Source organism: Oreochromis aureus, linkage group 20 (genome assembly GCF_013358895.1).
Source record: "Oreochromis aureus strain Israel breed Guangdong linkage group 20, ZZ_aureus, whole genome shotgun sequence".
Taxonomy (NCBI): Eukaryota; Metazoa; Chordata; class Actinopteri; order Cichliformes; family Cichlidae; genus Oreochromis; species Oreochromis aureus.
The window spans coordinates 33169952-33242040 of NC_052961.1; the positions used below are offsets into that span (position 1 = coordinate 33169952).

The 72089-nt window shown below is 41.1% G+C and overlaps 1 protein-coding gene across 1 annotated transcript; it reads right to left on the reverse strand.

The window, feature by feature from the left end:
* Nucleotides 1-24684: 24684 nt before the first annotated feature.
* On the reverse strand, nt 24685-28146 carry LOC120435370. The gene is made up of 2 exons (XM_039604860.1): nt 25283-28146; nt 24685-24813 (listed from the first exon to the last, which is right to left on the reverse strand). Exon 1 carries the CDS (start codon nt 27954-27956, stop codon nt 27054-27056), a length of 903 nt encoding a protein of 300 aa, XP_039460794.1. The 5' UTR covers nt 27957-28146; the 3' UTR covers nt 24685-24813; nt 25283-27053.
* Nucleotides 28147-72089: the final 43943 nt, after the last annotated feature.

Sequence of the window (72089 nt, forward strand, 5' to 3'; positions counted from 1 at the left end):
GAGGAGCAGAATTTTGAATTTAATTCTGGATTTAACAGGGAGACAATGAAGTAAAGCCAATATAAGAGAAATATGCTCTCGCTTTCCAGTCCCTGTCAGCAGTTTGGCTGCAGCATTTTGGATTAACCGAAGGCTAAATCAGATAAAAAGTTTGAGAAATTAGACAGAAATTCTGTGTAAGGCCCAGGCTTTCAAATGAATTAAAAGTCTGTCTTGGTCTTTGGTTGATTAACCCTAGAACACTATCGCCGGGTGATTTACACCCGGGAAAATACATTTACATGATTTCTCTCTCCTGCAGCTGTTTGCGTGTCGAGGAGCCTGTGCCTTCACCAGGGAAGTCTCAAATTTCCCAGGAATGGGTGGACCAAAGACCAGCTTTCCAGAGTCATTATTTTGTTTTAGGAGGGTTTTTTTTTCATTTTGTTAGACATGGCACAGTTGAAAGTAAAAGAAGACCACTCTAATTTGTCATGTGTTGTCATATTTTGATATATTTGATTACTTTTTATTGGTTATATTATATCAGGTAAAAATCACCCGGCATTAGTGATTGTGTTACTATTTATAGCGATAGTGTTCTAGGGTTAATAAGCTGGTGTGGAAAATTGCTTCCACACGGCCTCCTCAGCCTGTGCTTTGAGGATTCTGATAGTTAGTATGGCTTGGGGGTGTTGATTCATTTAAACTAGCAAACATAAACATTTGTTGAACAATTATTAATTCGTGTACTAACAGAGACTTGGAAGAGAGAGACCTAATGTTTAATAATGCACATTTCACTGTTTTACTCTTTGGGGCCTACGCTACCTTCGGCTGTGCTGGCTATAGGGGCCTGGCTAGCTACGGGTTTCTCAAGGGTGCGAAGCCAAGTCTCCAAATTACTGATCCTGGCCTCCAGAGCTGAAAATAGGCTACATTTATTACAAGTATCATTACTGCAAAAAGAGGCAGAGGAGTAACTAAACATCTGACACAATGAGCAGGTAAGTACCGGAGGGACAGGTGAAGAGGCCTTGCTGCTAGCGAGCTGGCTACGAGCTAAGCTAAGGTAGCAAAACCCTAAAGTCACAGTGAGTGAATACTGTCAACAGAGTGTGCTTTGGATCAAGCACGTCAAGATTACGCCATGAAATAAGAAGTTATCTAAAACTTAACAGGGCTCTAGAGTGCGACCAATTTGGTCGCAAATGCGACCAAATTTTTCAGTGGTGCGACTAAAAAAAAATATTTGGGCGCACCGGTGCTACCAAATATTTTCGGGTAACAAAAAAAAAAAAATCTCTGCAACTCTCCGTGTGGTCAACAACAGACACACATTATGCCCCTATCGTGGACTAAACCAATCTCTGATTGGTTTAGTCCACGGGACCTCTCTGATTGGCCGTGGTCCAGTTGAAAGTGCAGGTGGAAGAGGGAGGTGAGTAGCTTGAATAAAGCGATATCAATTCATTAACAGATTCCACACAAAGACGTAAACACAGAGCGGACCCGACGCATCAGAATCAGCTTTGTCTTTCTCGGCTTTCTCACCCGACGGCCCGAACACGGACACGCTGTCGGAGCTTAGCGATTCTGATGCGTCGGGTCCGTGCTGTGTTTACGTCTTTTTGCGCTGATTCTGAGCTGCAGGTTTTGTCTCTCCAACCAAAATTCACCGAGCCAGCAGCAAAAGAAGCAGCAAACTACGCTTCACATTTGATCAATGTCGTCATGAATTCCCTCTGACTTTTGCTGTTTTGCTTCCACCACGATAAAAATCACACTTCATGCACAGCTCTCTCTCTCTCTCTCTCTGTACTTCAAGAACAGTTTCCCGTCTCAAATCTCTGTTTTCTGCATTATTCATTCGCTTATTACCCACCAGTCTACCGTTGTTTACAGCGCTGTCGGCCGCTGTCTTTTTCTTTTCTTTTTCTTTTTTTCACGTAAATGACCTCGGACAAGAAAGCCTAATTTCTGCTGTTCAATACTGAAGAAATTTAAACTTTTTAAAATTATGCAAAATTGCAGAATATTGCAGAATATTTTTAAGGTTATCTGCTATAAAACGCCAGACCAGGAAAATCTCCTTCATGTTTTTCTGTGTTTTATTCTCAGTTACTTTGACACAAAGGCATCTGCTGTGATGTTCACAATTCTGATGAAGTCTCATGTGTATCAGTACTGATAAATGATCAGAATTATAATATTTCTGACTGTCTGAGGCTAAACTGAATCGAATCAGGACTTTGAGAACCGGAATCGAATGGATTATAGAAATCAGTGATGATACCCAGCCCTAGTGAGCAGCCTAGGCCTGACAGAAGTGGATGTAACTGTGGGTAAGAAGAAAAGATGAAAAGAACTATTGATAACTTTTGTGTTAAGTTAAGGACTGATCCGTCTGAAATTCATAGCCAGCTCTGACACGGTGCCATCAATCTTTGAATGCTGAAAAAAACAGCAGTGTATCCAGAAAACACATTATATGCTGCAATAAATGCACTGCCCAAGTGTCCCCTCTCCCCACTGCCTTTCAGCAGCAGGCAGCAGCAAACAGGTCGTCAGAGGAGCCAAGATGATGATTAAGTTTAACATTTTCTACAATATTGACAAAGCAATTTAAGCACAAGTTTGTTAGTTAATAATTTAGAAATGAATATTGTCTGTATGGACTTCCCCCCAAAGAAAGTGCACATGTAAAACTGCGGTGTTAAGCGATGCGGTTGAAAAATTTGAGTGCGCCTAACTTTTGTGCCGGTGCGCCTAAATTTTTAAAGTCAGGCGTACCGGTGCGCCCATGTCAAAAAGTTAGTCTAGAGCCCTGCTTAATACTTAAATTGCTATGCAGATAAGCTACACAAAAAACCACATGAACAGGAAGTGAGCACCATCCAAACCACCATCCTTCGGGGGTAGTTGAGATTTTTGAGTGCTCTTGTTGAGTTTATGCTTCATTATGACTTGATTGGAAGATACAGGTCATCTAAGAAGTTTTTGTTTGGTAGTATTTAATTATTTCAATACACTGTTACTTATGAATAATTGGGTGGTAACTTGGTGTTGTAATTGCCATAAATAGACTTATAGTCAATGGATGCATCTTACTAAAGCCAAAGCTTGTCACCATTAACTAATAATTTCCATCCATCCATTCATCCATCTTCTTCTGCTTATCCGGGGCCAGCAGCTTAGACTGCTGCCAGCGGGGGCAGCAGCCTAAGCAGAGAAGCCCAAACCTACCTATCCCCAACCACCTCCTCCAGCTTGTCCAGGGGAACACCAAGTTGTTCCCAGGCCAGCCAAAATATATAATTTCTCCAGCGTGTCCTCGGTCTGCCCCAGGGCCTCCTCCCAGTCGGACATGCCCGGAACACCTCGCCCAGAAGGCATCTGATGCCTGGACCACCATAACTGGCTCCTTTGGAGGAGCAGCAGTTCTACTCTGAGCCCCTCCCGGATGGCTGAACTCCTCACCCTATGTCTAAGGGAGAGGCCAGCTACCCTTGGGAGGAAGCTCATTTCCGCTGCTTGTATTGGTTGTACAACACCACATGGCAGCCAAACTGTTAACGAAGACGTAGACAATGGATGTAGCCAGTGTAACTTCATTTGGATGTTAGTCCATGTATTAAGTACACTCTGTTGTTGGAAGATAAGATAATTCTAGGACTGCTGTTCAATTTGTAGATGCTATTATTGTACCAAGACTGTTATTTCTACATTCATATTCAGTTTTGGATTTAATCGTATACCCACTGAAAGATATTTATTTATTTATTTTTTTTCAAAAAATGAATTAATCCCATATAGTCTAATTGTATATATTCATTTACACTAGAACACGTGACGGCAAGCAAAGTGAAGTTGACCTGCCACTATAAAAAAAAAGTGAATGCTGCGGTGGATATAAGACTTCCAAGGAAGCATAACTGCTGAGCTTTTTAAAGGAAGGCTATGGAACATTTGAGACAGTAAAGTTAGAATCAGCAGCATTTGGACGCTTGAAGGATCTGGATATATGGGAGTAATAAAGGGCTGCACGAATTATAGAGTGCACCTTCTCTTGACAAAATTCCCTAGAGAAGCAGGCTGGGCTTTAAGGGCGCAAGCTTGGGAGAGGGCTCTGAGGAAGCTTTAAAGTTCGGAGGTCAGACGCTGCAGAGATGCCACTGCAGAAAGGTTGAAAAACCTACTTTTAATCTTGCTGTCTACCCTGCATTTAAGCTACAGTGAATGCATAACATAAGTCATAAAAATAAAATTCAGATTCCTTATTTTTAAATTTAGCACTGTTGTTTTGGTTTTTTAAGGACAAAAGTTGAATACAAAAAGCCATCAGTGAGAAGTTTAATATTAAACTGGAAGTGCATATTGTATTTTTATCAAATGTAAATTTAAAGAATCACATAAAATCATAAAGTCCTTGTGGAAAGGATTTTAGGTTCAATCTCACTGAGTGTTATTGTTTACAGAAGTGCATGACAGATGAGAATATTCCATATTCTCATCTGGAATACAGTGGCTTGCAAAAGTATTCGCCCCCCTTGAACTTTTCCACATTTTGTCACATTACAGCCACAAACATGAATCAATTTTATTGGAATTCCACGTGAAAGACCAATACAAAGTGGTGTAACCGTGAGAAGTGGAACGAAAATCATACATGATTCCAAACATTTTTTACAAATAAATAACTGAAAAGTGGGGTGTGCGTAATTATTCAGCCCCCTGAGTCGAACCACCTTTTGCTGCAATTACAGCTGCCAGTCTTTTAGGGTATGTCTCTACCAGCTTTGCACATCTACAGACTGAAATCCTTGCCCATTCTTCTTTGCAAAACAGCTCCAGCTCAGTCAGATTAGATGGACAGCGTTTGTGAACAGCAGTTTTCAGATCTTGCCACAGATTCTCAATTGGATTTAGACACCAGACAGGTCAGGGATAAAGTTATTGAGAAATTTAAAGTAGGCTTAGGCTACAAAAAGATTTCCCAAGCCTTGAACATCTCACGGAGCACTGTTCAAGCGATCATTCAGAAATGGAAGGAGTATGGCACAAATGTAAACCAACCAAGACAAGGCCGTCCACCTAAACTCACAGGCCGAACAAAGAGAGCGCTGATCAGAAATGCAGCCAAGAGGCCCATGGTGACTCTGGACGAGCTGCACAGATCTACAGCTCAGGTGGGGGAATCTGTCCACAGGACAACTATTAGTCGTGCACTGCACAAAGTTGGCCTTTATGGAAGAGTGGCAAGAAGAAAGCCATTGTTAAAAGAAAACCATAAGAAGTCCCGTTTGCAGTTTGCCACAAGCCATGTGGGGGACATAGCAAACATGTGGAAGAAGGTGCTCTGGTCAGATGAGACCAAAATGGAACTTTTGGCCAAAATGCAAAACGCTATGTGGCGGAAAACTAACACTGCACATCACTCTGAACACACCATCCCCACTGTCAAATATGGTGGTGGCAGCATCATGCTCTGGGGGTGCTTCTCTTCAGCAGGGACAGGGAAGCTGGTCAGAGTTGATGGAAAGATGGATGGAGCCAAATACAGGGCAATCTTGGAAGAAAACCTCTTGGAGTCTGCAAAAGACTTGAGACTGGGGCAGTGGTTCACCTTCCAGCAGGACAACGACCCTAAACATAAAGCCAGGGCAACAATGGAACGGTTTAAAACAAAACATATCCATGTGTTAGAATGGCCCAGTCAAAGTCCAGATCTAAATCCAATCGAGAATCTGTGGCAAGATCTGAAAACTGCTGTTCACAAACACTGTCCATCTAATCTGACTGAGCTGGAGCTGTTTTGCAAAGAAGAATGGGCAAGGATTTCAGTCTGTAGATGTGCAAAGCTGGTAGAGACATACCCTAAAAGACTGGCAGCTGTAATTGCAGCAAAAGGTGGTTCGACAAAGTATTGACTCAGGGGGCTGAATAATTACGCACACCCCACTTTTCAGTTATTTATTTGTAAAAAATATTTGGAATCATGTATGATTTTCATTCCACTTCTCACGGTTACACCACTTTGTATTGGTCTTTCACGTGGAATTCCAATAAAATTGATTCATGTTTGTGGCTGTAATGTGACAAAATGTGGAAAAGTTCAAGGGGGGCGAATACTTTTGCAAGCCACTGTATGTCTTGTTTTCAGCAGAAGAAAATCTGCAATTTTATTTGCGTAACATTGCTCTTTCAATATAAAGATATTGAGTGATCCAGGTCTGAGCCCTGGCTCTGTTAATACAATGGCAAACCATAACAATGAAGTCAGTTAATTTGAATAGAATTGCATTGGTCAGAGGGTCGATTTATGCAGAGGACAATCTGTCACATCAAGTTTTGGTTTGGTGGATGTCAAAAGAAAATAATGAATGAAAATAAAAATCACCTTTCCACATGCAGGAGAAATTTTATTAACATAAAATGAAAATGATAAATCAATAATGTATAATATTAAAAACATTCATTGACCTTGAGGCATCCTCTCATCAGTTTTACAGTTTTACTTTTACATAGAAAATGACACTTTTTTTTCTGCCATACCACTAGTGACCACTTGCGCAAGCTAGGAGCACCCTACAAGGCTGAAAAATGTGAAAGTGAAGAAAACAATTCCTTTAATGGCAGAATCCACCAGTGAGCCAATGACCTTAGGCTCCAACATCTGGATTCCTTTTATAACTCACCTGTTAGGATACTGGTAAAGCTTAAAGGGCTGCGGAAAGGCAATAAAAAAATTCACTCACTGTACATTTAATATAAAGGTGGAAACTATGCACAGAGGCCAACTGTTTATTTTGGGTACTAAACATATTTTTATTTCTTTAAAGTTGGGCAAGTTTCAAATCTAAGATAACTGACTGTGAGTTGGAAAAAAAATTTGCTATTTGTTGTGACTGTTCCACCTTTATGAGATGATGCTGCATGACAGTATAAGATTAGAATTATAAGTGTCAACACCTTCTTGACATGTGGTTTCAGTTGAGTTTATAAACTGTTAAATGCAACAGCATAACCCATGCGACTACAAAAACAACAACAACATTGCCCAGCCACCCTCTTCCCACTGTCTTCTATCTCCCTGGCTTTTTCTCCTTTTTTTCTTTTTCCTCCACTTCCCTCACTCTCTTCCACCCCCTTTGGCCGGTGCAGAAACGTGATTCTGTCAGCCGCTGTAAGCAGAGCTCTGCCACTGAGGCCTGTAACAGCCGTGTGGCAGCGATTTTAGAATAGACTCTGACGGTTGTGACTGTCACATTTGATGAAAAGGGTGGCGCTGATTTGAGCTGGCAGGCAGATGAAAAGGAGGAAGAGCCCCCTGCCTTTTTTTTCTTTTTTCTTTTACAGCATCTTTCACTACTGTACATTACGTACATACTGGCACTTGCTGCTTGCTGCATGACCTCTGGTTTGTTTAACCATATACACAAAAATCCATATGTCCCCATTACTCCTGCAATACACAATTACACACACAGAGAGCGTACACACTTTTAACTTCATTCATAAAGAGACAAAAGTGCACATTCTCAGACACACACAGCGCAGCACCGCATTAAGGTTGCAGTGCTGCCATTACTTACAACACTGAACACTCAATTCTCTGCCTCTCCCTCTCTGTGTCTCCCCCCACCCTTCCTGAATCTCCCACTTCCTTTTCTTTTTGTCTGACTGACTTCTCTACACATTCTGTTCTGCCCATCTTCTCATTTTTCATTCATTCCCTTGTTCATTTAGCTTAGTGATTTATTCTTTATGACTTCTGCTGCTTTCTCTCTCTCCTCCTGCTTGTCCTTCTTCTTCCCTTTTGCTCACTGACTTTCCTTTCCTTTCCTTTCTCAGTTGCTCACATTCACGCCGGAGTGGCTCTCATGTGCTGAGAGGATCACATAACCCTTACACAGTATTTGAAGTGTTATGGCCCACCCCTGCTTGACTCCCACTGGGTCGAGTCCAGATTTTCTCACCCGCAGAGGCTGACTGGGTCTCAGAGCTACACCGGCGAGCCCTCTACTCATATCTCTAACCCCGAGGCTTTGCCAGATCAGAGGAGAGATACACCGGCAGCCTTCCTCACTTTCAGCCAACTGCTTCAGCTGTTCACCTGAATACTGAAATGTTAACAACACCAAGTCATACACGACAACTGCGAACACACACATGAACTGAACTCATCAACTCATATTACCTTTGGCATTACATAGTTGAAACACTTTGCATTTAACAGAAATAACTGTGTGATATCTTCATTAACAGCTTCTCAGTTCTATCCTGAAAAATCTGTTATCTCCCATTTGATGACAGATTAGTCTGGAGAATTACTCCAAACTCTCCAAAGATTGTAAAGGCAGACATGACAATAGTGACATAAGTGCATGCAAAGCAAAGTTCTCAGTAACGGTATTTATGCAACCGTAGTAAAATCATTTACATAAAGTACACTTGCAGAGATGATGTTTTCTTGTTGAGAAAACATCTGGATATGTACCTCATATCTTTGCATTTCAAAGGAACAGAACTTATAAAAGAAAGGGCTGCCCAAAGAACAAAAGAAATGCTGCCAGATACATTTATCAAATGATTTTCTCATTAGCTTTTACCAGAGGTGGGACCAAGTCATTGTTTTGCAAGTCTCAAGTAAGTCCCAAGTCTTTATCCTCAAGTCACAAGTCAAGTCTCAAGTAAAGTCAAGCAAGTCAGAGTCAAGTCGCAAGTCAAGACAGACAACTTTCAAGTCAAGTCCCAAGTCCGAAACTTTGAATTTCAAGTCCTTTCAAGTCTTTTTTTTAACCCTCTGGGGTCCCGGGTATAATTGGCTGTTCTTGACTACTTTTGATTTTACTTCTATATTTCACCTTTAAAATATGTTTTTCTTGCCTTGTTTGGTATCATTATTTACAGCACAACCTCAAATATCTGAAATTTGAGTTATTTTTTTCATTTTGGTATACTATATTAGCACAGTTGATCTAAATTCAGACAAAAATTCAGAACCCGAGTAGAAAAAAGTTATATTTTTTTTTACATGTTTAACGAATCATTTTCATAACTTGAAATGCAAATAGAAATTGTACATTTCTAAAAATTATGCACAAGTTTTGCAAACAACAAAGTTATATGGTACTATTTACCTAAAAATGCAGCCAAGGCCTCAGGCGTTTTTTATATAACCATTTAAATCTATTTACAGAACAATCAGGTGTGCTGCATCAAATAAGAAGGCACACAAATTATTTGTGCCAGTCCAAAAATGTAGTTTGTGTTCAGTATAAGACAGAGGAGAACACCACAGGCCTAAACCCTGCAGGTCTGACAACTGGAGGTGCAACAGTCCAGTTTTCTATGTGGAGACAGCGTTTACACTGGAATCTGCCTTTGACAGCTTTTTAGATCAAATATGAAATTCAGCAGTCTAACCGACACACAATACAAAACAATAACTACACAACAAACTAACTATAGCCTCCAAACATGCTAAACGTCACTAATGTCTCACATATGAAAACTCTCTCTCTCTCTCTCTTTCTTTCGCTCGCCCGCTTTCCGTCGCGGGTGTCACTCCTAAAACTTCCCCTTCTCCCTAAACAACCAAATGTCACATGTTGCCTTATCATTTTTTGATTGGCTGACATGGTAAACTCTAACACCAATAGGGAAGGGGTGTTTTCTTTTTCACTCGCAAGTGGAGAGCGTATGCTAGGCTGTCTGTAGAAAGCGCCGTTTTGTCTAGCATCCCTGTTGAGAATAACCTTTGCAAATAAACAACAGCTAATAATATAAGATCAAAGTATTTTATTTGATGTATTGACATAAATGACAGAAGAAAAAGGCCATGTATAGCAGGACTACTCAATTACACACTAAGGTGGGACAGATTTTCTAACCAAAAAAAAAAAATTTTCCTGGCTCAGACATGCAAAAGTTAAACACGACCATACACTAATTGCAAATTAAACACAGTGATTTTGAATTGTGATGTGATGGTAAAATAAATATTTGTCAGTCTAAACTGGGTTAAATCTACGGGGTTAATGATGGGAGGAGACGGAGAGAGACTGAGTACAGCTACAGAACCCACTCTCTGAAACGGACCCTGCTCACCATTCACCGACAATTCTGAGCTAACAAGTTGCATGTTATTCTTGGATGCGCTTGCAGGACCGGATTTAAAATAGCATGACAAACATATCATACCTGTTAAAGCCAAACAGTATCATCAACGTAGCCCAAAGAACATTTGCTAATAAGATGAAGTTAGCTAAGTCAGCTGTCTCATCGTAGCAAAAAAAAAAAAGAAAAAAAAAAGCACCACCTACCGTTCTTTATGCAACTTCAAATGTCGGACAAAGTTGGAAGTTGTTCCATCTCCGTCTGTGATTCTCTTCTTGCATGTTTTGCATATTGCATTTCGTTTTTTGTTGACTACTTCGTAGTTTATGTACCCGAAAGAAATTACTCTTGGGAGCATTTTTGGCTCGAGCGTTTTTGTAATTGTTTTTTTCAAATCTGGTTAATTTGATTGGCTGTGCTACAGCCCACGCTCACATACATACGGAGTGTGGTAAGAATGAATGAATGAATGAATAAAGTGAATTAATGGTCCGCACTTTTTATATAATATGTATGTTAAATTTTAGATTTGGGTAAAATATCAAGTCTTTTCAAGTAAACAGGTTCAAGTCCAATTCAAGTCCCAAGTCACTGGTGTAAAAGTCCAAGTCAAGTCACAAGTCTTACAACCTTTTTTCAAGTCAAGTCTAAAGTCATAAAATTAATGACTCGAGTCTGACTCGAGTCCAAGTCATGTGACTCGAGTCCACACCTCTGGCTTTTACATAAATTATAAATGACAGAAAACTGAATGCATTTTCATTCTGAATTATTGCTCCCAAAACATTAAAAAGTAAAAAACAAAAAAACATAAATACATCAAGCTAAAAAAATACAAAATAAATAATTTGATCTCTACTAGGGTTAATATAATATAATCATTCATATTATTAAATCCAATTTCTTACACCTGTGCTAAACATAGTTAAATTGCTTTTCTTTATATTACAGATGCTGCATATTATTTTAGTCAAATGGTATTAATTTGTAGCTTTGCAAATTTTTTGGCTTTAGGAGAAGGGTGTCTTTGTTCCATATTAGTATTATGTGCATAATCTTTCCATTGTGCACATGGAATTTACACGCAATGAATGACAGCAAGAGGTGGGACTGAACAAAGTGCAGGAGGTGAGACATTAGCATTATTTCATGAGTGACACTTCAGAGATGTCTGGCAGTCCCTCAAACAGAGACTTGTTGTGTATTAATAGCAGAGCAAGGAAGCCAGCCTGGATACACAGACTGAGCACAACAGCAACAATTCTTCTACAGCAACTGCAACAAAACCAGAACGGCACCTAGCTGGATGCTATGGACAAAAAAAAAATCTTTTGTGAGCAGGCACATGTTATTCTGTCAGGCTGTATATAACACATTAAAATTTCCATGTGGAAATAGGATACTAAACCTGTTTGCTTAAAAAAAACAAATAGCAATTGTCCTTTTCATGAACAGAAAAAAAGCTGTCGTATTTAAGTATTTAAGTAAGTTAAGTAAGTTATGTCGGCAGATCTATGCCCAAAACAACACTTTTGTAAAACTTCCCAAAATTAAATAAGTGATTAACAAAACTGGTTAAACAACCACTGTGATCTTTATCTAAAAAATATCTATGCATTGGGCTGAACCATAATTTCATGCAGTAGCATTTTTTTACCACTTAGATACTATAGCTAGCAAGACTAATATAGCTAACTAAAACTAAACTAAATATGAAAACTAGATGTGAAAAAACTCATTTTAGTTAACTAGAATAAAAATTAAAAAAAAAAAAGATTTTGAAAAAAAAAATGAAGGTTAAAAATAAAGTAGAAAAACATGAGGGAAAGACCCTTATTTTTGGTAATGGACTGCTTCTTAGCACTTTCTAACTCCCATTCACACTCCGATGGATGCATCGGAGAGCAACTTGGGGCTAATATCTTGCCCAAGGATATTTGACATGCAGACTAGGGGGAGTCAGGGATCAAACTACCAACTGTCCGATCAATAGATGACCCGCTCTACAGCCACTCAAGTGCAAAAAGCTGTGTAAAAACTTTACTACGTCTTGCCTGATGGGGCACTGATGGACGTGTTTACTGAGACTGGATGTGCCTCTGACCTTTGACACAAGACTAAAACTAACACTGAAACTAATAAACTAAACTGAAACCCCACTATGGTAACTAAACTGAATTTGAAAAAAGAAAAAGAAACAAAAATTGAAAATACAAAACAATGATGAATCTGGCAGAAAACCCAACATGAGAATGAGAATATGGTTTTCACCACTCTGTGTCCGTGAATTCTCCAGGCAAACCAGAACACAATGACAGGCAGGTGAATCTCTCTCTCTCACAGGTAAGTGGAAACATATACTGAAGGCTAGGAGCCAGGTTGCACTAAATGTTGATTTAACAATCCAGCGAAGACTAAAGGTTAAAAAGTGCCTGTTGAAGTCACCAAATGCAGGTGTGTGATGACCAACAGGTCCCACCAATGCTCCAAAACCAGCACATCAATACACACACACACACAGGGATATGGGAGAGGACAGGAAGAACTAGATCAAAGTTGCTAATGCTACAATTTGCCATGTAGCAATAGCTTAAAAGGAAACCTAATGTTCTAATAAAGCTACTAGTGTTGTCCAAACAGAAAAAAATGTATAGATATTCATAACAATTCTGTGCAAACATGTTGGGTGAAGAAAAAGAAGTAACATAATCACCTACCATAATGGTTAGTGGACATGAGTGGACATATTTTAGCTTAACAGGTTAAGCAGTTTATGTAATTTTTTTTTCTTTAATCTTGATTGACTTTTTACATTTTTTTTTAAGTTTGTTGACCTGTTTAAACTATGCATTGTTAACATTAAGAGTAGGCTTATAGGAAATGCTATGTTAGCTTAACAGTAGCTGGACTTTGTAGGCTTTATCTTTTGTTTGTTTATAAAAAAATTATGCTTAGGCAAAAAACCTCCTAGTTAATTTTTCTTCCATGTTTAAGTGGAAAAGTCCATCTGTGAACAACTTTTTCTGAATGTTTTCAGTAGACTTTTAATGAACTGAAAAAAAATAAAATAAATCAAATTTCAATAGATATCGAGAAGTTAAATCAGAAGAACACTTCTGTCAAAGACACTTCTGTCTTTGACTTTAAGGTGTTTTTGGATTTGGTTTATGCCCACTGAAGCTAAAGGAGACTGTTCCTGGGACACAAAGATTAGCCAAAAAATTGTGACCACCCCTGCCAATTATGCTATTGGTCCTTTATGTGCCCAAACAGCCAGGCCCACTAAGGCATTGACTTTCAAGTCCTTTCGAAGATGTTGGCAACAGATCTTTTAAGCCATATACAAAAGATATGTTTTCTCATATGTTTTTGAATTATCATGTATCACAAGTATCATGTGAGGTTGACATGTTACTGAGTAGAAAGAAAAGTGAAAGAAAGATCTTCTGTTGACTACAGCTGCAGTGGTAACCTTTGAAACTCTTCAAACTCTAGAGGGTGATTAAATGGGCGAGTTATCTGTGTGCCTGTGTGTGTCTGTGTGTGTACACATTCACCTTGCCTCCACTTTTGTTTGACAAAGAATGCGAATTACACCTATAGGTGTGTGTGTATGTGAAAATGTGTATGTTTGGGAAGGGTGGGTCGTGATCACCGCCCACATATAGGCTACACACACACCAACAGTGCCACTCAGCCATCTGTGTTACACCCCTGTCCATGACCTAGTCCCTGCACATGATTAATTCTGCTTTATTCCACTTTATGCATTAAAGTCCATTTCAAAAAGGTCAGTAAAGGGGTGGCACAGGCAGGAATTGAACGGCCCCCACCCCTCCTCTTAAGATCGTTTTGTGGACTCAAGGCCAGTTTCCTCTTAGTAAGCTCACATTAAATTCACATATCTTTCCTTTTACCCTCTCCCTTTCTTAGCTTAAGAAAAAATATGCAGAGTAGTAGTACCCATTCAATTACCGTTAAGCCCTACTTACCCAGCAAAGAAGAAAGGGGATTCTAATTCATTAGGTGGGATTAAGTGATGGTTTAAAAGGCATTTTGGTGTCTGGGAGAGCAGTGACTATACTAAGTAGTGATAGGTAGTGAAGCGATGAGGAGTGTAATTTGAGTCCTCTGCATTTTCTGTCCTCGAATGTCTTCCTTTCACATTTCACGCCTGTTGGGCTGCCTCAGATAGACTTTTTATATGTCTGTTAAAAATGAAGGTGTCTACCTAAGAGGCATCATCACGGCCTGACTCCTTAACAGTCCGATGTCAGGAGCAAGATGTAAATAGATATCCCTGACAACCAAGGAAAACCCGTGTCAGCAACAAAGAAACACTGGAAGTCTTGGATAATGGAGCAAATGATGGCTGTAATCCAAACATGAGGATGTTTAAGTGTTTCAGTTTCTGTTCAAAACTAACCATTTTGGTTTCATCTTACTATTCAACACTATTAATCTAAAAAGCTCAAAAACACTTGGTACACTGCACACACAGCACTAACCAGCACAAAATGAGAAAAACTAGTAAAAGACCTGGACATTTCACTCTACATCTGGTGAAGCACCATATCGAGTTTTAAAAGATTAGGCTGATTTCCAGTGAGTCATGAAACTACTTACATTAAAGGTCTATGCAAAATAAGGTCTACACATATAATTTAATCTGCATCTTGTTCACACTATAATGAAAAATACCGACTCTATAAAACGACATCTTACTCATCTAGCCCACATTTGTCATTTTGTTGCTCATTTTTACTTGATATTTGTGTTTTAGTTTAGGCATAGTTTTCAAATATTTTCAATATTTTCAGATTATTTTAATTGGATCCAGAAGAGTAATGTTTATCATTTTTGGCTGTTAGCAACCTGGCTAGCTAACCTATGTCAGCTACCATACTTCCATGGGGCAATGCTAAAAAAAAAAAAACCCCAAAACAAACATGCTTGTATACATATAATAATTAAACAAATTATTATTAGTAGTAGTAGTAGCAGTAGTAGTATAATAAAGCTATGGCAGCAGACTGTTATAATCCCCTCCACCAACTACCCTTTGGCTTATATTTTGACATAATGGAAAGTGATGGCATTTAACAAATACATGAAGTCCACATACATAATGGACACCTGCATCACAAAATCAAACGTAATCATTTACAGTGGGTCTTCTTCCTAGTTTACAATCTACTGCTAAGCACCATTTCCCCACCTACTCAGCAGCTCGCTTTGGCTACGTTTTTAACACCTATAAAGCAATAAAATAAATTGTTACAGCTTGTGTTGTCCCCAAATGAACAAAATTATCCAATACAAGCTCAAGTGCATACTTTAATTAACCATCAAACAAAGCTGCCCAAGCTACATGCAAATAGATATGACATTAGAGTTAGACATTTAGAGTTTGAGGATGTAGTTTCATATACGTACTTTATTTTGTCCTGAGATTCTTAGATTCTATTTTCAGTCATGGTAAAGTGCATAAATCATAGATAAAGAATATGGTGCAGCACTCCAATTTAACTTTTTATTGCTGTGTAGATGATACAGGCAAGATGCCATCTTTCAGCATGCATTTCAGGCAATAATAGTGTCAAACCTCAATTAATATTCATAAATCGACAATGCAACCATGCACACAGCTGTGTCAAAAATATCATCCCTCATGCACACATTCACTCCCACTCCCTGGGACAGTGGCTTGAAGAAGAGCTAGAGGCTCTGCACAAACTGCTTTCTGGGTAATATTTTCTTTTTAGAACTGAGAGAAAAAAATAACACCTAGATTCATAATAATTTTATGACCCACTCAAAGGGGGAAGTAGTTGGTCCCCCAGCTACAAAATATTTGGGAAACTTACTAAAAAATTCACTTGATTCTGTCTACAGCATTTTCATGGTGGTGGTAGAGTAAAGGGCAAGGGCAGACAGGATTTAGGGAGGGTGGTGAGTTATGATAGGGCAAAGAAGAGAGAAGAAGACATCGACCAGGTTAGAGAAGCAGCACTCCAGGCAAAGCCACAGTTGCAGCATTTTAAAAAATTCAGCATGACAAAAAGATCCTCGGGGTCTTTCTTTTGTGTGCATGTGTATCTTTCTCATGCTTATCCATGTGACATTGGCAAAAAGGAAAAAGTTCAAAATAATATGCAGTTTAGTACCACATCTACATTAACCAGAGCTCCAACTTTAAAGGTGAAGAAAACAGCTGCACCAAGTGAATGCACACTGTTTAATCTGGACATAAATGTAAATGGACTGATTTTTATTTAGCTCTTTTCTACTCTAGGCACTCAAGGTGCGTTACACACACAAGCACTTTTGTCTATGCTCTTTCTATCTAACATTCATACTCCGATGGATGTGTACTCCCAACAAATTGGCGTTAGTGGCTGGTTTAATTTCACCATATCCTACTATCCTGGTTCAAACCTTATACCCTGTCATGCTAGTTTTCCACAGACTGATCCAGTTGATCAGCTCTACTCCTTATCCATTCCTGGTTGCCCATGGTCTCACATAGTGTTGGATTTTGTTAATGGCCTAAATCGCACACTGCCCTAGATACTGCAATATTACTCAGCAATCATGATTTGTTTGGCTCCACAGGACCACAGTTAACATCCTGTGTCTGAAAAGCTTTCTTTGAAGTGTTAGGTGCCACTGTTAGTTTGCCATCAGGTTACCACCCATAATCCAATGCGCAAACTGAAAATGCTAACCAAGAATTAGAGGCAGCACTCTGCTGTATAGGCTCCACTTATGAAGCTCACATCTCACCTGAGTAGAACATGCTCAACTAATTTCCTCAGTCGCTGGGTTTTCCCCTTTAATCCAATCAAAATCGATGCTATGCCAACAGTAGAAAGACATTCAACAGAAAGGAATGTCTTGGAAACTCACTTTTGATCCTTTTGATGATATCGATTGATATCGGTCTCTCAATCATCACACCACCACATAGAACGGACCCACATATATGGTTCTTACACACACACACTGGACAGTCTGGACTTTGTTTACACTTAATCACTTTAAGCATATTTGCACTGCACAAGACACCTACAATGTGGTTTGCACAACACTGGACATTATATTTCTCCATTTCCATTTAATACTTGTAAAATGCTGCTGTTATTGTATATATATTTATATTTCTTCATACATTCTTATATATTTCTATACTGTGTATTGTGTATTTTGTTGTACAGCTACTTTATTTTCAACTTTAATTCATATATATTTATCTTATTCTTTCCCAGTTAAATATACCCTTCATTCTAATTTGTATTGTATTGTGTATTTTGCTGTACAGTTATTTTATTTTAAACTTTAATTCATATATATTTTATCTTATTCCTTCCCAGCTAAATTTACCCTTCATTCTAATTTGTGTTGTACAGTTATTTTATTTTTATTTTCAACAAATTCATATATATATTTTATTTTATTCCTTCCTAGTTAAATTTACCCTTTTTAATTTTCATATTTATTTCCTATCTTATTCATAGCCTTTTCTTTTTTCCTTAGGTCACGAGCAGTTGTGTAAGCATTTCACTGCATATCGTACTGTGTATGACTGTGTATGTGACAAATAAAAATTTGAATTTGATTTGAATTTGAATTTTTTATTGTGTGGATGCCCTAAAGGGCTTCCACACTATTGTTTTCCTGTTTCTCTTTATTCTTTATTATTGTGTGGATGCTGATTAAGCATCCACACTATTGAGTTCCTGTTTCTCTTTATTCTTTATTATTCTACTTTATTATTGTGTGGATGCCCTAAAGGGCTTCCACACTATTGAGATCCTGTTTCTCTTTAAACTTTATTCTTCAAGTTGCTCCCCCGTTTTTTGCCGTGGATCTACTCCCACAGTTTTCAGCCGATTTTCTCCGTTCAAACTCTAAACTGTTCTGCTATTTCTGCTAATTCCGGCTATATCTTTTGGTGTTTATTACTATTATACTTTTTAAAATATTACACTTTTTGTGTCCCATTGAAATGAATGGGAAACTTCCACAATTCTGCTAAAACTTGCTTGTTTTTGAAACTTAACTACATCCTCATGCTTTCACCTAGAAATTCCATTCAAACTTTAAAATGTTCTCAGATTATTGGGCTATTCCTGTCTGATTCAGCTTTTTCAGATCTTCTACCGTTTTAATCTTATCTCTCTTTAAGTTTTCAGTTGCAAAATTGTGATTTTTCAGAAAATACATGCGTTGCTATGGTTGCTATGCAATTAAGTCAGAGTGAGTGCTGGTCCGTTCTGAATTTTCTCTTCATGTCTAAACAACTTCTTGCTACTCACTCAATTTCCACTCAACCCCCACAAATTATACATCAAAACGTAGGTATTTTTGCTGGCTTTCAGAAAATGTCACTATCTTTATTGTGAGGTTTACCGTTTTTTCGCAATTTGCCTCGGAGTGACACAAGGTCTGACAAGTCCCCATTCAAAGTCTATGGGGAGGTTTTGAAATTCAGAGCTGAAATTCTGTAACGGGAGGCATTTTCAAATCGTCATATCTCTTTAACAAAGCAAAGTTAGGACATGAGGCTTGTGCCAATATATCTTCAGACACTGCTGACACTCACAGTGTAAGCAGTTTTTACAATTATCTTACCGTTGAGCAATGAATTACGTTTGTTTGAGAGGTGGAAATCTGTCCTCCTCTCAGTTTTCAAACGCCGAAAATGAAGCCGTTTCTTCTCTCGTCATATCTCAGTGATGGAGGCACAAAGAGCTATGAAAATCGCAGTGAAAGTACACCAAAGTCCGCTGATTCACCCAGTACAAGAATTATGCTGCTAGCCCTCCTAGTTTTGTAACTCCAAAAAACGGCGTTTTTCGCCTCTCACCGCAATCTATTTTCTGACTGCCCAAGTATCTGTCTTTCAGACCCCCGCCCCCTTTCCAGGTGGTGCAATCAGTAATGACACGGCTCTGCAGCTCAAAGGTCATGAGTTCAATCCCACCTTGTTCAACATTATTTTTTTTCACTACAAATTGATACACTATCACTGACCTGTAATTTATATTGATAATCTATTAAAATTCTGCAAACTTTTATGATTTTAGCAGCTTTTCTAATATGGACCTCAGATTCTTGTCAACACCCCATGGCAGAAATACATACAAGTAAACAGCCTGATGAAGCAGACAGAAGCAGTACCTCTGATTGGTGAATTTGAGCAGAACCAGGTTGTTCTGCCTCTTTTCAGCAGAAATTCTGCTGATTCACCTCTTTTCTGCAAAATTTTCAGCCCTTTTACCTCTTATCAGCACAATTCTCAGCAGCTTCTATTTTCAGCAAAAACCTCTTTTCAGCAGAAGTTTTGCTGATTGAACTCTTTTCAGCAGAATTTTCACTTCTTTTCAGCCCAAATTCTGCTTATTCACCTCTTCTGCAAAATTTTCAGCCTTTTCACCTGTTATTAGCACAAACCTCAGCTGTTTTCAGAAAAAACACTTTTGAGCAGAAATTCTGCTGATTCATCTCTTTTCAGGGCAACTTTCTGCTTCTTTACCTCTTTTCAGCAAAAATTCTGCTGATTCACCTCTTTTCTGCAAAATTTTCAGCCTTTTCACCTCTTATCAGCACAATTCTTAGCAGCTTCTGCTCATTTCAGCAAAAGTGTCAGTCTCTCCACCTCTTCATTGGTGGAGAGACTGTCCACCTGTTCTTTGTGAGAATGAGTTTGGCTCAGTGAGATGAGTAGCTTCCTTGAGACAAGGAGGGCTGGGTTCGAATCCTGCTCATGGCAGCATTGGGTTTTTTTTTTTTTCTCACCACTTTTTTAGCAAAATTTCGCCGTCTTTACCCCTTTGCAGTAGAATTTTTTGCTTTTCACCACTTTTAAGCAAAAATCTCTCCTTCTTCACTTGTTTTCAGCAGAATTTCCAGGTTCTTCACCACCATACAACTTTTTGCAACTTTTCATCTTTTTCAGCTTTTCAGCAGACAGCTTCAGCATTAAGGCATCCACACAGCATTTTCGCAGGAAATGCAAATTTTTCTAGTTCAATTTGCCATCCATCTCAAGTTTTCTCCTTTGATGAAAATTCATAGCCCCTTCCATGTCTCCCAGTTAAAAGCCTGTAACTTCCAGATCTTGGTGGACTGAGAGGAGCACTCGTGAATCCCCCACTCGTTCATCCTGGACCCTTCCCTCATTGTGAAGCTCAACAGGCAGCATCTGGACAAAACTGGAAGGCTGTCTTGGAGCATCTGTTTAAGAGGGGATAATGTCAGGGTTACAGGCTGCCTGGTTTGTGTTGCAAATAAATATATTTACTGTAAGATGACAGAAGTGGGAAGCAATGAAGTGCAAATATTTCATTATTGTATTTGTTCATTTTCAGGTATCTGTACTTTACTTGAGTATTTCTTGTTCTGCAAACTTTTTCCTTTTACTCCCCACATCTTTCCACAAATATGTAAACCTTGTGCTCCTTAAATTTTCCAAACAGACTCATTGCTGTAGCTTCAATGCATTTGAGGTAAGTTTTTATTTTCCACCACTGTGTGTATTTTAACATCAAACCAATTTGAGCCTAAATCAAGGGAACAATGCTCTATAAAAGACAATCCGGTTGTTGTATCCATCACTTGGGTTTATAGCACACAAAGAGATGAAAGAGCAAAACGATAATTTTTGCATAATAGTCCTATACTCAGGGGTTAAAGTGGGATGGATCGATCTGGAATGACAATTGTTATGCAGATTTTCATAAGCTGTGGTCTTGTCTTGGTATAAGCATAACAGAAAAGTAGCAAATAGAAAAAGAATAATGTTTTCTGGCAGGTAATTTTAAATGCAACACTTTTATCAGCTCAACAAATATTGGCCACGCAACACACCGTATGTGTACAGTCTGTTGCACAATGTGTCTGCTAGCTAAAGGTATAGCTGCTGTATCTCTCAGGGAGAGAAAAATGAATGAGATAACTACACTCAGAGATTAAGAAAAGTGTAAAGGATATGAGGATCAAGTGAATGCAGTATAACATTTAATAGTATATATTATGATAATATATAATGAAATATTATTATCAAAAAATATATTATTTCACTGCATCAAAAATCATGTTTCTTTATTACTGATGTATTTGTTTCCAGTTTGATTTATTTCTATTAAAAAGACTTTGGAGCAGCTGCCTTTTCCTATGTGCCTCACACAAAGCCTTCAGTTCACAGTCTGAGTGTATCAATCACAAAGGCAGGGAGGGATAAAAAGGCCTCTGACATTCACTCAGACTGTGACTGTATGCACCAATACGCTACATCTCCCATCTCCCTTTGAGACAAAGTAAAACAGATCTCCTCTTGTTGCTCCAAAATAATAACTGCATGGACATTTTGTCAACTCTGTTAACCTAGTGACAAAAGTGTACAGCATTAAGGGTTGATATAATGCCAATGTCATGTGCTCCACTGCTCTCTGACATTTTAAATTGGTTTGTTAACATTATTCCCAGAGCTTCTCAGAAATCTAGCTGAAAAACCCTGTGTTTTACAATTGCCTTAAGAGGTCAAATACAGAGCAACTTAAAAACTACCAGCAAAAAGCACAGATGGAAATGAATAACAGACAATGGACATGTGAGTGCGAATGGTCTCTATGTGTTAGCCCTGCAACAGACTGGGGACCTGTCCAGGGTGTATCCTGCCTCTCACCCTATGGTAGCTGGGATAGGCTCCAGCCCCCCCACGACCCTGAAAAATATAAGCGGAAGAGAATGGATGGATGGATGGATGGATGGATGAGTGGAAGTAAAAAAAACACATTAATGTGACTGAACACCTGCAGTAGTGACAGAATCCACAAAATAAGAAGGATTGCGCTGAGACTTGTTTAATAAAAGTACATTCATCTGTGTTGTGAGCAAGAAAAAGATTCAAATTAATGTGTATTTTAATCGCATGATTCATATAATACTGTAGATACATATTTGCTGTTAGTCATTTATTGTTAGCTTGTGATTTCTGCAACTGTGTCTTTTGGGTAGATTGCTGACGCCGGTAATACACTCCTGTGACCAGCTTCATCCTCAGCTATTACTTTGTTCTATCAATTAACCTTTAAAGACACATTAATAGGAAAGTGAGGAACAGGTGTTTACCAAATAAGGGTGACAGGGCAGCCTCCGTTTCCAGAGCTGAAATAATCAATAATCTATGAATATTCAGATCAGAACCCTCAGGCTTGAGAAAAATATAAATGTTTACTCTGTAAGTGCTAGAAACAAAAGACAGAAAAAAGGGCTTTTAAGAAAAACAAGGCGCTACATGATGATGAAGGAAAGGTGGTGTTGCCGTCTCTGGTTGTTTTCATTATTTAACCAAACCAAACAGATTCACCAGTGGTGTGTTGATTTTGGTCTCTTACAGAAAATAAAGAAGGAATACATGGTGAGATCATTAGTCAGGAAACAACTGTACATATTATACTGTATCCACTATATTGTATAAAAATGTATAAAACTGTATACTGTATAAAATGCAACACAAAGTAAAATAAGTAAGCTGCTTATTCTTCAGTGAACATTAATAAAAATTCACATTATAATGCCATTATAGGCAACAGTCAGTTGCTGATGTCATGTTCACAGCGATAGATTACCTTTAGTGAACAATTAGGAGTGTGAGCAGTTGTTGCTTTTGGAAACAATTGGAGATGGATAAAACCAAGAGGTTTAGTGTGTGTTTATTCATGGCCACAATTGGTCCTCACATCTAAAGGTGTCACAGAATTCAGTATCAAATAAATGTAAAAAGTGAAGAAATAAAGGTGTTTAAACTTAATTAAGTTACTGTTCTGTTTTTTCTTTTGGGAGGGGTATTGCAGTGTTATTTAGCTTGCCATGAACCTTCTGATTTGCTGTATGATTTTTTGTGAAACTGCTTCCTAAGAGTGAGGACTAGGATCAGGCAGCATACTTTTTTGCAGGTTTTCAATCTGTGCACCTGCTGTTTTCTTTACACTAGCATCAATGGGGCCCCCTTCATGAATCACTCTCTTTCTCCAATTTCTGCAGTTTTTTCAGAGAAATACAATGCAGTGCTTCAGCAGCTACAGCAGCAATGAGCTTATTTTATACATAGCTTATTCAGTGGTGAAATGAACACAGTAAACTTTTTCACAAGTAGAGTCCATGAAATACACAAAAAGATTATCATCTAAAAGTCCAGAGGTCTTACAAGTCTAATGCATTACCTTTACTAGTTGATAAGATAGAGATGGATTTTGTACATCCATGTGTCTGAATGTTTTTACATGACATGTGTTGCTGTCTGTGTTCTCTTTCAGTAATTTCAGTGGTGGTTAACACTGTCACCTCACAGCAAGAAGGTCCATTCCCTGTGGAGTTTGCATGTCCTCTCCATGTCTATGTGGGTTCTCTCTGGATACTCTGGATTTCTCCCAAGTTCAAAGTTCTATGATGACGCACGACCCTGAATTTAATAAGTGGAAGAAAATGGGTGAGTGGTAACTGGTGGGGCATTTTCAATCAAGTTCTGGCCATAGCCAGCTTAAAAAGCAGTCAAATAAAGGGAATAGACCAAGAGGGCTGTTTGGGTGGTGCAGATCAGTAATTTTCCAATGTGAATATATGTTTAGGCTATGAAAACATCCTTTCAGGGATTCAGTTTTTCTGCTGTAGATTTTTGTACAAAACATTAGTAAGAATAGGGTTAATGCATGATGCCATTTGTATGAAAATGCAAAATGGAGACTGGAAGTGGGATCATGTACAAATTTCTCTTGGCTCCAGGGGTTTGACTCATATCACCATTGGTTTACAGCCAGAGTCAGCTGTATGAGGAGGTAGGTCCCGTGAGGCAGAAACATCATGATTCGAACTGAGCTGTGCTATGCTGAAGGGCTCCACCACTATCCACTCTCATCTGTCATCAGTCCACTTCATCATCAGTGAAAAAGCCACTGCAACAGAATTTACAACACCTTCAATAACATCCAATTCTGTTTGCAACCAAAGAAAGTCTCGTCGCTCAGCTTTCATCTTGTGCTTTATCACGCTGTAACAATTAAATTTAGTTTAGTTCAATTTAGTTCAAAGGTAAAGACTCTAGAGCATTCTGATGATCCAATCCAACAACCACCTATGAAAAGAAACGGCCACAGAGCCAGGCTCAGGGAGGTGCAACCATCTGCTGCAACCTGTTATAAGGGGTAATTGGAGCAAGAAGAGAAAAGAAAAAGAGCATCTCACATCTGTCCAAACCCTGACAGGAACGCTCTAAGTAAATATCAATAGGTATTAAAGTGTCTGTACTTAATGATATTTTTCTCTAATGGTTGCATTTTATTTGTGAAGAAATTCTGGAAGTCATTACTGGAGTTACTGGAATACAATTCTTCATTCTACCTTCTGTATGGGAGATGTTTATATGCTTCTGAAGCTGCACAGTGACCAGTACAACTATGGGGTGAAATGGAAGGGAGGTATGGAGGAAGCCTATCCCAACCAAAACTCTCAAAAGGCTGCTGAGAGGAGGAAAAGATACTATGATTGTCAAGCTCTTTAAGTTTGTGCAGCTTCCCTGCTTGAAAGGGATTGATGCATCTACCACAGGTGTCTAACTGGGTTTCACTCAATGACCAGGCAGATCTTTTGTTTTCCTTTTTTTTTTCCTTTAATCTTCTTTTCGGCCATAGTCAGTCATAGGTGAAAAACCTTTAAAAATACAAACCAAAACCCAAAATACAAATTATGTTTGCTATCACACATCTGCAAATATTGTGAACAATACCAAACACATTTTTTTTTAAAACACATCAATGCAGCACATAAGCTTTGTAGCACAATATTTACTTGAGTATTTTTAAATGCTCAAATTATGTAATTCACTAACAATTGTACATACAACTTGAAAAATACTGCTTTCTATTAAAGTGCTAAATTAAATGATCAATCTGCACTTGAACTTAAGCAGTAACAATAGTATTTATAACCAGCTTCTCTTAACCATATGCAAGCATTAATAGTCTTCCATACACAGACCAACAATAAACAATGGTGCCGCTCGTAAACAGCCGACCAACTCACGGCACAATGCTAATGCTATGTAAGCTAGCGGCAGCCACGATTCTTTAGCAACTCGCTTCAACCAGTCTTTTAACATAATCAGCAACCATTTTCTTACCGGCTGCCTCCCTGGCTTTGTAGATACATCAGTTCAACACACTATCCATGTTGGTGACAACTTGTTGAAAGAATTATGCTGGGTTTTCCCGTAAGTGGCAACTTCCTGTTGTTCCCCAGTTCACCTTCTTTTTCCTCCCAGACAGAAACCCAGACACAAGATTAGTTCCGCCCTCCAGTCTATCACTTTTACTTTTTTACCTCAGGCTCTCCACCTCCTACTCGGTTTGACTTGACACCTCCCGCTCGATCTTCCCTTGGAACACGGGAGATCGCCAACTTCACAAGCAAACCGCTGTTTAACTCATCCCATTGAAGCATGATGGTGACGGCTTGGTTCCATTTTGCTCCTCCACAGGTAATAGAACAACTAGACGTCTGACGTCTCTATGAAGGATGGTAGCTTGAGTCACCGGAGTCGCTCCCTTTGAACCAGAGCTTAAGTCCTTCGCTCTCAAGGACTTAGCCACAGAACCGCTGTAACTTGAGCATACCCGGACATTGACGTCCCTCACAATACCTTTTTTGTCTGGATTAGTGCTGACAACTATGCCCATCTTGAAGTGTCCTCTCAGCGCATTCTGATCACTTAACCAGACAACATCTCCAACAGCGACATTTCTGTGTGCAGTGTGCCACTTGCTCCTTACAAACAAATTAGGGCCAGCAAGTTGGCTCCAGGACCTCCAAAACTTGCTCACTTCTGCCTGAATCGCCTGGAGTCTCTTATAGGGGTAAATGGAAAAGTCAAACATCTTGAAGTCCCCATCTTGAGATGCTCAACCAAGCAAAAGACTGTTGGGTGTGAGGTAATGAATGCAACCTTCCCGACTCTGTACTCTGGCATCAATCGGGCGCTCATTTGCAAGGTTAGCTGCCACATGAAGAGCTGTCTGGAACTCACTGTAACTTAGCCCAGAGTCCCTTCCAAGACTCTGGAGCGCTCTCTTCACAATGCGCACAGCAGCCTCAGCAGCTCCATTCCTATGTGGGGAATCAGCTGGATTAACTTTCCACATCCACTCTGTTCCATTCTTTGCCGCAGTCTCCTCCAAGACGAACTTGTTCTGACTTTCCAAGAATCTGTAAAGTTCCTTCAAGACAGGCTTTGCTCCTATGAAATTGGTGCCTGGGTCTGACCAGATCTTTCTTGGATGTCCTCTAATTGCTGTAAATCTCTGGTAAGCCATCAAGAAGCCTTCAGTCGACAAGGAGTTTACTAACTCCGTGTGAATCGCCCTGCTGGCCATACAACAGAATACAACCCCCCAAACCTTTATCATGACTCTTTTCTTGACGTCATCCTTTACTTGGTAGGGTCCAAAGAGATCCACTGTTGTGAACTCAAAAGGTAAAGCAGGTTGAGTTCTTTCCGGAGGTAAGTCGCCCATTATTTGCCGGCAACTCTGTGCTTTTGCTTTCCGGCAAACCACACAACCATCAACAACCTTTTGAGCAATCCTTCTCCCTCTTATGACCCACGCTTTCTTCCTCATTCTGAGCAGGGTCCCAGCAACTCCCTCATGACTCTCATTGTGGGCCTCCCGGGCTAACAGTGTAGACACCCAAGCATCATAAGCCAAGATGGGAACACTAATCTGGTCTTTCTTAAAAGCTTGCACTCGGCCACCACAAACAAAGAGCCCAGAGCTTGGGTCTTTGTATACTACCAGTCTATCTGTAGTAGTGTTTGGGAAGACTGCGCTGTCTTGTGTTGCAAGGAAGATGTCTCTTAGGGCATCTTCACGTTCCTTCACTGAAATTACTCCTGCCTACGGGACTGCCTCCCACTTTGGGTCATTAGCAGCTGGATTTCCCCCAAGAAACTTTCTAGCTGCTCTCCAAGTCCAAGCAACTGATCTTACCAATCGGGTTAGGTCACTGGACCGCTTGACATCTACAAGGTTCTTGATGACTGACCCTGCAGGTGGTCTTCGCTGCTCTCCCTGGGCCTCAGCCCGACTTTGCTTTTCTTCTTGCCCTCTTACCTCGGCCCTTGTCAAGGCAGCGACAAATGCCTTTCTTTGCAGCTTATTGACGTTTTCTTTGGCAGTGACGGCTAACTCTTTCGCTGACCTAACTGGCCACTCGCTCACAGGCAAACTCGAGAACTTTGGACCATTTTGCCATTCTGAGTCTTCATCTAGATCTCTGGGACTGGCTCCTCTTGTGACTACATCCGCAATGTTCTGAGGGCCAGGGATCCACCACCAATCTTGAGTCCTTGTGCTGCTCTGTATTTCTCCAATCCTATTTGCGAAAAAGGTCTGATAACCATAGCTCTCCCTCTGTATTGCCCCAATGACGGTTTGGCTGTCGACAAAGTGATACCACCTCTCAACCTGAATCCGGCTTTGCGCCTCAAAGTATTTCTTTAGGCGTGAGGCAAACACTGCCCCACACAGCCCTGCTTTGACAACATCCCCTTTGTGGTCCAATGGCGTTAACTTAGCTTTGGACTCCACCAATCTAATGATTGAGCCCTGATCTGAATTCCACCTTAAGTACAACACTGCCCCATAGGCTTGCTCACTTCCATCGGAGAAAGTAATAGCCCAGGGTTCTTCGGTGAAGCATGGGGGAGTTAGCGCCCTGGCAAATGTGACTTTGCTAAGCTGGGCATACTCCTCAAAAAGCCTAATGGCGTCCTCCCTCAGGGCATCTGAGAGCGCCATGTCCCAAGTGTCCTTGACCAAACAGCTTTCAACTTTTGTCTCTTGGAATGTTCTGCGAACTAAGATTGCTCCTTTTTGCTTTGCAGGAGTGACCAAACCGACTGGATCATACAACCCTGACACTTGACTGAGAAGCTCTCTTCGTGTCAGCGGGTTTGGCGTGTGGGTCTTAATCTGCTCCTGGACAAGGTCTTGGCCAACTCGCAAGATCTTTTCTTCTTCTTGGAGAAGTTGATTGCTACCATGACATGAAGCTTGTCTTCTTCCACTATATAACCCAGACCAAGAGCTTTGTTTTCTTCGTCACGCATTTGGTTTGGTAGGACTATGGTTTTCATCCTTGTCTTCTCACCCTTGTCATCGCGCTTCCTCCTCCCACTTTGCCCAGATAAGACCCAAGGCTTCAGCTCAAATCCTCCAGCCTTTAGAATTCGCCCAATGTTCTCTGTAATGACTTCTAGTTGGTTCATGTCATTGTGAGAGGTAAGGATGTCATCGACATAACTGTCTTGCTGGAGTACCTGACGTTCCTCCTTGAGGTGGGAAAAGGTAGAAAGGCTGGCAGTTTCACGCATTGCCAGCTGTGCAATGCATCCTGCCGGTTTATCTCCAATATTCACCCTTGTGATTGCATATTCCTCTAGCTCGTCATCCTCAGAGTCCCGCCAGAGGAATCTATGCAGGTGCATCTCTGTCCTCCAACCAAACTGAATTGTACATCTTTTTATGTCACCAAGGCGCCATACACTCCGCCTCTGAATCTGAGGAGAACTGCCCGAATCTGGTTGAGGACATCTGGACCCTTTATTAGCAGGTCGTTCAAGCTCACACCTCTAAACCTCTGGCTGCTATTCCACACAAGCCTCACTGGAGTTGTAACAGAGTGAGGATTCGAGCAATGAGGTGACTCACGTACCACACTGGCCCATCCCAGTTACTGATCATGCCCTTGGACAACTTGACTGCAGCCCCACGCTCCACCATGTCATGCACCTGAGCGCATAAGCGGCTTTCCATTCAGGCTCCTTGGCCAACTGCTTCTCTGTCCGGAGGAATGTGCTCTCAACTCCTCTTTTGTTGTCTGGTAAGGACGCTGGATCTTCAACCCAGGGGTACTTGGCATGCCAGTGTGGTTCCTCGCTGTGACCATCACCTGTGACATAGGTGAGCCCTTCTCTTATTATTTCAAGCTCTCTTTCCTCAGCCAGTGTCATTTCTTTCCCACCTGGCTGGCAATTTCCACAACGGCAACCCCCACACTTTGGCTCACATGCAGCACCAATACTATCCCACTTCCACCACTCTAAAAATTCTTGACTGGTGGTTGAGGTGCTTGACCTCTGAAACTTAGCAGGAACATGCTTCCCTTTTGAAGACTGGTCTGAGGCCTCGCCAATGAGCTCCTCATACTTGACAGCTGCTGCTCTCATTGACCTGGCAAAGTGTGTCTTGGACATGTGGGCAGAGACAGTAAGCTCCTCGAACAGCTCAGGGTGAGTTCCCCCAACTGTCTTTCCAAGTGGCCCATCCCATAACACAAGGTCACCAATGACTCTGCTCCTCTGAGGCGCTAGTCGACCTTCTTTATGACTTATGAGCAGATGAATGTCTTTCGGTCTTACAAGATCGTTGAGTGGTATATCCGGAAAGAACCTTTGTAGCTGACTCGGTGTGACATGTTTGTGGACTTCTGCTATGCTGTCGAGTCCATAGCAGACCAGTTGGTGTGACCTAAGTGTGCCTCTAGGCGTTCTGACTCGGATCTTTAAAAGATACCGCCTTGTTTTCACGTGCGTTTTCATTCCCCCTACTCCATGAACAACCAGAGTGATTTCTTCACTTCTTAGGTTAAGACTACTTGCAGTCCTGTGGGTTATATAGTTAGTGTCAGAAGCCAGGTCAATTAATGTCCCAATCTTTTGCCCAGCATTAGCTGTGACCTCAAGGAGCATCATGATTACTGGCAGCTCTCGAAGCCCACCTTCAAATAGGAGACTTGGCTGCTCCTTGGTGGTGCTGCATGCCCTGGATGCAGTGTTTGAAAATGCATCCCTGCATTCTCTTGCCAGTTTAGGTGATAGTTTTCTGAGGAACTCCTCCTGATCCTCCGTACATTTCCTGCTGACCTTTCCTCCCTCTGGATCAGATCTGTTTTGCCTCCCTGCTGCACTTCCCTTCCTCACCTCAGCATTTGGGCATAGGTAGTAATGGTGCTCTGCAGCGTGCGCTTCTTTGCAGCCTGGGTTTTTGCACAGATAAGTGGGTTTGCAGTATGACCCGTTGTCATGAACCTCGAGACAACTCCAGCATGCGCCTAGTTTCTTAATTGCAGCCTTTTTTTCTGCAAGCTTTAATGTTTTAAACTGCCTGCAGAAGTAGAGTTTCTTTTTATGCTTTCCATCACCGCAGACCACACACCTTTTGTCACTGCCTGATTTGGTGAATCTGGTTCTGGAATGTTTCAGCTCCACTCTTTCTCTCTTGCTTGGCTCTTCCTCTTTCAGATGATCAAGCTGCTCATATATGGTTTCTTGCTCTTTGAGGAATTCCAGGAGACTATCAAATCGTCTTTCTGGTGTCACAGCGTTTCTACTGTCAGCAACATAAATAAGCCACTCCTTTTGAGTGTCTCTGGAAGTTTACTTTCGATTGACTTTGTCACCAATGGGTTTTATAGCCCCGTGTCACCAAGGTCAACCAGGTCTTGAAGCGCCTTCTCCACAGCTTGAATTAACTCCACTATTTTTCTTGGCTGGTGGCTCTTAACAGCTGGCATTCTCTGCAATTCCTCCACTATTTCAATAGCAATTGATGTTTGATTGCCAAACCGATTCTCCAAAACACGAAAGATGTCATCTGTAGTGTTATAAGTGGTGAGTCGGAGCTCTCTTGTTATTTTCTCATCCACACTATCAAGTAGCTGAAACTTTTTGATCTCTTTCGAACCAGATGGCTCCGCCTGCCCCTGAAGAGCCACCCATTCCTTCTTCCATCTGTGGAAGTCTCGTTTATTTCCAAGAAACTTGGGAAGGGCCGTTGGTTTCAGCTTGATGATTGGCATGGGGCAGCTGGAGGTAGCTGGCAATGACGTCAGGTGATCAGCATCCTCCTTTATTCTCATCTCCAGAAAGTCAGCTTTTCTGGAAACCAGCCTGGGGATGCAGAGTTCCAGCCTCTGTAGATTGCTTTGAAGGTCCCTCCGGACACTCGATGGGATCCAATGCTTCCACTTGATATAGCTCTCCTTTGCCACTCCCACCAGTTCTTTCAGGTGGCCAAGTACGAGATCATACACTTCATAATTACCGTTAGGCTTAATGGCAGCAACATGTTCACACTCAGCCAGTGCTGTGGACAATTCTGCACTTCCAAAGTTGGCCCAGAGAGTCTCTCTGACTAGAGTTTTTATTTCCTTCAGTTTTAACTCACATTCACTTGCAGTCTTTGCTAAGTCGACTTTCTGCTGTTCTGTCAGCACAACTGCTTCACTTGTGTCAAGCTTTGTCTCTAGCTCTGCAATGAAACCGGCCTCTAGATCATCATTGGCCTCCATGACTTTCTCTGCTTCCGTTGTCAGTCTATTGAAACTGTCTTTGAGTTCTCCTTCAGTCATATCGTCATGCGTCCTCGTAACGCTATTAACCAGACGCGAGAATGATCTCTTAGCTGTTGTCCTCACTCCTTTGAGCTGTTCAACTGACTTCCCAGCAGCTTGGTCTGCCATTCTTGTATGCTCAGTGCTCAACTGGGGTTTATTTACTAATGGGAATGGCACATGCAATTTGAGGGATTCTCCGAATTTTCTCTTTGCACTAATTATTCCCTTTTCCCAGGACTCCAGGTCATCGCTCCCAGATTTTAATTTCCGGTTTTCACTGTCAAGCTCTTTAAGTTTGTGCAGCTTCCCTGCTTGAAAGGGATTGATGCATCTACCACAGGTGTCTAACTGGGTTTCACTCAATGACCAGGCAGATCTTTTGTTTTCCTTTTTTTTCCTTTAATCTTCTTTTCGGCCATAGTCAGTCATAGGTGAAAAACCTTTAAATACAAACCAAAACCCAAAATACAAATTATGTGTGCATCTGCAAATATTGTGAACAATACCAAACACATTTTTTTTTTAAAACACATCAATGCAGCACATAAGCTTTGTAGCACAATATTTACTTGAGTATTTTTAAATGCTCAAATTATGTAATTCACTAACAATTGTACATACAACTTGAAAAATACTGCTTTCTATTAAAGTGCTAAATTAAATGATCAATCTGCACTTGAACTTAAGCAGTAACAATAGTATTTATAACCAGCTTCTCTTAACCATATGCAAGCATTAATAGTCTTCCATACACAGACCAACAATAAACAATGGTGCCGCTCGTAAACAGCCGACCAACTCACGGCACAATGCTAATGCTATGTAAGCTAGCGGCAGCCGCGATTCTTTAGCAACTCGCTTCAACCAGTCTTTTAACATAATCAGCAACCATTTCCTTACCGGCTGCCTCCCTGGCTTTGTAGATACATCAGTTCAACACACTATCCATGTTGGTGACAACTTGTTGAAAGAATTATGCTGGGTTTTCCCGTAAGTGGCAACTTCCTGTTGTTCCCCAGTTCACCTTCTTTTTCCTCAGAAACCCAGACACAAGATTAGTTCCGCCCTCCAGTCTATCACTTTTACTTTTTTACCTCAGGCTCTCCACCTCCTACTCGGTTTGACTTGACAATGATGTAAAAGTAAGAAGTTCAGAAATAGGACAGGAGGACTTAGAAATAGGACACTAACAGGATGAACTCTGAAGCTACTAAGAGGAGATGCATAACAGTGAGACAAATCTGACAATGTTTTGTTTTTTTCTGTTCTTCTGTTTTCCCCGTACTATCATAGGCTTCTTACATTACAATATAAAGCACCTTGGGGCAACTTTTGCTGTGATTTGGCACTGTTTAAATAAAACTGAACAGATTTGAATGCTCTTTCCTAGGGGAAATGCAGCATTCAGTTAGACGTTCTCAGTCAGGAAACACCACTTCGTTACTCATGATAATTTTCCCTTTTTTCAGGTACATTGTCTGTGTTTTAAAGTTAAAACATGAGTGGTCAAATGTTTATACTACTTTTTCTTGATCAAATATTCAGTAATATCTAATAGCAGTAATTAGTGTAATTTATTATTGCCTAATAACTGAATATGATGTTTGAGACTGTTGGCTTGGCAGAGGTCAGCACTGCCCCAAAATTTAAAAAAAAAAAACAAGACTAATGTAAATTATTACATTTTAAAGACATTTTTTCAGGGTGAAGGGTATGATAGTTGTTTGGAGCAGGCAATAAGTAGTTAGCTTGGGTCACCAGAAAAATTCATGTAGGTCAATACAATGCCCTGTGAAGTGATGAAATCACAACTATGTTTCTGAGTGTGTGGCAGCCTGAAGGGCACACTATTCTTTGGCTGGTTTCATCTCCTAAGTGATGTCACCCTCCTTTCTCCATTTAATCTGTGCCTCTCTATCCGTCTACATCTCTATCTCTCTTTTTTCTCCAGCTCTCTTTCAAGCCAACACCTTTTACACTCGAGGTATCACCTCTTATCATAGAAAAACTGTCTAAAGAGACTGTGGGATAATATCGGAACATTTCCTGCTCATACACATGACTCTCTATCTCCTCTATTCTTTGTGTTATCTTGTTCACACACTCATTTATCTTCCTGGGTATTTTTGTCTTTTTTTTCTTTTTGCTCCTTACAACTCATTTAATTCCTTTTTCCTTTGGCCTCTCTTACTCTTATAGAAAGTGCTATAGTTGAGTTAAATCATTACACCTCGCTGTTTGCGTTTCTGTTCTCCTTGACCCCAGCAGGGTTTTCTCCTGATTTCTCACATCAGCATTTTTTTCCCCTAGACTGTTCAGTTCCCTTTTGTGGCAGGGTTGGGGTTGGAGTGCAAACCCCACAATCCTTCACTCCAGGGGATGGGGGCTGTAAAAGGGGGAGTTCATCATCAGAAGACTGTCCTTCAAGAATCACTTCCTCCTCCTCAGAACCTGAGTCAGCATTGGATCACCTTTAGATAGAACTGTTAATGGACTGTGTTCATTGAAGAATGCTTCATGCTGATGAGCCAGAATCAGATGACACAGTGACACACAAAGACATGCACAAACATATATCTAGTGATATACACATTCCAACACACACAAACTAAGTACCACTCCACCAATGTGTAAGGTGCAGTACATCCCCTGATCAATTACATCCATTCACAGGCGTCTCAGTTTTCCATAGGACAGAAAAGACTAGCAACACATGAATCAAACATAGGCATAATGAACACAAGAGATTCAAAGAAGCTTTACCATTCCCACTGAATGAATTATCAAACAGCTAATTTCCTAATCTGGTACATCCAAGGGCATTTACCTGATTTGGTCATGCTTTCCCCTGACAGACAATTGTGAAGCAGGCTCCATTATCTTAATTACCTCTGTTGTAAATGTTCACAGGAGAAGAACATCTTAGCAAAAAAAAAGAAAAAGAAAAAAAAAGAAAAATACAAAACAGGAAAAATGTAGATGGTAAATGGTAAATGGACTGATTCTTATATAGCGCTTTTCTACTCTCCCGGACTACTCAAAGCGCTCAATGTAGGCCAAGTTTAATTAAAAAGCTAATTAGGGCCTATGATAGTATAATGATTTAGGCCAAGTTTAAAAGAAAATAAGTAATTAGTGCCACGAAATGCCTTTAGCATTTTCATAAAAATGTTTCAGTCTGAGATTGTAACAATGAGCACCACAGTTTGTAATAATGCGTCGTAATGACAGGAATGCTTTGCATTGCTATTAATGCCACCTGTGACTATTCAGTGAACTGCAGTCAGCTCACACTGTTGTGTGCAAGCTGAACACATGAACTGTGATGCCAGCTTTACAGGAGTGTGCTGCATTATTATGTTGCACTTTTGTATGTATTGTGCAAAATCGAGACACAAGCCTATACTTTAGTATAATGAACATAAAGTTGACTTGAATTTGAAAAAAAACAAACAAAGGTAGATTTATATTGCATAGCTAAGTTACAACTGGCTGGCTTCACTACTATCTTGGCTAATATGCTTAAATTTGTACATGCTTTAGACTTTTTCTGTTTAGAGTTGGTAGTTCAAACACTTGGCCGCTCCCATCTGCATGCCAAAGTATGAATATTAGATAGAAATGTGTGAATGACAATACTATATAAGGTGCTTGAGTGCTCAGGAAAGTAGAAAAGCACTATAATAGTTGGTCAAGTGATGAGAAGCTTAGCCATTGCAAAATGTTGTATTTTATAAGACTTTGAACCAACAATTGAGACCATGAACTTGTCAGAAAAGTATTTAGTTATGTCACAGATCAGATGAGCAGTAGGGTCATTTCCCATTTCAGTATAATCAGCCCTTTTACATCAGTGAACCTGCCTCCTGTTGGCAATTACAAAGAATGGAGATTTAGAGTACTACCACATTCCAGTCTATAGTCCTTGTTTGTATGCTCTGTCAGGATATCTCATACAGGCTAGAACTTAACACATCCTAAAGAAATATAGATCATATGCTGCTGTTACACACAGCACATTTCCTTAATATCATTCAGCTATACTATCTTGATGCAGGTGTGTATGCTGCTGTATCTATTTTAAGTCAAAGCATCAGCCTGCTACACATCATCTTAACATTGTTTGTTATTGACAACCTGTCTGACCTGCAGGGTCCCATATGCCTCCAACAGACAGTTATGTAAATACAGGATGGTGTAGGGGCTCTGATATACTTCCTTCCTTGTGTTTCAAAAGGAGGGTCACTCTATCAGCTGTCACCTTGCCTGACTGACAGTTTGTTATTTGTTGTAGTTTCAGTGGAGAGTTATACATATTTGTAGGCCTTGATGCCTTGGCTGTTATCCACTGCTGTTCCGCCTTTCCAAGGATACAAACAGAAAAGCAGAGAAGTCCAAGAAAACAGCCATGCCACTAATTACAAGTTACTGAAATTACAAAGAACATTTAGGATTACATTTACATTGATGGATCGAGACCATAACACAGTCCCTGTTAAATAAATGCTGCTCCCAAGGTCAAAATCTTTGGAATCCATGTTACAGATTTTGAATGAAAAATGAATACATTTATTGCAATTTAGTCACTTCGGGCAGGATGTATACACTTTTGAACAGACCTCTTTGCATTGTTGAGTCCTACAACAAAGAAATATTGTTCTTCATTGACAGAGCTATGGACTTACCTTCACCTTTTGCTTCGACGGCTGGAACACAAAAGTCATTTGGACACTGTACATCTAAAGATACTGTCGCTCAGTGAGCTGCTGGGCTCCATTGATTTTTAATCTCCTAAAGCACCGTGTCATTATTGCGGTAAAAACAACCGTCCCCATCTTTTCTTTGATGATCTCTCTAATCTTTATTGACAATAAGCACAGATTGAGTTTGTGTAGATTTCCGTGTCCCCTCTGTTCATCACAGCGTGTCCAAGCGTTACTCTGTTAGATAGATGGGCGGAGTGCATGTGCATGGCTACAAGCAACAACCCCTTGCTGTACACACAGGCACACACACACTGCTCTGTCTGTCTCCACTGCCGACCTCTCCTTAGCTCTCCAGCCCCACACCGCAGAGAGCCCAGCTCCTGCCACCAGCAGCACTTTAGGGTTAATAAATGGATCCCAAATGGATCTAACCTCCAGAAGAGACACAAAGCGATGAAAAATGGCACTTTGACACAGCACGCATACAGGGCCTATCACCGTATGATGACCTTGATATTTTAACCGAGTGCTTTGTGAGCCGTAATTGACTTTCCCCTCGAAAAATCCATCCTCTCCTAACAATCAGATCCTTCCTCTTTCTCTACGTCCTTTCATCAGTATATTAGTGGATCACTGCTCATATGCAGTGGGGAGCCCAGACTGATGTTACTCTTCAGACACTTTTCTGTTCACAACATATATCAAATCCCAGGAGGAGATACAATGTGAAGTGCATAGATTCCAACTCACTCTTTAGATTGTCGTCCTCAACATAAAGATGAGGAGAGAATTAAGAATCCCATGGGTTAACTGACTGGTAGATATTTTTGTAAATAAAGCTTAAAATTTTAAATGAAAATTAATCTATGCTTTTTGTGATTTGTTGACTCTAAGATGCAAATTTTGATGCAAAAGCACATCTAAATTGCTGGCTTTGGCACTTCAGTTTATTAAGTGCAGAATTGTTTCAATGTCTGACATTTTGTTGGACACCTGTTTATTGTGAAAATCAAATTTCATAAAACTAGTAAAATACTAAAAAAATTTGTTATGAACTGGCAAAGTTAAGTTAATCTCTTTATTTAATATGTAAGCAGTATATTGCGAGCTTGTGATTTTCCAGCAGGAAATGCCGTAAACAACAACTCCCAGAAATCCATGTAGTCTGCAGGTCTGAAAGTCTGTTTTTATTGCATTTTGTTTTATTTTCATGCATGCCGAGCATAGCTGTGTAGTTAGCCTACACAGTCTAAGCCAGGGGTGCTCAATACGTCGATCGCGATCGACCAGTCGATCGCAAAGGTAGTATTGGTAGATCGCATGGCATTAAAAAAATAGATGCCAGCCTATCATCCATCCCGTCACTTGATTGATACAGGGAAGCCAGTCAGATGACATCAGATTTTTTCTGACGCTTAGGTCGCTGCGCATGCGCAAACAGCGGCGCGAAGTGTAGTAAAACTGACAAGCTAGTCAGCCAGTTAACTCCAATTTTTAGCTCTCGGTTTTTTCTCTTAAACCTAAGAAAGGGTTAAAAATAAGTGAGGGAGCTGGACCAAGTAAGAAGACAAAAACGTATCACTTTAATACGGAATGGGAGGAGGACTTTTTTTTCACGATGTCATTTTCGAAGTGCGTTTGCCTCATCTGCCAGGCTACCATCGCAATGCCAAAGAAGGGAAATGTGGAGCGGCATTTTCAAACTGTTCACGGAAAATACGACACTACATTCCCGCCGAAAAGCGAGCTAAGAAAGAAAAAGGTGAAGGAACTAAAATCCCAAGCAGAAGCAAGCAGAATACATGCAACTTAATGACGGTCAGTGGCTGTTAGACTTGGCATTTTTAACCGATCTGACAAACATGTTGAATGACCTATAAATATATGGTTAGATTTGATAGCTTAGACTCTAAGCTATCAAATCTAACCATATATTTTGGAGAAGGCCAAAATGGCCTTTTCTGAAAAAAATAAAATGTGATCAGACTTTTAAAAGGGTCAGAATCATCATGGATTGTCAAAGTCATGGGTAGGGATGGGTACCGGTGTCCGGTGCCATGATGGCACCGGTGCTGACATAAACGGTAGTAACCAGACCGAAAAGCAGCGCACATTTCGGTGCTTTATTTCGGTGCTTTTATTTCCCCTGAGCCGATTCTAGCCAATCATTTTACGTTTCCGAGGATAGTAGGCGGGGCCAGGTACGTCACGTTCTTTTAGAGCAGAGCTACAGATTAAAAATGCCCAAGGCGAAGCGATCAAAAGTCTGGCTGTACTTCACAGCAAAGATGCAAACTCAGCAGCCTGCAACAAGTGCTTTAAGCTGATATTGTGATACTGTGCAAAGGAGGTAACACCTCAAATCTGATGAAACACCTGGCGGCGCATAGCGGTTTTTTTAAAGCCGAGAAATAAGCCGTGTTTGATAGCTTGCTGCGAGACCTCACACTGCACATCTACTGCGGGTGTGGTGCCTGTTATCGGACCCGGAGTTAGCAACATCCCCCAATAGAGAGTCCTGGCCCCTAGCCCTGTCAGCGTAGCAGAAATGATGACGGATGATGATGGCAGCAGCAGCCGTTCTCCTCTGCGTGAGTAGCTTCATGTTGTTCGTGTGTAATTAACGTTGAGTAGGCTAACCACATTATTACATTAATGCATGTAAGGTGAACTAGCAAACACCGTCGTAGTTACATGCAGCTGTCTTCTTGTTTGATGGCAGATACTCCCTTCACCCGGCCCAAAAGGCTAAAATGACCAAAGAAAAAGTGGAAAACAGTTAAACATGAGAGGTTTTGGACAAAGTTTGTGTTTTTTCCATTGTTTAAGCACTGCTTCCAGCCAAGAGTGATGCCATATATGCCCTATAGCTGCAGAAAAGGCTAACATTGTTATCTTTTAAAAAAACAGCTGAACATGAGGGGTTTTGGACAAAGTTTGTGTTTTTCCATTGTTTAAGCACTGCTTCCAGCCAAGAGTGATACCATATATGCCCAATAGCTGCAGAAAAGGCTAACATTGTTATCTTTTACAAAAAAAAAGCTGAACATGAGAGGTTTTGGACCAATTTTGTGTTCTCCATTCTTTAAGCACCGGTTTGAGCACCGTTTAAGCACCGGCACCGTTTCAAAAGTACCGGTTTGGCACCGGTATCGGATAAAACCTAAACGATACCCATCCCTAGTCATGGGAGACCAGTTAAAAACAAAAATGACATATTCTGATTGCCTAAGATCAGACTTAAGGGCTGGAGACATCATAATGACAACTTAGATCTCAGATGGTTAAAACATCTGATTGCCAAATTGTTATGAAATATTTCAGTGCAACACAGGTTCATCATAAATGACACCAGAGTTTTTTTAATCAACCAAGTGAGACTGACAGTTACACTTCTATAGTATGATACACTGGTGTTCCACAGTTAAAATCTTATCTTATTCATTAGTTTTGTCAGGCAAAAGCTGGAAACAGCCTTATAAAAGTTAGCTTATGTTGAGTTTAGAAGTATCTATTTAGATAAAGCTTATTCCCTCTCATGCAAACATCCATTGAGCGATAACTGTGGCTGTGAGGCTCCTAATGGGCTTTGTTATGGAGGCAGGATGGATGGTGATGGTTACAGTTTCACACTGGAACACAGCTAGGGCATGGAGGAGGCTATAATTCTCATGATAATTGGGTTAATACCTGTCATGATATCCCCTATTACCACAGCAGTAAATAGAGGAGAGATAGGAATTATTGTTGTTAATTAGAAAAGATGTAGATCAGCAGCATGAAGAGGAACTGTATATCTCAGCCTAATGCAGAGCAGAGATCACCTTTATTGTTATAGCCACACAAATGTGCCTGGCCTGTTTGTGTGTGCATGTGTGTTCTGCAAAGATTGTACAGTATACTTTTATGTGTTGCTATTTTTGTGTACATCTTTTTATAGATATTAAAATGTTCCTACATATGTGTAAATTTAAAGTACTGCAAGCACAAGAGCTCTGTGCATCTGCATATCAATACACTGGACATTGTGTGCTAGAGTGTATATAAGTGTGTGTCTTACTGAGCAGGTGTGTGTGAGAATGTGACACAGTGTCTGTCCCCTGTCCTCTTCCATTTTCAGGGCTGGTTACTCGGGGGGCAGCTATAAAAGGAAAGGGCTCTGTCAGCCTGTGATGTAGCTGGCTGTGTGCTACACACACACATGCACACACACACACACACACACACACACACACACACTAACACACTGACATATACACACAAGCTAAGGATAAGGCAGAGGATATGGGCCAAAAGGCCAGCTGAGTTTACTAAACTTTCACAGGAGACTGAAATAGACCCCACCAATTTGTAGGGTTTATAGCATCTCTAGCTTCATGCATAAGTGTGTGTGTGTGTGTGTGTGTGTGCGTGCGTGCGTATGTGAGTGAGTATCAGAGGGCCCTTTCAGACATCTGCCCATTTTCTGTTAATGGGCAGAAAACGTAAGTCTCATATGTGGTTGTGAAATTTGTGGTTCTGAAAGCTCAACCCCACTGTAGCTTGAGATGATAGTTTTGCATAGTACACTCATTTGTCTTGTACTGGGCTAACTATTGTCAGAAACAAACTGTTTTAACTAATTTCCATTTAGGTCGCCTTTCGCAAGATTGTCAGCCACTTGCAAACCAAAAATTTGAACAACAGATGCGTAGGGCCTAGTGAGATGTCATGTTCAACTGAAAATCAGACACAGACTCAGACGATTGATAGCAGGTCTAAAAGATTTATTCAGCTGGTAAAAGATGTTAATGCAGAGCAGGAAAGTAGTTTGAGAGGGTGTTATGTCTACTGAAGTGGGCCTGGGTTTTCTCAAAGAAGACAGAGGGTGTCAGCTGTAACCAAGGAAGAGCTGATAAGTCTTTGATTTATGATTGCAGTTTGAAACCTTACTTGCTGATTCCTTGAAAGGAGCCTTGGAGCTATTGGTGGGCAGGCTAGATATCTATATGGAGCGATGAAAGTCCAGCTATTTGACTCATTGTCTGTTAAACTGCTCAAAGCTACACAAGTCAGGAACCTGGGAAGGTTCACCCAGGATTCAGGCAGACTACTGGAGAATAAATAAGGCAATACTGCCACATGGAAGCTAGTTTGTAACAAGGGAGGCCTAATTACCACCATTATGGTGACAATGATCTGGCAGAGAATAGCAGCACCAGCTGATTCTTAAATACCATGAGCTGATTAAATAGCAGCAGGTGTGGGATAGAAGCCCGGCAAAGCGAAACTCCATTTGCAGACGGGCCCGTGAGGAAGGACCAGTCCACAACTCCATCTGAGAGCAAGAGAGAAAGCGAAAGGAGAAAAAAGCCCAACCCTGCCCAACCATAACGGTGCATTCACACCGAACGCGATAGACGCGACCAGAGCTTCAGGTTTACATGTAAAGTCAATGGAGGAGCACGATGAAGCGCGACTGGGTGTCGCGTGAAACTTCAGAAGCAGATTTGCGTCGCGAAAACGCTTTTCTGCCTGATTCGCACAACCAAGTAGCGCGACTGACGCGTTTGGAGCGCAAAGTAAAATACGCGCTGCAGTTTGTGTGGTGCATTTTGTGCATTCCCGCTTATCGCGTCTACCGCTCGAGTTTGAAAAATCTGAACTCCAGCGTCAAGTCGCGCCGCGACAACCAATCAGGAGCCTGATGACGTGATGCTCTGACCTATTTCAAAGGAGCAGGTCCAGCCAAAGCCATTCATTCTAGCAATCAGTAGTTTTCTGATGAGGCAGCAGGCTCTCCAGGACAGAAACAATGTTATTATTTTTCTCCTCCTTCTCCCTGAGGCTTTTCCACTTTAAGCTGGGTCCTTTTTATTCCTGTCTCTCTGTAAATAGTTATATTTTATATATTTATGTTTAATGTTTTTCTGTTTGAGCATCTTAATATTATTTCAAATAAATTTTTTTAATGACTAATGTGTAAAGCGTCCTTTACGCCGCTGCTCTGTTCTCCACAGTGAATAGAGAAGGGAGATTCTTTCTTCAAACGCTAGATCGACAGCTGCCGTCTTGCAAACATACCGTCTGGCACTACTTCCTCCCACATTTCCGCTTCACACACATGAAAATTGCATATTTTAAAGCGCAACCAGTTCGCTTTGGACGCGCTTCGAGGTGCGAATGTGCACGTGACCAGCTAGGGGCATGTGGCGCTTTTTGGTCGCGTCTATCGCGTTCGGTGTGAATGCACCGTAACAGTACTCCTACCTCAATACACACCCCCTGATGGCCTACCAGGCTTTTCCAGGTATGAACTATAAAAGAAAGAGCAAGGTATCCTTTACCATTTCTAAGGACTGTATCCTTACCAGTCTACTGGATAATGGAGGCACCATTATAATAATGATAATAATGACAGCTGTATGACCACATTAGGGATATGTGCTCTGATTGACATCACACAGAACCAACAGTAGAAAAAGAATGGAAAAAAAAGCTACTTTAAAAACAACATAAGAACCAACAAAGGCACTGAATAATCAAAATAGCAATTTAATGTCAGTGGGTTCAACTTTGGTACCAGCAATTTTAAGGTGCCATGATGATGCCAGTTTTGTGGCACAGTCTTTAATTTTGGTTGAAGTACATAAACAGGTTGTAGATTAGACACTGGTCGAATGCTGATAAAACTTAATCTTCAGTTGCAGGGTGCTGATCAGTATTTTAGGTTGTACTGACATTAAATGTTAACATTCTTTGAACATTTTTTTGAATGCATATACTCCACAGGAAACTTAGTTAGTGTCAGAAGTTAGAAGAACTGTTGAAATGCATCCATTTGTTCATGTTTGTCATGGCGGGGATCGCCTGTGTGTTTATGGAGCAGACCCAAAAAGCAGACGAGGGAGAGACGGAACTGAATCAAGCCCTTTACTTTGGGCTGATGTCCAAAAAACAGAAAAACAAGGAAAGGTGAAACTAGGGCGAAACTAAACTAAAACCTATACTAGGAAAAACCTAAACTAGTTATGAAAACAATGATGAGAGACAAGAACATGAAACTAAACAGGAACATGCAAACATAAATGTGAAAAAAGTCTAAACATAAGCATGAACCTGAGGTGTAGCAGAAATTCTGTGACCTAACGTGACTTTGACATGATGATAAACAGACAACCCAACAAAGAACAGAAGGAGGCAAAGGACTTAAATACACAGGAGGGTAATGAGGGAAGTGGAAACACCTGGGGAGACACAGCTGACATGATGCCACAGGGAAAAGGAAAACTAAACACAGTGAACATAGAAACACCAGTCTTTTCAAAATGAAACAGGAAACATGAAGAGACATGACAACACAAGCTTGACAACTAGAACATGGAACATGGAGAGAGACTGACACACTGGCATAACTAAAAATAAAACACTGAGGACAAGACAGACTGGACAGGAAAAGATGCATAAAACAGGAGACATAGATGAAACAAAAACTAGAATGAAACTCAACCAAATCCAAACTAATAATAACAACACACGAACTTAAAATATTTCCAATATAACATAAGAAATCAAAAATACTGAATAAACTCAAAATGCTGGGTCACGGGCTTTTTTTCATGTAACTGAAAGACTGGATGTGGTTATTTCCACTTCAGTAGATCATAATGAAATCCGAATCTAATCTAATGTAGTGGCAAAGAGAGTGTAAAAGCAGCACATGAGGAATCAGTTGCCCTCTTAACATCAGCAAGGGTACTGAAAAAACATTTAAGGTGAACTACAATTAGAGTTTAGGTAAACAACTTTTCTGGAAATTAGAATATAGATAGTAGATATAGATAGCAGGGAATAAAGACATTTGCCAAGGAGAAGGATCAAATGCAAATAGCCAGTGGATTGAATGGATATGTCAAAGTCAGGAAACAAGAGAGAAATATGCAAGTACATTCAGGGTTGACCAGAAAGAGAATGGGTGGCGAGGGTGGAAGGACAGGTTGAGGGAGTAAGGGGTTAGAGGGAATTGTTATCAGCCAGTTTACTGCTTATGAATCAACATCAGTCCCTTTGGCTGTGATAAGGCAGAACTGATAGCCCCCTATCAATTTGTTTTCCTGTCTATCACCTCAAGACTGTCATTCTCCTCTTCCTCCTCATCAACCCCTTCCTTCCCTATACTGTCAGCATTCCACATTAGAAAGTACAGAGGCCAGTTACTCATGCATGAAGAAAGGAATTTGTCTGAAACCAGAGCACCCATCCCTTCACTTCCCAGTGTGCACATTTACCTCAGAATATTGTCTATAAATATTTGCATGTAACAAAGAGCCATAGAAAATATGAAGTCCCAGCAAACCCATGCCTAATGCCTATGTAACCTTGTTCCCAGGTGATTTTTGCTCTACTCAGTGAAACAGATTTCATTATCACTTTTCACACAGTTCAATTTGTGGCTCCCATCCTATCCATTCTAGTCTGTTATTGCATTGAAGATCACATCACTCCATTGTCAATGCATGCCGAGGCACAAAAGATCCACAAATCCATCTACAAAGACTTTTCCTGTTTCGTTCAGACAGAGCTCTACAGCAGCTTCATAATGAGAAATCTATATTGTGGTAGTTATAATATTCTGCATGTGGATATCATTCAGCCTTAATGTGGACCCTCTTCCAGCTCCATATTTTTCTTTGTGGACTCAATAAAAAGATTTGATGCCAAGATTAGGCAAATTTCTGTGCTCACAGAGCTCTGATCCTAATATAACCATATTAGGAATATCCTCTCTCATCAACATCATACCAAGAGTAGAAAATAAAGTGTTCCATCCATAATGTTTGGGGCAGAGACACAAAATTTTTAGAATTTTTTCATCTTTACACAATTACATTGTAAGTTGAAGTGCAGACTTTCAGGTTTAATTCAAAAGGTTTTACAAAAATTTTGAATAAACTCACAATTGCAGCCATTTATATATACATTTATACATAGTTCCCCATTTTCATAGGTTCATAATTAATGGGAAAATTGACTGCCAAGCAGTTTTGTGGCCAAGTGAACTCTGTTCCCTTCTTATTTCATGAGAATGCAGTAAGTATAATGTATTTTGATTCTGTTTAATAGCTCTCAAGTGTAATCCATCCATCCATCTTCATTCGCTTTATCCGAGGCCAGGTCGCGGGGACAGCAGCCTAAGCAGAGAAGCCCAGACCTCCTCTCCCCAGCCACCTCCTCCAGCTTATCCGGGGGAACACCAAGGCGTTCCCAGGCCAGCCGAGAGATATAATCTCTCCAGCGTGTCCTGGGTCTGCCCCGGGGCCTCCTCCGGGTGGGACATGCCCGGAACACCTCACCCAGGAGGTGCCCAGGAGGCATCCTTGTCAGATGCCCGAACCACCTCAACTGGCTCCTTTCGATGTGGAGGAGCAGCGGCTCTACTCGGAGCCCCTCCCGGATGGCCGAACTTCTCACCCTATCTCTAAGGGAGAGGCCAGCCACTCTTCGGAGGAAGCTCATTTCAGCCGCTTGTATCCGCGATCTCGTTCTTTCGTTCACTACCCACAGCTCATGACCATAGGTGAGGGTAGGGACGTAGATTGAGAGCTTCGCTTTTACACTCAGCTCCCTCTTCACCACGACGGACCGGTGCAGCGTCCGCATCACTGCAGCCGCAGCACCAATCCGTCTGTCGATCTCCGGCTCCCTTCTCCCATCACAGTTTTGTGGCCAAGTGAACTCTGTTCCCTTCTTATTTCATGAGAATGCAGTAAGTATAATGTATTTTGATTCTGTTTAATAGCTCTCAAGTGTAATTTTAATGTAAATTTAAATACAAGATCTGAATAGATGTTAGTGCACATGAGGCAGGCCAGCATTAGCCTGAAAAGCAAAGAGAGCCAATAAACAATATGGTGCATTGTTAAAAAGAATGACTGCACTGTCTAGCTAGGCCACACCAAAAGGCCTGAAAGACTGAAAGACCACAGAAGACAATTAAGGGGCATGATGAGTGTGGCGGAGTGTGGCGGAGTGTGGCGGAGCGTGGCCGGCGGTGCCGTGGCAGGAAATGCGGACGCACCTGCATGGTATCGCAATCACGCCTCGCCAGTTTAAGAGTGGTGTAGGGTCATGTCATGGTGCTGTTGTCAGTGTGTGTGGCTGGCAGCGAGAGAGAGCTGTGTATATAGCAACCAGCAAATAAACAATGCTGCAAAGCATGAAGGTGCACCCTGGTCTGCCATGGTCATTCACAGTGGTGCCCAAACCCAGGAGGGTGGACACAGCAGACCCAGGACCGGGCCAGCAAAGGGAGGAGCTGGTGAGAATGGTGGCCGAAATGGTGGCCACACAGTGGGAACAGGCAGCAGTGGAAGAGCTGCAAGACCGGACCGAGCTTCATCTGGCGCTGATTGAGAATCTGGCCGCTCTGATCCAGTCCGGGTCGCCACTGCTGCCACCACCGGTAATTCAACCAGGAATTGTCCATGCCTGCTGGAGCTGGTGGAGGAGCCGTCTGAGAAGGCTGTTCCAGCTGGGAGTGGGGGCGGTGGCAGCGGCAGGAGGAGGATGAAATGAGGACAGTTAGTGAATCCAAAAATACAGAGTATCTGTAAGCATACCTATAATAACAATGAAGAGCGGAAAGGCAGTTGGTCCAGGTGACATGCATGTGGCAGTATAGAGATGTCTAGGAGACTTTTTATTTAGATTAACACATCTTTGGAGAGTGAGAGGATGTCTAAAGAACAGAGAACTCTCTTAGTTCTTTAATGAACTAACATTCTTTCCTTTTCAACTTCCACCACTTAATTATTGCCTCTGCTTTCACTCACTTCATAATCCTGCCATGCTGCCCAGCTACATTCTCCCCAACATCATCTTGCACTCCCGTCTCTTTCATATTGCACTTTCTCCATTAGATGTAGTCCTTTTTTGTGCACCTTCCTCCATCATTATACATTATAAGCATGTATTTATCAAAGCTATTTCCATTGTTTTCACAAAATCTACCACCATCTGTCCTTCTGCAGTTCTCTCCTTAACACCATACTTCAACAATAAAAAAAAACCCTTTGAGCCAGCACCAAGTGCTGTTGCCACCAGCACTTGGTGCTCACTTTTTCTGAGAATTAATACTTTTACTATCTGCAACAGGGAGAAAAAAAACTCCCTTTCAAAATTAAGAAACCTCCAGCAGAACCAGGCTCAGGGAAGAGCAGCCATCTTCCCCTTGGCAGGAGCAAGTTTCAGACTCATGATCCTGTCTGAGACTCTTCACCTCCATAACACCATTCACGTGTTCTTTCTTAAAGATTACCCCCACTCCATTTTTCTTCCTATCTACACCACGGTAGAACAGTTTCAATCTACCTCCAGTGCTCCACACAACATACCTACTTTCTGTTTCTCTTTGTTGATGAATCCACAATGGTAGTAAAATGTGGAAAATTTCTAATGTTCAGCTTGTATTTTGTTTAAGTCAAAAGCCTTCTAAACTCCACTCATCCACTCATGTTATTGCTGTTTAGAGCATTCTCCAAAACTGCCATCCTGAAACACATCTGATTTGGCGGGACTCCCTATTAATGGAGGTGGAACAGATGCTCCGCATCGCCAGCCCTCCAACGCCCTCCCCGGGTTCAGGAGAGAGGCCAGGCTCTAGTGGATTTGGGCTATATGCAGACCCTGGTCCACCAAACTCAGAAAATTTGCTTCAGGCCAAGCAACGTCAGCAGTGCCTGTACAACAGAGGGGCTAGACTCGGGCAATTCTCAGGAGATAAGGTGCTTGTATTACTCCCTACTTGTAGCTCAGAGTTACTCACCAAGTGGCAAGGACCCTTCATGGTCACACAGCAAGTGGGGGACATGGTCTATGAGGTGGTACAGGTGGAGCCACACATATATACCACCTCAACCTCCTTAAAGCGTGGAAAGTTTCTGAAACCGCTTCTCTGGTGAGCCTGGTTAAGGAGAGAGATGAGTTGGGGCCTGAGGTGCCAAATCCACCATTCCTACCTCCCTCCATTGTGAAAACCATCTCACACAGGCCCAGAGAGAGGATGTTGCTGCATTGCAACAGCATTTTGCAGATGTGTCCCCCCCCCCGCCGGGTATACTGTCATGGTCTGCAGGAGCAAACAGTGTGGAGATGAAAGGAGTGGACCCAAGCGCAGACAAACAGCGAGATAGGCGGCTGAATAACAAAAGGTGAGCCTTTATTTTGGAGTCTGAATAAAACACAAACAAAAGGCAAGGAACAACTACAAAGGAATGAAGAAAACCTAAACAGGGAAAGCTAAACTAAAAAACATGAGGAACATGGAAAACATTTACAAAAACCTGACAACGGGGAACTAAGAGCCTGAGACACCAAACATCGAGAAGAAAGCACAGAGGAAACACCGGGGATGACAAACAGACAGAGAAACACATACTGTATATACTCACACTGAGGGTCATGAGGAAGTGGCAAACTGGAGGGGAACACAGCTGGGACTAATCAGACATGACGAGACAGGGAGGAGGTAAAAACAGAAAACACTAGCACAAGACAAACAGTCAAAGCAAAACAGGAAATACAAGACAGACACGGAGACGCAGAGTAGCCATAACATGGAACACAGGGAAGGTACATTAACAGAACACAAAGAGTAGAAATCAGAAGATGCTAAAGAACTTAGGGAGCTAGAAATACAAAAACAAAAACCAAGAATCAATAATAATTCAAAACACAAAACAGTGGTTCACAGACCCAGGACCATGACACGTACGACTCTCATGGAGCATCACTTTGAAACGCAACCTGGCAAGATGGTGCGTTCACGGCCCTACAGGATACCTGTACCTACCAGACAAATTGTGAAAAAGGAATTGGCGGAAATGTTAAAGCTGGATGTAATAGAAGAGTCGCACCACGCTTAGTGTAGCCCCATAGCTCTTGTAGTGAAGAAAGACAGGTCTTTAAGCATGAACTAAATTAACTCAATTTTAATGATCACGGGACATAAAATCTGATGAAATGTGATTACAGTCAGCTTATGAAATTGTTACGAAATTCTATGTTTTGTGAGTCCCACGTCACCTCCTGAAAATGTTTCTGTTTTTAGCAAGGTAAGCATCTCACACAGGTCTTCATGCATGCTCAATCATCCAGGTAAGGAAATCCCAAAAAGTTGATTCTGTTCATCTGGACATAACATTTTCAGTGAGAGAAACGTTTCGTCACTGAAGACTCTCTCACTTGGATGAGTGACAAATTTTTCCCCCACTGAAACGCTACGTCCAGATGAACAGAATCACCTTTTTGGGACACCTCACACAAGCGGCATGTGCACTCATGGACTCTTCTCGTGACTGAATGAAACTGCATTTCATGGCTGCTTGCACGGTCACCCTGTGTCTGTGTGAGCTTCCTTCCTCACTAAGACTTTTTTGAGTTTAAATTTGCCATAGGTATAGATACAAGGTGTTTAATCACAAAAAAGTGCTTTATGAATGTGTAAAAACATAATATGCAGCTGGTACCATAGAGCTCTTTGAGTGGTCAATAAAACAGGAAAGGTTCTATATAAATGTATATAGAAGCTGTAATTACATCAGAGACAATACATTTGAAAAAACAAAGGTAGCAAAGAATTCAAGTTCACACAAATACATTACATGTATTTCAGGTAATGTATTTAGGCATCTATCAGCACAGACAAAAGAAATGCTTAGTGAGAAGTAAAAGTTTGCAGACTGCTGCTGTCATTTCCATCATGCCTCTGTGAATTTGTGGCTTGTTTGTAATCTCACCTCATCTGTTAATAATTACAGAAAGGGTAAGAGAGCTGGAATTGTTCGTAAGGACTAAATGTGATTCTGATTTCTGCATACTTCATGAGATGAGGCACTCACACCTGGAGTCTGTACCCCTGCTAGTTGGGACAGATCGCCTGCAATGCAGTAAACAGCTAATGCAGATATACTATAGTGTCCCAGTAGCACATGCGCACACACGTGCAAACAAAACAGAGCAAGCACATAGAAACAGAAGCAGAGACTTAATCACTCATATATCTGCAAGCATCTTTTAAGATACATTTTGCCTGCACCCATGAAACATAATCATACGCTCAACTCATTTGTCCACCAAAAAAAGTTACAAATTGTCAGAAATTACAAGTGGAATCAGCTGCAGTCAAATTTTGGAGGCCGCAGTGGATTTTGCCCAGCCCCACAACACTTAGTGTTACTTCAGCTCACTGAACTGAGTTCGTCTAATCATGCTGTGCTGTAGAAATCCCATGCATCCTACTCCTAAATTATTGTGAGAGAAAATAAAATGCTTCCTAGATATGGCTAAAATGTCTTACTTTCTGCATTAGTTAACATGATATAAAAATTATTAATTATTTTTTGCGTAGTGTGCAAGTGTGCTATGTGATCAAATCCTGCCTCAGTTTTAATGTGCTTTTTTATGTTTTTCATATTTTGTTCACATTTTTTTCTAATTTCTGTTCAGATGTGGAGTGACTGTGAAGACAAAGTGGCTCAGTGAGAGGAAGTGTGAGAGAGCAAAAGGGTGAGAGATGGAGGTGCAGGAGGAAAGACCTTGGTGGGAAGCAGAGGGCATCCAGGAAAACATCAATGAAACTCAACTGATGAGGGCTAAAGCTGAGCGAGAGCGAAAAAACCTTGACTTTGACGAAGAGTTGGGCAAAGATATAGACGACTTCAAAAACAGACAGCGAGAGACAGAGCGGGATGAGAGAGTGATGGAGTGAGTCTGAGAGGTGGGGTGGGCAGAAAAAGTGATAAAGACTTATGACAGGGTGAGAGCATAAATAGGGGGAGGTAGAGAGATTGACAGAGATGGATAGGTGACACGAAGAGACAGAGATGTTCATTTGGATGGCACGTCTGTCGGTGCCGCGGTCGCTCGTTGTCATTACTGACCATGGCCCAGTGTCAGCTCACAGTACCTGAGGCACTGAGTGAGCCCCCCTTCATTCTTGTGTTATAATCTGTGTGTAAATGTATGTGTGTGTGTGTGTATGTGTGTATTGTAGCCATTTCATTGCACTGGCAGCTCTCAATCTGTATCCGTCCATGTCTGACAATTTTATTCTTAAAACAAAGGCCAATGATCTATCTTTTCACGCCTATAATATTCTCACTCACTATGAACTTTATTTTCTTTTGAAAACAAGATCAAACTTGATGCATCACAATTTCCCCATCTATCCATCTTCCTTGTCAAACACCTGCCTCCTACATTACCCACAATGCAGCCTTATTACAAATAGTTTTGATATAAAAGTGTGTTATGCTTATAGTGGCTAATAAAGCCTCGAGCCTCTAACCTTGATGAAGAGTAGCTACACAGGTCTCCACAGACATATACACAGACACACACCAATGGATTTCTTATTGTTTACATATTTGTATTCTTTGGACCCAACAGTGATTCAAGTACCTTTTTGAAGTAATTTACCTTTTTTGATTCTTATTTGAGTTTTGTTAGTTATTTCAGAAAGATGTTATCTTTAGCATTGGGTTCACTTTTTACGAGAATTAATACTTTTACTATCTATTTTGAGTTTCTGCTTTAGTGTAGTTTCATACATTTAAAAGATTGAAAGTCTTGTTTATTTTCTGATGCTTTTTGTGCTGACCATGGTGGCCATTTAGAAGTCGGCCATCTTGGATACAACTTTTGTTATATCAATAGGAAGATGGCCATGTGACACATCAAACTTATTGGTAATGTCACAAGAAAAACAATGGTGTGCTTGGTTTCAATGTAACTTTATTCTTTCATGAGTTATTTACAAGTTTCTCTTTGTTCGCAGCCATTGACATGTCGAAGAGGTTAACACGTGAGGAGCGGATCGAAATTGTGTTGATATCTGGTGAACGCAGTAACCAGGTCATTGCAGCAGATTTCAATGCAAGACACCCTACGAGACCACCCATCTCCCATGCTACAGTTAGCAAACTGCTTGCTAAGTTTTGTGAAACTGGTTCAGTGTTGGATTTGCCAAAATGTGGACGCAAGAAAACTGTCACTAATGAAGAAACATCAGTGGCTGTCCTAGCTTCATTCAGCAAGAGCCCACAGCGTAGCACTCGCCGCATGTCACTGGAGAGTGGCATTAGTCGAACATCCTTGGCGGATATTAGCTACTCACAAATGGCACCCTTACAAACTCCAGCTACTGCAGCATCTCAACAAGGATGACCCAGATCGGCGCACAGAATTTGCAGAATGGGCAAAATAAAAATTGGAACAGGACCCTCAGTTCACGTAGAAGATTTTGTTCAGTGATGAGGCAAACTTTTATGTGAATGGTGAAGTTAACAAACAAAACCACCGCTATTGGTCTGACACTAACCCAAATTGGATGGATCCCTCAAAGACTGTTGGAAAAACAAAAGTGATGGTTTGGTGTGGTATATGGGGTACAACGATAGTGGGTCCATTCTTCATCAATGGAAACCTCGAGGCCACGGGATATTTGAAATTGCTACATGATGACGTGTTTCCCTCTTTATGCACTGAAGCTGGCACGTTCCCTGAGTTTTTCCAGCAAGATGGTGCACCACCACATTATGGGTGCCAGGTCCGAGCATTCCTAGATGAACAGTTTCCTGGAAAGTGGATTGGTCATCGTGGGCCAGTTGAATGGCCCCCAAGGTCTCCCGATCTGGACCCCTTAGACTTTTATCTTTGGGTTCATCTGAAGGCAATTGTCTATGGTGTGAAGATATGAGATGTGCAGCACCTGAAACTACGGATACTGGATGCCTGTGCTGGCATTTCTCCTGCGGTGTTGCTATCAGTGTGTGAAGAGTGGGAGAAGAGAGTTGCATTGACAATCCAACACAATGGGCAGCACATTGAACACGTTTTATAAGTGGTCAGAAACGGTCAGTTACGTTGAAACCAAGCACACCATTGTTTTTCTTGTGACATTACCAGTAAGTTTGATGTGTCACATGGCCCTCTTCCTATTGAAAAAACAAAAGTTGTATCCAAGATGGCCGACTTCTAAATGGCCACCATGGTCAGCACCCATCTTGAGGAGTTTGCCCCCTCACATATACTAATGTGCCACAAACAGGACTTTAATATCACCAACCATTCCCATTTTATTACGGTGTATCCATATAAATGACCCACCCTGTAGAATGTGCACTGCAGTCAGCAAAAGCAGCAGAGGGGAAATTCGGAGAAAAAATACAGTCCCCCTGAGAGGAAAAAAAAGAAAAAGTTTGAAACCCCCACTGTAATAAAACGCAGGAGATGAGTTGATGGGGAGATGCAGAGGTGAGAGGGAGTGGCAGGGAGGGTGAATGAAAAGCAGAAAATGATTATGGTGGATGTCTTATCATTCATATTCTTCAGTAGCTTTATTCCCACCCCCAACCCTGTCCTAACACAAAGGTCTATCCTTCACTGGAAAGGAGGTTGAGTGTGCTTGCATGTGCTTGGGTGTGAGTGCTTAAACTATTCCAGAGCAAGAATGCACTTGTGCTTTTGTGTGTGTTGTTGCGTGGATGTGATTTGAGGATACTGTCAGTAATACAGACTGTCCTGAAAATCACTTCATTAATCTGGAGTGATGTACATTCATCTTCTGGATCCTGGCTCCTTTTTAATACTCAGGGTGTGTGCAGGCTGACAGAATGCAGACACATAGTCTGCTGCCTCAATAGGGACGGCATAATTGGTGAAGGAGAGAGAGCATGGGAGAATGAGAAGAAAAAGAAAGGAACACAGGTCAAAGATAGTTAACCTACGCTCAAAGTCAGAGTGTTACAAAGGAAGGGAGAGGAAAGAGTATCGGAAGGGAAAGAAGAAAACAGAACGGGAGAGACGAGACAGATGGATAAACAGATAGATTAATGTGGACAACCTAACAAGACTCAACTTAGCAAGAGATGACAAAGACAGAAAGAAAACACAGACAGAGTTAGCAGGCGAGGAAAAGAATGATGGTAGAACGGAGAAAGACAGATGAGACAAGCTGAGAAAAGAGATGACATATTGCTGTATATAAACGTGGGAACAGCTGGCATAGTCTGCAGTTGTCAGGGCCTTCACCATGCTGGAACAGTAAAGTTCCCTGCCAGTGCATCCTTGAATAGCAATGGCTAAAGACATACTGCCAATATAGGCCACTGAACGGCTAGGGCTAAAGAAAGACCCAAACAGCAGAGCCATGCAGGGACACAGACAGGGATTTTAAAGGCAAAAGCAGCTGGGGTGTGTTAGGTTGGTGGGTACAATCCTCTGGGACACCCTGCCAGGGACAATGTCACCTTAATGTTAGGTAACAGCAGGACAGCAGCTTGTCAGGGTATATATACTCCCTTTACACCTGTCTCGCCTACTCATTTATTCTATGGGTTTCATTTACTATATGCCACATCTCTCTTTAGCTTTATGTTGTTACTGGATCTGATGAAATTGATTCTTTTTTGTTTTGTTTTTGCATCGTTTTTTGTGTAATTAGAACATAGACATAGATATAAAAAAAATTAAACCTAGAAATAAAACACCTTTTAACACAACATCAATCATTTATCATTGGTTATCACTGATAATCGTTGATTATCATTTATGTACATTCACATAAAATCACCATGTAACCTCAGGATTCTGCTATGTGACATATCAAAAAATAATATGAATTATAGAAGAGCACTCGAGGTAATACACCAGGAAACATATGAAGTAGTCTGTACCAAATATTATCCAGATTAATGTATCCAATAACTCAGAACTACTAATTTTAAGAAGTTCTGAAAAGTGCTGCCTTTTGAACCACTCAGTGGACAACAAGGATTGAGGGATTGAGTTGTGTTTTTCGAAGCCGGATATTAAGAAAACTAAGTTAAATATTGCTGAGCAGGCAACCTCTGAGTCTTGTTTTTTTTAAGCCTATGCTGACAGTTCCTCAGATTGTGTTAGCTTCTGTCTTCCCTGTGTTGTGGCAGGCACCACTGGAACACTGCTCCACCAGTGGCCTAACTTCACACTGTACAGCAACCAGATTGCCCAAAGTTTTTTTGTTTTTTTTCTGGCTAACGCTAATGATCCAGAGCATTTTAGGTCTTAAAACTTGCCATAGAGGAAAGACCTATAGATATCAGAGCAAGAAATGTAATAAAGCAGTTTCCTAGGTCTGTTTTAGAAAGATGTACTGATGTTCCTTTTGTTATGTGTTACCTCAGTGGTGTTGGGCTATTTCTCTGGCAGTCAAGCCATTTGCTTTTCAAATCACCAAAAAGTCTGTTGCACTTTGGGTGAAGACCATTCACAAAAATAAATATTGCCTGGGGCCAGAAGGTAATTCATTAATCTGATTTTGTAACAGACCGCAGCTCCCCTTTACAGTGGTCACCATGCAAAACTTGCATCTTTGCTCTGTTTAAACTTGGTATTTGGGTTCAAATTAGCCCATTGTCCTACTTTTTTTTGAATTGCTAAGGCTGTTGCATAATGTCTGTGCCCTGTCAGGCGTGATCATGGCAAACTCTGCAGGATCACAGGGAATTTCACATGAATAAAAAATCTTGTCCTTTATATCAGCTGGTAGGCTGAGCATCAGCAGTAGCTACATAATTTCAGGAATGTGGGGTTTTTGTATTGCACAAAAAAACAAAACAAAGAAAAATCTTATATATCTTGCGAAAATGTTTTTATTGCCTTTAGTTCTCTTCAGCTCGATGGCTTGTAAATAAGTTCCCTTCCCAGAGTAATCAATGGAGTAAATTTCTCTGCATTCCAATTTTTACTTCTCATCCTCTTGTACATTTGCATTATATCTAGGGTTTTCTAATGTCTTTTCTTCATCATCAGTGTTAATGATGATGCCATCATCATCATCATGGAATTTTGGTTTTGGTTTTGTTCTTTCAGTTAAGCTAATAACTTATTTTGGTCACAAAGGAAACATATTTCTGCTTTTCAGGATCTACTTTCAACTCTCCATAGTACAAAAGACACAAAATGTATTCATCTGTAGTTAGCTTAATACATGTTTCGACAAATTTAGTACTTCATGTACCGTAATCATTATACACCAGTAAACTCATTATCTGACCCTCTGCTAAAATAATGCCCCATGTACACTTTATTTATTTATTTATTTATATGCTTTGTGTTTACCTTGTGGGTTTTTTTCTCACTGGTCATTTTTCTTTTAATCTTACACTGTTACCCTGTTTCCATATTGTTGCTTTCTCTGTTTACAAAAATATTAAAACTACAGAATATTCAGCATCCCTTACACAATTACTCACAGCATACTGACTTCAAAATTTGGATGGTGTCAACAAAGAAAAAAAGGGTTGGGTCATAGTGTAGCCAGGTCAAGGATATATTGTGTTCTAGTTTTCCCACTGACCACAATTCCTTCAATCTGACTATAACCTCGCTTATCTGGATGCTGTCAAATCTCTGAATCTCACACCACTGGCTCAAGCTCCATTTCTGTTGCTTTTCATCTGCCTGCCCTCCTGCCATAACCTTCTCAGATCACCTGATCACTCAGGCTGGATTCACAATCCATACTCAACCCTTCTGGATCCTCACCCAGACCGTTCCACCTCTCCTTTGTGTCACACTCCACCTGCAAGCAAGTAAGTCACTGAAAAGCCATTCAGTTGCCTTACCTCCCCGTCATCTCACTCAGCGTTCCACTGACATTTCTCTCCCTCTGTTTCAGTGACCTCAATCCACTGCTTGCGACTCCCACTAGATTGTCGTCTCATTTCCTGTGCTTAAGTATTTGTCTTTTGTCTTTGTAAATACAGTCTCATTGAAAACCTACCAGTTTGCCACCATCTGCATCTGCATTTGGGTCCATTTTCATGCACTGGCCTTTGCTGCCATAACACTTGGCCTTGTCAAATCATGGTGCTGACCTACAGCACCATTTGTTAAAAGGGTGAAGTGTGTATGCATATATTTGAGTCTGTATGTATATCTCCAGGGCATGAAGCAGGTATGGAGGAGATCCAGGCTCCAGACATCCAGAGGCCCTCAGAGCACAAGAGACCAAGGAAGACCAACGGAGGGGCAACCGTGCCACTATCCCGGAAAGAGCTGAAAGAGAGCCCCAGATGAGGGGTCACTCAGCAGCCAGGGGGGGTTGCAGTGACGTGCCCGTGAGATCCGCCGGCAGGCTCCAGGCCCCGACAAGCAGCCACCAGGAGTGAGCCGGTGCGTACCTGGACGCCCATCCCCGGACACAAAGAACCACCAATGCACCGATGTCTGAGGGCGTCTGCCACTGGCAGGGGGAGTGGTGGGCGGAGATAGGCCTCCATACCTTGGAGGGCCTGAGATGTCCCTAAAGAGGTGGGGTCTGATACCCGACCTGACATATAGACACAAACAAACAGGCACACACAGATACAAACATCCATTCCCACCCTCATGCTCTCATATGCAATTACTCAGCACTCACCCAACGTGGAGACAGACATAAATAGACACTGTACACACAATCACACTCCCCAAGCATACTCTATACCCCAGATCTAGGTACCCTTGCCCCTGGAGGGGGAAACTGCACCCAGACCCAGGTAGTGTTACCCTCTTCCCTGCGGTGGGGAGAAGCAGACCGCCCCGACTCCGCAGCAGCAGGGAGGCCCCACATTCCAGACCCCAATCGGACGGCCAACTCCTCCTCCCAGCCCCCCCGCCCCAAAAGGCAGCAGAGAACGGGGGGGTGTGAAGACTCCAAACCTCCCTCCGCCCGCTCATATGTAGTGTTGATGCATGTTTGTTCTAAGGTGCATTTAAAACCCAGGAGGGCATGGAGCTACCTGCCAGAGAGCAGCAGGTAAGCGCATAGCCCCTCCTGATAGCCCTCAATGTATACGTGTATTTAAAATTGAGAGGTGGGCAACGGCGCCAGATGATAACCATCAGGGTTGTACACCCTGATGGTTATCTGGATACCGTGTAGCGTGCCCACCCCCAAGGTCCTCTCATAACACATACATATGTGTTATGAGAGTGTGAGTAATGTGCATGTCTAAGTTGTGGGATAAAATTGAGGCACAGGCAGCCAGAAGGGGACAGAGGGGGGGTGCCTACCCTGCACCCTGGTGACCCCAAGACCCTGCATGTGTGGGTGATTGTGGTGGAGCGGAAAGAGGGAGGCAGCTGGAGATGGGGAGGGAAGGAAGGGAGGGGCAAGTGGCCCCTCCCTGGGGCCAGCTCCCCCGCTGACCCCAGTAGGCACCCCCATACTCTGCAACCCACCAGGGCAAGGGGGCCCAGGCCCATCCGGACCGGGGCCCAATTCAGCAGCGTCACCCGGCCCCACAGAGCCCGAGACAGCCCACCCGACCCCACCACAGAGTAAACTGCACCCACTTCGTCATCCACTCATCTTCCAGACTACACAAGACAATAGACGCCCAGGCTGAGTTCTTCCTCCACCTCTCCTATATCTCTAAAAGTTGTAGAACTCAACAGCCATGTCGACAAGAAGCCATTGCTCTCTTTGCTTTGCGTCCCTTGCTACAGTTTTACACTCTCACTGGTGGCTTTTTGTGCTCAAAGAGGAATCCTGGTCGTGCAAATCAACTAACTTTGGACTGTTTGGAGGCAGAGACAAAAGGAGGAAGGGGTCCTAATGTGATTGGTCATGTTGATGGACAGTTCAGGCTACTGTGTTAAATTGAGTTATACCATGGCAGTGACATAAGCGCTGCTTTAAATCATACTTGTTTACAATTTGAAAAATAAAGACTGATGAATTAGAGATTGAAGGAGATTCCAGGAGACAGGTAGTTACTCTAGGAGAGGTTGGACCACTGCCAGATTACTACAAAATGATCTTGAGCAAGCCAGTGGTGTGAATCTGGACCAAGCAATCAGAAATCAGAAAAAGCAATCTGGGGAAGTATGGATGCATAATCTTCTACAGGCTTGGCAACAGTACCCTGACTGCCATTTGGTATCATGATGAAATCTTTGAACTATTTGTCAGACCCTACGGTGGTGTAGTGGGTCTTGGTGGTGTAGTGGGTCTTGGGTTCATCCTGGAGCACAACAGTGGCAGGCCACATGTGATGAGAGTATGCACACAGTTCCAGGAAAATGAATGAATTGATACCACTGACTGAGCCCATCCTTGCCCAGCCTAAATCCAACAGAACACCTCTGGGACATTCATTTTTGGTCCATCCAACATCGCCAGATTGCACTTCAGAATGGCCAGGAACTTGGTGATACCCTGGTCCAGATATGGCAGGAAATCCCGCATGACACCATCAGTTGTTTCATTAGGAGCATGCCCCAATTTTGTCAGACATACATACAAACACATGTGGTCCATTAAAAACTACCATTTTGCTGCAATGAAATTTCAACAAAAATGGATTAGCCTGCTGCATATTTTTTTGACTTTAGGGCATCTTTGATTTCAGCCCTCTGTATGTTCATAATTTTAATTTCCATCAAACAATTTGACATGCTTTTGTTATTAACACATTACTTGATCTCATGTGTTTCTTTTTTTTTTTTTTTTAGCAGAGTATATCAATGGGTGTAATTCTTAAATAGTTAATACCATAATTTTGACTATTTACATATATTTGTACTCCATCATGTTACAGTGCAAAGCCAAAATTACAAAAAAAGATTCCAAAAATGTAAATAAAGTCCTTTTCGAGGTACTCCTGTGTCAGAATCTATCAAAGTGCACAGCAACATCCTTCTGATCTTTACTCTCAGGAGCCAGTGACTAAGACCAGCTGTGCTGACAGAACTGAGAAGACAGTAATTAATGTAGCTAATTTGAAGAGATAATCAGGCCAGGTACTAGATGAGACTGACCTTTATAGTCTCTTTTTAAGAAAGGGGAAAAGAAAACATCACCTCTCATCTTCAGAATACCCAAAATGATGCTGCTGAACAGGATAAAAGAAAAGTCTATGCTCAGCATTGCCAGTTTTCAGGTCTGCTAACTTCTAAGTTTGGTGTCAGATATTTTTAAGTCTCTATAAGAAACTAATAAAGCCTATACACCTTTGTGCAAGTATTTTATAATGTCTGCTCACACATGAACTAATGTTACTTGGAACACGAGAATGCTGATGCAGGGTTTTTTTGTCCATATATTTGGTCAAGACAGTGAAAAGCACACTACTTTAGATAGCTGTAGTGTTTAAAGATGTCTCATTCTCCTTGAAAATAAGTCAAAAGAGAAAATGACGGACAGCTACATGTTCTGTATAAAGAAAATGTACATCTCAGATCCCAGTGTACAAGGGAAAACAGAGCCACTGGGCAAGAGACCAATTTGTCCAATTCCTAGAAGCTTCAGACATCAAAGGACAGGCTGACATTACAATATTTTCTGTGTTGTGGAGACTCTTTTAAGTAAATAACACAATGTAAAAAAAATCCTTTGCAATTAACAGTTCCATGCATTTGAAGCGAAAAAGTAATAGTGAGGCTCAGTAAAAATTATATTAAAACCTTAAGTACAAGTGCAGAGAAAAATGCTCCTCAGACTGTTGTACTCTTATATATCATTTGATTATTATAATTAGTGCAGGTGCTGTTAAAGAATTATGGCCAATTTGATAATTTAGTTTCATTTGTAAAAGAATAAATTATAAAATGTACATGCCTAGCTATAAATTTATTGTGCCATTTAACCCATATTATGAATATATTACTGTTCTTAACTATTAGGGATTTTCACATAAGGTAGCGGGTTTCACTGAAGTTGCAATAAACATCACAATCTGCTAAATCTGCAAGATCAAAATGATGTTATATTACATGACAACCATGCATAGTTTCCCAGTTTGCATTAATAAGGAACTCTGTGATTAAGTTGAGACTAGGCAAAAGGGAATTTCACAGATTGTTTGAAGCAGCCCCAGTGTATAAAGCAAAATACGCATTCTAACACTTCTTACACAACTACATATCTAGCTAACATTTTGGTGCCTGGCAAGCTGGCAGTTAGTCCATACAATAAAATTCGCAAACAAATCATCTTTGATTCACATTTAATAACCTTAAAAGCAGCAGGTGATAGTGAATGAGCAACCATAGTACTTGTTAGAATCTGGGGACATAGGGGTCTCACTACAAGTGACTGATACATAGAGGAAGTGAATCTTTCTCTACCGTGATGCCCAAGTAAGTTCTTGATTGCTTCCAAGATCTCTTCTGTTCTGCTTCTGAACCACTCTTCTTTTTCCTCATGGCCTCTCATCTTCTTAATATGTAAAAATGTGGTAGGTTTGATATTATAAAATAGTCTGTTAATATTTATGTTTCATCTTTAATCATGTAGATGTATACAGGGAGTGCAGAATTATTAGGCAAGTTGTATTTTTGAGGAATAATTTTATTATTGAACAACAACCATGTTCTCAATGAACCCAAAAAACTCATTAATATCAAAGCTGAATGTTTTTGGAAGTAGTTTTTAGTTTGTTTTTAGTTTTAGCTATTTTAGGGGGATATCTGTGTGTGCAGGTGACTATTACTGTGCATAATTATTAGGCAACTTAACAAAAACAAATATATACCCATTTCAATTATTTATTTTTACCAGTGAAACCAATATAACATCTCCACATTCACAAATATACATTTCTGACATTCAAAACAAAACAAAAACAAATCAGCGACCAATATAGCCACCTTTCTTTGCAAGGACACTCAAAAGCCTGCCATCCATGGATTCTGTCAGTGTTTTGATCTGTTCACCATCAACATTGCGTGCAGCAGCAACCACAGCCTCCCAGACACTGTTCAGAGAGGTGTACTGTTTTCCCTCCTTGTAAATCTCACATTTGATGATGGACCACAGGTTCTCAATGGGGTTCAGATCAGGTGAACAAGGAGGCCATGTCATTAGTTTTTCTTCTTTTATACCCTTTCTTGCCAGCCACGCTGTGGAGTACTTGGACGCGTGTGATGGAGCATTGTCCTGCATGAAAATCATGTTTTTCTTGAAGGATGCAGACTTCTTCCTGTACCACTGCTTGAAGAAGGTGTCTTCCAGAAACTGGCAGTAGGACTGGGAGTTGAGCTTGACTCCATCCTCAACCCGAAAAGGCCCCACAAGCTCATCTTTGATGATACCAGCCCAAACCAGTACTCCACCTCCACCTTGCTGGCGTCTGAGTCGGACTGGAGCTCTCTGCCCTTTACCAATCCAGCCACGGGCCCATCCATCTGGCCCATCAAGACTAACTCTCATTTCATCAGTCCATAAAACCTTAGAAAAATCAGTCTTGAGATATTTCTTGGCCCAGTCTTGACGTTTCAGCTTGTGTGTCTTGTTCAGTGGTGGTCGTCTTTCAGCCTTTCTTACCTTGGCCATGTCTCTGAGTATTGCACACCTTGTGCTTTTGGGCACTCCAGTGATGTTGCAGCTCTGAAATATGGCCAAACTGGTGGCAAGTGGCATCTTGGCAGCTGCACGCTTGACTTTTCTCAGTTCATGGGCAGTTATTTTGTGCCTTGGTTTTTCCACACGCTTCTTGCGACCCTGTTGACTATTTTGAATGAAACGCTTGATTGTTTGATGATCACGCTTCAGAAGCTTTGCAATTTTAAGACTGCTGCATCCCTCTGCAAGATATCTCACTATTTTTGACTTTTCTGAGCCTGTCAAGTCCTTCTTTTGACCCATTTTGCCAAAGGAAAGGAAGTTGCCTAATAATTATGCACACCTGATATAGGGTGTTGATGTCATTAGACGACACCATTTCTCATTACAGAGATGCACATCACCTAATATGCTTAATTGGTAGTAGGCTTTCGAGCCTATACAGCTTGGAGTAAGACAACATGCATGAAGAGGATGATGTGGCCAAAATACTCATTTGCCTAATAATTCTGCACTCCCTGTATTTTAACTCATATGCAGTATTGGAAAGGTTACTTTTAAAATGTATTCCACTACAGATTACAGAATACATGCCCCAAAATGTATTTTGTAATGTATTCCATTACGTTACTCAATGAAAGTAACGTATTCTGAATACTTTGGATTACTTAATATATTATCATGCTTTTTACAACTACATGAATGTACTATTGCTGTGTGATTTATTTCTATTACTGAAGGTTACTCGCTATACCAATACCAACTAGATTTTTAAATCTTAATATAAAATGAGTAACAGTAGGGTGGGCATTAGGTAAGGCTGCACTTTTTGCAGCGATCTGGTATAGAAAACTATTCCGCGCACATATAAAACAGGTCTGCAGCTCCGAACCGTAGTAAAGGGACCTCTGGCTAATACGTCAGGTTCCGCGTTTGGCTCGTAGCCAAAAACTAGCTTTACTTTGTTGTCTGGGTCAACTTTGCTATCAAGGGACAGAGAGAGGCATTGAAAGACTGCTCCAACGGAAATGATTGTTTTGTAGGAAAACACGAACACAGTGTACAGTCGAGTCTTAATAGCTTATATACAACTGGGCTCGTCAGGCACTCTTTTTGTCTGGAGTGGTTATTATTATATTTACATGCTTCCATTTCCCGTTTCTGCTCGGTGACAACTCGTACTTTTTGACTCTCCTTTTTCTCCCTCCCTCGTGCTCACAGACACATAACAGGTATGGCAGTCCATTTTCCCAGTAGCACGGACTACACTGCCCATGAGGCTGCATCCTTTAGGACTTTGCCTGTAACACTCTGCCTATTGCCTTCATATTAAACAGTTTTTTGAATAATTTTTTAAAATATTTTGTCACGTCATTATGTGGGCCGCAAGTAGAGGTGACATGGCCCGCGAGATCAAGACCCTGGCATTAGAGCCTCTTAATGCGTGTTTTGTTTGGGTTTCCAAGGTGTGGAATTACCAAAAATAAAGAGGGGACAGCATAACATATGAAACAGGAAAAGACCGCTGTGTAATCTCTTTATTTCAACAAAGTAACTGTATTCTGAATACCACCCGTTGTTACTGTAACGGAATACAGTTACTCATATTTTGTATTTTAAGTACGTAATGCCGGTACATGTATTCCGTTACTTCCAACACTGCTCATATATTGTGTGGTTGGTTAGCAGTGTTGGGTAAGTTACTTTAAATTAGTAACTTAGTTACATTACTAGTTACTTCTCTAAAAAAGTAACTCAGTTACTTCAAGTTACTTGTTACTTTCAAAGTAACTAGTTACTAGGGAAAGTAACTTTGGTTTTACTCAGAATTCTCTTGTTAATGTGTTGCTTCCGTAACTGGATACCCAGCCAGATTGCCAGTCTTCTAGCTTGCTTACTTGCCACAAGTGCACTGTGCCACCTACCAATAGAAAGGAAAAATAATGTGCACATTTCCACGAGAGAAATCACGCCTGGACCGTCGTTGACCGCCGCCATGATTCTAGCCTGCTTTTACATCCAACACAAAACTGCAGTCGTGGTGCTTTTGATTGTACTCAGAACTTGGAAATTCTGCCTTCTGAATAGGAAGATGTAGGTAACACCAGACTGCAGATGAGCTGCATACAGAGCTGGACTGGGACAAAAAAATCGTCCCGGCATTTTGACTAGAGACCGCCCACCATTATAGGAAAAATCATAAAGCCTTTGAATGAAAATAAACACTGTTGTGACAGTGATGTACACTGTTCTGATGGTATATATGTATCAATCTATCAATTGTTTGTTGTAAGACTCAGATAATTATTTTTTTTAAAAGCGAGACATTTTAAATGAGAATAATAAAGAAAAGTGTTTCCTTGTCCCCCTTTCCTGTTAATGCCCTACATGGACCCCTGGCAAAAATTTGCTAGACCCGCCCCTGCACAGTTACCAGCTGTCAGCTACGTAGAAAAGGATCCTGGTGTTATTTGTCTCTCAGAAACAGCTCATAACTTCCCTTCAACTCATTCATGTCACCTAAAAGGTAAACCTGTTTCTCCATCACCTGTTCAGCTCTGATGACTCAGTAAGGACATCTCCTGGTTTCATCTGCATGTTTCCCTCTCACCAGATAACCAAACCGATATCATGACCAGCAGCTTTACAGCTGTGGCTCCAGCAAACATCAGCTGATACTAGAAATTAATATTAAATAAATTCTAACAACAGCTGATCAAGCTTAAACGTGCTGCTGTTGTTTAGCGACATCCGCTGGTTTCCTCTTTCTGGCGTAAAGTGGGCGATAAATAAACAAGAGAGAAAAGCCGATCAGCTGATCATTGATCAGTTTCGTGATTGAAGTAGAAACGGGAGAGAATGAGAGAAGAAGAGGCAGCTGTGCAGCTCCAGCTTTGTGTCTTTTTCATTGTAGCTGGAGTCCGGGACAAACTGTGTTCCTTTTCACCTCAGTACGAAACGCGTAATATTTTCTCTGAATACCAGACGATTCTCTGTTTTTACGGACGGTTGGCAACTCTAATAATTAACCGTATGAACAAAATAAAGTTCAACATCAGTAACATAGCACCCACCCAGCTGTATAGAAACTCCGTCATGCTAGCTAGCACGCAGTACGAAAATGTCAGCATACCGAAAATAAACTCCACCTAAACTTGGTTTATATCTGACCCAGATAGACTGCAGGTCATAACTTCTTACCTGAAGTTCAGTTCACCTGACACGCGGACCGGCGGCCGCTTCGGGTCTCTCCTCTTGCCTCCCTTTTCCTTCATCCACCTGCTGGCCTCCACCACTTGCTAATGTTACTGAATCTGTGGAAGCTCCGCGATATCCACCACACGAAGTAACGAGTAACGAGCCTATCTAAATCCCAGTAACGAGTAACGCGTTCCTGGTTTTGGCATAATAACTAGTTACCGTGCTCGTTACCACAATAATAACGTAGTTACTGTAACGCGTTACTTAATAACGCGTTAGTCCCAACACTGTTGGTTAGTCTATAGAAATTAATCACTGTTATAATAATCAACTCCTTAAGACTAATGGGAAACGTGGATTAAACTGACTGATTTGTGCCTGCGTTCTCAACCCTCCACTGTACACCCTATATACATATGACTGTACGTCAAGTATGCTGATGACACCACGGTGGTTGGGCTCATCTCTGATGAAGATGAGACAGCGTACAGGGCAGGAGTAGAGAACTTGTCCCGCTGGTGCTCAGAAAATAACCTGAACCTGAACGTCCTTAAAACCAAAGAACTGAAAATGTACTTCAGGAGACAGAGACAGGTTCACTCCCCTCGCTTTATAAATGGAGAACAGGTGGAATCTGTCTCCAAATTCAGGTTTTTGGGCACCCACATCTCCACTCATCTCACCTGGACCTACAACACCCTGTTAAAATAGGCCCAGCAGCAAGAGAACCTCCTTCTGTCCTGAGGAAGAATAACCTGGACCAGAAGCCGCTGCTGGCCTCAGTGGAGAGCGTGCTCTCCTATTGCCTGGGTGTTTGGTACGCAGGGGCCACTAATGAGAACAGGAAGGCTGCACAGAGTATAATTAACACAGCCCAAAAAAATCACTGGCTGCTCTCTGTCTTCCCTGGAGACCATTGCCAGATCTGCCTGTCTAAGAAAAATCAGGGCCATCACAGCTGACACATGCACCCCACCCACCACCTGTGTGACCCACTACCTTCTGGTTGGCGCCTCAGATCAATTAGGTCCCATGCCTCCAGACTCACAAACAGCTTCTTCCTCTGGACCATTCGGACTGTTAACCAACATTACCCACCCACCTACCTACCCATCCACCTCACCATGGTCTGAGTAACCCTCATCACTCAGGCTAAGTCCTTTTGCACTACTTTCAAGCAGTTTGTTCTCCATTGTGTGCCTTGTTCTTGTTCTTTTACTCCTCTGATTTGTCTGTATTCCCTTTCATTGAATATATTTCTCCTGTTTGTTTGTTTTTTTCTGGGCAGCGTGGTGGGATAGTGTTTAGCACTGTTGCCTCATAACAAGAAGATCCTGAGATCAATTTCCCTCTCAAGCTATTGTCTTTCTGTGTGAAGCTTTCATGTTCTTCCTGTGTTTGTGTGGGTTCTCTCTGGCTTCCTCAATTTTACTCTTTTTTAAAAAATTGAAGTAAATGTACATTCACATCAGTAAGTTGCTTGCGTACAACAAGCTAAGTGGCAACTAAAATACATCTGACATGCCAAATTGGATGGAAACCTTTTTCCAAGAAAGGACTTTCCTCTCAAGGTGTCTATTCAAATTTACCAAGCCATACCATAATTTATTTATATAGCACTTTATAAACAACACATGGCCAACCAAAGTGCTGTACAGCAGAAATATAAAAATTAAAATAATAAATCTAAAGCATTTGGGTGTTAGTAACTAGCCCAAGGATTTTTGGCATACACACTGGGGGAGGCAGGGATCAAAGCACCAACCATCTGATCAGTAGAGGACCTGCTCTACCACCTTAGCTACAGCCAATCCAACCGATTGGGTGCCGTCTGCAACTTCATAAAAGCTTCCAGTGAGCAGATGAAAAGTGGGCAAAGCAGTTTTCACGGATTTTGTGTGTGAGTCGTATGTAGTTTATCATGCCTGTGCTAAGTCTGTAATTTTGTCATGTTTTCTGTAATAACTTTAACCTTACTATTACAAACTCTTCTGCCAGTGGAATGGTTCAGTTTCTTGTTGCCGTTATTATTCCTCCTAGCGTATTTTCTTCTAGTCCTCTGTCCTTTTTTGTCTCCTTCACACACTTTTTAATTATTTCCCTGCTCCCACATTTCCCTATAGCCAGCTATCAGATTAAATGGGACGTGTTGAGTAGAATGGGTGTGATGTGCTGCGCGGGACAACAGCATGTGTGTGATGGTGTGCACATTTGTGGCTGCATCCGCCTATGTGTATGTGTTTGTACATACTCTATATGTATATATGCTTCTGTAGGTCTATATGTGTGTGCCGGCTGTTCTTTCTCAGTGTGTTTGTGTGTGAGGGATGTCCTGGTGCTCCTACTGAGAGTGATGAAAATGTCATTTTATCAGCATTTCCTGACAGAAGAGCTGAGTGAATACTGATGCATGCTGCTACTCTGTACTCATGGCCTCTTGTGGTGTGTATAGAGAGCCGGTAAATGGTTGTGAAGGCTGATCTCTGCAGGCGCTGGAAGTCTCTGTGTCCCTGGAACAGACACAGCACTGACAAACTGTCATGTATTTGGTCTAGCCTCTCCAGTAAGCAAGACTTTCTTGAAATTCTTGCAGTGATCTTGAACAGTATATTGCAGTGGCAATAGCATCAAATTTCCAAAGACTTGTCAAATATTTTCTTTTTACATTGTCTGTTTTTTCACTCATTTTCAGTCCAGTCTTTGTACCATTGTCAGAGAGCAGGGATTAGCTGAAAACATGACCTATGTTTGCATTATTTGCAGGTTTTAAAATGGAATCAAAGAAATTGGGAAACTGGAGGACTAAAAAACAATTAGCAGTCCTAAAGTAATGTAGAAATGTATCCGAAAGTCAAGTCCTTAAGAACTAGGAATAAAGGCAGCAAGAACCCAACACAGTACTTGAGAGATGCATGTGGACTTTGAGTTTATCCATCAACTGTTATTTAATTAGAAATGGTCTCTTTGGCAAGATGGCTGTAACAAAGCCATTTTGTAGGAAGGGAAAGAGAAATGTGAAAGTTTCAGTTTAAATTGTAGTTGATATGAAGAGGTTAGAAGTGAGATACAACAGTGAGTATCTACAGCCATCTGGAAAAGATGGTGGAGACTGTTTCAGCAACTGATCTTTGGGTTCTCACAAAATTGATTAAATAATGAATGCATCCATCATGCATTGATCCATCATGCAATACAATCTGAAAGGATCAAATTCATAGTGGCTTCAGTTTTCAACATGTAAATGATCCAAAACTAACTGTCAGTGCAGTTCAAGAATACCTAGGCAAGGACAGGAAAATAAACACAGTCACAGTCATAGATTGGCCTCCCCAAATCCCAGACTTCAACAACCAAAGAAGATCCTGGTGATCTATTCCTGAAGATTATCTAAAGACATTACAAAGAGCTACACAAAGAGAGTTGAGGCTATATTAAATATTGACTTTCAAGCTCAGTTTGTCCAATTTTGCCTCATATATACTGCCATATATGTTTGCACATTCTTTTAATAAACTGCTGCAGCGATTTCCCATTTTCCTATCAAAAATATAAAGCAATGATGGGTGGCTCAGGACCTTTGAGTAGTGTTGTATCCACACTCAGTGAGAAATAGTAAGACATTATGTCAAATAATGCCATTTGAGTTCTTAGCAGTGGCAGGTTAATCATTAAGCACGATGTATGTGACCTATAAAGCACTGGTTGCAGTGTAATGACATTAGTAAAAGTAGTTTCCAGTGACACTGGAACCTTAATGGTTTTTGATCATTTGAGTGAAGCATTGATGAATTCTGAAGGCTAGGGAGACTGATTCAGTACAGCAACTTTGACTGGCAGAGGCATATAGATAATGTGTACACCTGGATGTTTTTGAAGATTAAGAACTGACATATTCGTCATTGTCAGTCATCTTAATCTTAAAATGATCCAGCATGTTTTTTACTCACTAAATGAAAACTAAAGGGAAAAAACTATGCTACAACTGAAGAGTGATTTATGTCATTTGAATAATAATTTTAAAAAATTGCAAGTTATAGTGCAAAAAGACATTTAATGTTTGCAGGTTGAAGCAAAAAATCAGAAACACGACTCTCTTTTGTATTTCTAGTATTAAGACATATAAAAAGTCAAATTTTCATAATGATTTGAGAGTCTCAAAGCAGACACTTTTTCTTCCTGAAACTTTGCAAATGCACTGCAGTTGCTGCCCATTTTCCCTTGGCATCCTATCCAGATTGCCAATATTGCTGAATCAAGCATGAAGAGCCGCTTTACATTCCCTAATGAGCATCAGCAGCACTCCTCTCATCTATACAGTCACAGACACACACACACACACACACACACACACACACACACACACACACACACACACACACACACACACACACACACACACAAGAAATGCAAACACAAACACATGACTGTTAAGGAGGTGAGCATATTGATTGATTAATTCCTGTCTGTGTGACCCTGAGGTCTGAGTCAATATGCAGCTGATCATCTGGACTGGACCAGTTCTGGATTCAGTCCTTGCTGCTCATAAAGCCCCAGTGAAAACACCAGATCGCACAGACATAAGTGAGCCATTACAACGCCAGCCTAGTCCCCTGATTTGATTTTAATAGGGTCATTATCTTACAGAATATTTCACTTTAAAAGTAGGAGCAACATCATTTCTTTCAAATGTTCCACTGTTGAGAAAAAGCCTCCAGCAGTTGTTGAGAAATATCGGGTTTCTTTTCTGGAGTGACCCTGTAAATTAATAAACTAGAACTTTACTAATGTCAGATCTCCATCACAATATGTTTGGGCCTGGAGACATGTAATAAGCAGCGTGTTTCTGTGTCAACATAACATGTACAACACAGTAGAGATGAACAGAGGTTTGTGAAACACCACAAAGAAATAAATGTATCTTAAATGAAAGCCAACGGTGTGTGTGCACATGTGTGTGTCTGTGTGTGTAAGCCCCCAGCAACAGCAACATTGTAGTATAATGATACAATAATAATCTCAGCGGGTGCACGGACCAGGAAGAGAGCCTGATGGAAGAGTAGAGTGAGGAAGGAGGCAGAATAGTACGTATGTGTGTGTGTGTAAGTCCAGGGAAGGGTGCAAGTAGGGTGAGAGGGCTGGTTATGGGAGCAGAGGAGGGTGGTGGTGGGGAGCTCTGATATCCGAACAGCTGTCAGCAATTTGGCTTCGCTGCTTGTCCAGCTTTGAACAAATCTGCTTCAGCTGCTGAAATGCAAAGTGTGTGTGTGTGTGTGTGTGTGTGTGTGTGTGTGTGTGTGTGTGTGTGTGTGTGATGTTCATGGCAGGGGCTTACAAACAGGAAATATAAAACGTGCTCCAAAAGTAAATTCAAGGTTACCATATACAGAAATAGTTTTTATCTCCTCATGCACCTGCTACAGCAACTTCTAATGACAGTCCACATGCTTCTAATGCTGCTTTCATTCGGCTTACAATCACATTTTATTTTTTGTTTCAGTTCATTTCAGTGATAAAATCAGTTATCCTGTTAAAATGCAAACTTTAAAGAAGAGGGCAGAGCAAAATTTGAAAGAAAATTAATCAAGTGGTTTTAGTATATCTATCAGTGGGTAACCAAGCTTGAACACTCAAGCTCAACTAATGAAGTTTTGATCTCAAAACTCCCACATGTATTTCAAATTCTTGTTGATGAAATAGCTTTTACAAAAATCATCCCTTACAAAGTCAATGTCCCACCCTTGTTCAAATGCCTTCTACGGGCCATTCTTTCTAATGGTCCATAAAAAGAACACATCTGTAAATGAAGTCTGATCAAATAGAATTCTATGAAAAATGTGCTTATTTCTCACTTGGTTTATTAACTTTTTAGATAAATTTTTATTTATCGATTTGCCCTTGATTCAGGATTCGAACAAATTCAGAGTGAGGAAATGAGCAGGAAACATCACTACAGACCAATCATATCCTGGACACAATCTGTTCAGCTCTTTTCCTCTGGTAGGCGCCACAGAGCATTGTATGCCAAAACAAGCAGACACCTGTACAGTTTTTTTTTTTCCACAGGCTACACTTACGACACTCACAAAGTGTCGGTACTCAAATCCACCATATCTGCTGATGAATCAAATAATGCTTTCTAGTTATTCATCCGTTATTTAGTCCATAATTTTATTTCAAAATGTTTGTGCACTATAAATATGTAACCCGATATCATGGCAAAGTGCGTAACTCACACCCAGGTCCACCAAGTCCATTTCACTGAGCAAAGTAGGTATGAA

Coding starts and splice junctions, on each gene's coding strand:
- LOC120435370 (XM_039604860.1), bottom strand. CDS start 27,956: ATGGCGCTCTCAGATGCCCTGAGGGAGGACGCCATTAGGCTTTTTGAG.